The 67766-nt window shown below is 56.1% G+C and overlaps 3 protein-coding genes and 1 pseudogene across 7 annotated transcripts; 3 read left to right on the forward strand and 1 right to left on the reverse strand.

Annotated features, from left to right (window-relative positions):
- The first annotated feature begins 5236 nt into the window (after window positions 1–5236).
- Window positions 5237–14403, forward strand: CCDC124 (coiled-coil domain containing 124). Of its 3 annotated transcripts, XM_059387794.1 has the most exons (6): window positions 5271–5343; window positions 5547–5646; window positions 9481–9650; window positions 13056–13245; window positions 13746–13860; window positions 13954–14403. In XM_059387794.1, the coding sequence occupies exons 3-6, from the start codon at window positions 9492–9494 to the stop codon at window positions 14159–14161; spliced, it is 672 nt and encodes a 223-aa protein (XP_059243777.1). In that variant the 5' UTR covers window positions 5271–5343; window positions 5547–5646; window positions 9481–9491; the 3' UTR covers window positions 14162–14403. The 3 variants fall into 3 exon arrangements, with proteins under 3 accessions (XP_059243776.1, XP_059243777.1, XP_059243775.1); XM_059387793.1 differs by lacking the exon at window positions 5547–5646 and having other exon boundaries at window positions 5237–5343; XM_059387792.1 differs by lacking the exon at window positions 5271–5343 and having other exon boundaries at window positions 5456–5646.
- Window positions 14404–27355: 12952 nt separating this feature from the next.
- Window positions 27356–50975, forward strand: KCNN1 (potassium calcium-activated channel subfamily N member 1). Of its 2 annotated transcripts, none has more exons than XR_009402340.1 (9): window positions 27356–27564; window positions 32380–32868; window positions 33593–33688; window positions 36439–36857; window positions 39513–39654; window positions 42433–42543; window positions 43139–43241; window positions 47803–47872; window positions 50363–50451. XR_009402340.1 is itself a non-coding variant. In XM_059389398.1 (9 exons), exons 1-9 carry the CDS (start codon window positions 27400–27402, stop codon window positions 50615–50617), a joined length of 1875 nt encoding a protein of 624 aa, XP_059245381.1. In that variant the 5' UTR covers window positions 27356–27399; the 3' UTR covers window positions 50618–50975. The 2 variants fall into 2 exon arrangements, 1 of the variants encoding a protein (XP_059245381.1); XM_059389398.1 differs by having other exon boundaries at window positions 43139–43266; window positions 50363–50975.
- Window positions 50976–52498: 1523 nt separating this feature from the next.
- ARRDC2 (arrestin domain containing 2) lies at window positions 52499–59253 on the forward strand. Of its 2 annotated transcripts, none has more exons than XM_059389400.1 (8): window positions 52499–52959; window positions 55841–55907; window positions 56147–56294; window positions 56806–56908; window positions 56999–57255; window positions 57378–57540; window positions 57791–57948; window positions 58165–59253. In XM_059389400.1, the coding sequence occupies exons 1-8, from the start codon at window positions 52701–52703 to the stop codon at window positions 58216–58218; spliced, it is 1209 nt and encodes a 402-aa protein (XP_059245383.1). In that variant the 5' UTR covers window positions 52499–52700; the 3' UTR covers window positions 58219–59253. The 2 variants fall into 2 exon arrangements, with proteins under 2 accessions (XP_059245383.1, XP_059245382.1); XM_059389399.1 differs by lacking the exon at window positions 52499–52959 and adding an exon at window positions 55360–55747.
- Window positions 59254–67147: 7894 nt separating this feature from the next.
- Window positions 67148–67377, reverse strand: LOC132009757 (small nuclear ribonucleoprotein G-like; annotated as a pseudogene).
- Between the last annotated feature and the right edge of the window lie 389 nt (window positions 67378–67766).

The following is a 67766-nucleotide window of genomic DNA, read 5'->3' on the forward strand; positions in this document are numbered from 1 at the left end:
ATATAGACCTTTTAGAATCTGCTTTTCTGGGACTTCTTATAAGGAATCTCTAGGTGGAACTTTTAGTAGCTTCTCCAGGCCAGAAGCCAACCCATGCACTTGCCATCAGACATGCCTGCAGTACCCGCCGATTTAAGCGAATTCCTCTTCCTGAGGTCCCCAAAGTATCCTGAGGTTTTTGCACCTGCCAGGAAGTGATATTCTTTACTCACCTGGTGAGGCTGCTGGGAACTCTGTAAGCAAGGTCTCACGCCAACAGTTCCAATGGGCTTTATGGCTCCAGGTTTCATAAAGTCAACCTTAGTTCCTTAAAGCTGTCTGGCCATATCTGAGTCTATGCATATCTCTCTCAAATACAACATTCCTGTCAAAGCCTTGGTAAAATAACCCATGCTTCCAATGGTGTCCTGTTACAAGGAGAACAGATACTTATTGAACTTATGCAAATGACTGATTGCCATGGAGGAAAGAATACTTACAGAGACCTTTTGAGTTTTAGAGGGTTCAGATAGAGAGAAAAGTTGAATGCTTTGATTTGTCTACAAATGAATATTTTTAAATCTCTGTAAGTCCCAGACATCTTAAGAAAAAGTTTTCTTAGTCTGGAAGAGCAAACATTAGAGAACCAGCAATGTCTAAAATGAGAGACATAACACTATAATCCTTTAGTTCATTTAGTCCCATGCTACTAATTCTGGTTTAGGTGTTTTTTTTGTTTTGTTTTGTTTTGTTTTTTTGACAGACAGAGATCACAAGTAGGCAGAGAGGCAAACAGAGAGAGAGGAGGAAGCAGGCTCCCCGCTGAGCAGAGTGCCTGATGTGGGGCTCGATCCCAGGACCCTGGGATCATGACCCGAGCTGAAGGCAGAGGTTTTAACCCACTGAGCCACCCAGGCGCCCCTCTGGTTTAGTTTGAATGCAGCTTTACTTAGTTCTGGAAATTCTTACCCATTTTAGTTTAATATATTGAATACCTGTATTTGTCCTGAAAGTCATTTATATGAATCTCCTTGAAGATAAAACTCATTTTACAAGAGAATCAAGACTTTGTTCAAGATTTAAAATCTTGGGGAAGTTTGTTAAAACCTTTTAAAGCACATGCCTAAGTAGGATTAGGGGTGTTAAAGATCTGATAAAACAGGGGCGTCTGGGTGGCTCAGTGGGTTAAGCCTCTGCCTTCCGCTCTGGTCATGATCCCAGAACCTTGGGATCGAGCCCTGCTCAGTGGGGAGCCTGCTTCCCCCTCTCTCTGCCTGCCTCTCTGCCTACTTGTGATCTCTGTTAAATGGGTAAATAAAATCTTAAAAAAAAAAAAAAGATCTGATAAAACAAAACATAGAAGCTGTTTTTTCTGGGCAGGCAAAGAGAAAATCATTTACATTTTCTTCTTAACAGCAGATCAATTAACCTAAGAAAACTTTGTCCTTTTTGAACAGAGAGAAAGCAGACTTTCTATACCAGTGTCTTTTTTAAAATTCACTTTAATCTTAGTCCATCCTGACCATACATAAAATTCCTTTTCTAGAAGATTTCCCTTCACAAACCTTCTACAACTTTCCTTTGCATTCAGGTTTTGTCCCAAGACATTTCCTTCCAAACAACCATCTCATTTAGGACAAAATTACCTTTTTTTTTTTTTTTTTACCTTCAACAAGATGCATTTCCATTCCTTAAATGTTTCTTACATATCTTCTACTTTTCCACATACAGAGTTGTTTCCCTTATTTCCACCAGTCTTAGCCACACTTAGCAGAATTTTGTACTCTTAGAAAAATACATGTTTACTAACAGATTTAAATATTCTTAGTTTCTTTGCAGTAAGAAGTCAACAGCACAAACCTACATCCAGTACTCAATGCTTTAGCACTTTATCCTATTTGGAAAAGACCTAGATGTCCAACAAATTTAATTTTACTTGTTATCCAAGCAAAACTTTAAACTTTCATGTTACGGAAGACTTTGAAAGCCATCTCAGCAATTACCCACTAAAACTTTGAGACAGACAATTAAACATAAGTTTAATCATCTCTTTACTAGCAGATTTTAACAAATAACACGAGCTTATTTGACCTTCAGTAAACTTTGATTGAAGTTTCATGTTTACTGCTGATAACTTAAAAGACATGTCTATCTTAATTAAACCAACAAACCTCACTTAGATCAAATACTGATTTACGTTCCACCTGGGCCCACTCCATTTTGAATATTTACCTGAGACACGTGGGAAGATCTGGAGTGGGGGGTGTTAGGTCCAGGGGGTGCTCTTCTTGCTCTTTGACAGTGAAGAGAGAAGGAGCCGTGGTGCAGGAAGCACTGAGGATGGTCTAGAGGCCAGTCACACATGCCGCACCCAACTTGGTGCAGAAGGAGGGGGTGACAGAAGAAACAAAGTGCTGCCAGGAGGCAGAGAAAGGATTCCTGGTTTTAGAGCTCATCAGCCCCAACAGAGGAGCAGACACCATGTTTTCCCACCAATAAGGAGGGAGGGGTTAGGCAGTCCATGTTGGGCCAGAGAATACAGGGAATTTCCCTGAAACAAAGGGAGTTTCAGCAGCTGCTTGGGAATATTCCTTAAAGACTCTGTCTCATGTTAGACTAACCACAGTTGGCTCCAGTTATAGCCATTAACACAGGAAATGGGTGAGGGAGAAGCCCTACATCTATTAGGAGGAACAGAGAGATGAACGTCAGAGTCCCCTTTGCGTATCCTCCAGCAACCTGGGTTTACTAGAAGAAGGTTTATTTACATAATTATCATCCAACATGTCAGGAGGGAGTTTACTAGCTGACTCATTCAGGCTAACACATTCTGCGAAAGGTCCTTAGATTGGGGTTCTGGTGTAGAGCAATGAAGGCCTAGGTATGAGCAATGAAGGTATCCTAGGTCCATTTGCCCTGTTTCCTGCAGAGGAGATCTCACTGATAGATCCCACTGAGGCCATGCAGTGTTACAGAACCTCAGTCCTTCCCTAAATTTTGTAATCCAAATTATTTCCAGTGGGTTAAAAGGCACCCCAAGGTAGAGTCCTTGGGAACTGAAGAAGTCTACTGAGGCCATGCTCCCAGAAAAGTAAAGAAGGTCCATTACTAAATCCCTTCTGATGCCTGGGTGGTGTCCCATGCAGGATATGTCAGAGATTACAGTGTGTGAAAAGCAACCAGAGGCGTCCCTCAAGACATCGCCATTGATCACGATCCTGCCTTCCGCAGAAGGCATTCCTGCCGTAAAAGGCCCTGGAGGGGCCTCCTCTTCCCCATCGCATCCTAGGCTGCTGATGGGTGCCTGGTGAATGAACCAAAACACTGTGCCATGCCATGCCATTGTCTGTCCTGAAGATTGCATACTGTTTTGCCATTTTAACCCATGGAAATACTAGAAAATTTTGGCAAGAGGAAATTACCCAATTTCATAGCTTTAAGTATTTTATAGAAGACACTGACAAGAAACAGTAAAGACCGAAGTCCATCATGGTCTATGCGACATTCCAACACATGTGGTCCTTACAGCCAACTTCCCTAGGATATGGTTCCTGGTTGCATTTTAATTCAATCTGGTACTGGTTTTGGCCGGCTCCCAATGGAGATCCCGTGGCCAGAAGTGGCTAGACCAGGGATGTGGAGGGGATCACGTTAGATCAGTCAGGAGGAAAACTCACACAGGAGTCTTAAGATTGGCAGCCGTCCTGGTGACTCAGGTGGCTGTCCTGTGCCCAAGACAGACAACTTTATATAAGAACAGGAATAAAGAGAGGGCATCAAGTTTCTGGGTCTTCTTACCATTCCAGCCAGGGTACTGACTTCCAGCCAAAAGGCAGACATTCTCCTCCCGGTAGAGTAGCCACGAGCTAGAGGATTACAGCCTGAGCAATAGACATGCAAGTGTTCCAGTAAGACCATACTCCTTGAAAAGCCCCTGAAATGAGACTAAAGGAAGTAGAGAGAAGTACTCACCAGTTTTGCACCGAAGCTCAGAGACCAAATGTAAAGACTCACAGCCTCACGTTCGGGCGCCAAATGATGAAGTTCTAGAACATAGGTGAGGGCCAATGGGGTGAGATCCGGAGCTGATGACCAAGAAAGAATTCTTGAGACATCTTTGGTGCAAAATGGTGGTTTATGAAAGCACTGGAACAGGACCCATGGGCAGGAAGAGCTGCTGCCCCAGGGATGTGAGGAGGGTCTATTATATACTTGTAAGTTGGGGAGGGGATTAGGGATGATATAAGTCTCTGAGGAATTTTAGAAGCAAGGTTTCTAGGACCTTGAGGGGCTAGCTATTGTCTGGGGAAAAGGTTATTCATTACCAGTAATAAGACCTTTTCATGAGCCCTTTAGATATCTAGCAGTGGGCCATATGCTTGGGAATGATTGTCAACACTATCTTGGAGGTCTAGAGATAAAGTTTCCAAAGGAATCGTTAGAGTAGACTTAGAGGATCCTGACTGGGGGTAGTTGAGTCCCTAGAGGAGAGTTACTCTGAGTGTTTTAAGGGCTTGTCAGTGGGTAAGGAAATTTAATAATCTTTCTTCTGCCTCTGTTTCCTGTACTAACATTTTTACAGATGAGGACACTAAGCCTACTCAGTAAACTTAGAAACTGAAGAGTAGGTGCCTCTGACAATTTGCCCCCCCCCCAAGCTAATTGTTGAATAAAATAAGCCAGATGTGTTTTGAGGGAGTGGGTGAGTGCAGCAACTCAGGAGGGACTGGCTAGGAATCTGAGCTTCTTGCCGTAGGTTTCGCTAAACTCAGTTGCCGGTCTCCCTTTGCCCGTTTCCCCACCTGAACGGGGTGAAGTGTGTTAATTTCTCTGCCCTTTTCTCCTGTCCCCGCCCTCCCCAGCTTCGCAGGTGAGAAGCAGAGAGTGGGGAATTAGAAGAGCGCCTTCAAAGCGCAAAGCGACAGTCAAGACTGAGGAGGATTCCTCTGAGCTTGGCTGGTCTAGGGACCACGTGTGGACCGCGGGCTCTGGCGCACCCTGGTGGCCGGGCAGCTCCCGCGTGACGCCGCCAGACCACGTGTGAAGTGGAAGCGGCCATATTTCATCCGGGCAATGGCCATCTTGGTAAGGGCGATATTCTCTATTGTAGTTTTTACCCTCTCCTCATAGTTCGCCAATATCTGAAGCGAGAGAAAGGGATGGGGACTTATAAAATATCCTCTTCTCCAAGAGGATAAGGAATGGCTGATAACCTCGGCTTAGATTGGAGGCCAGAGCAGGATTTCCCTTACCAAGAGGGCGACAGGCGCCGGGACGTAATCAGCGCGCGCCTACGGGAGTTCGGCGCGCAAGCCCCGCGGTGGCGTCACGGATTCGCGACCTGGCCGGCGCTGGGGGAAGGAGGTAGGAGCGGCCGAGGCGCGGGCGGAGCCGGGGTCGGGGGGGGGCGGGGTGCAACGCGGGGAGGGGGAAGGGGGCGGCGGCGGGGCGGCCAGGCCTGAGAGCACCCCCCACCCCGGAGGGCTGGAGGCGGGGTGCTCGGAGACCGGGGCACTTTCGGCGCCCAGTCTAGAGGGCTCTCGCGGGTGGCTATACCCATTTTCCAGAGCGGGCGACTGAGACCCGGAGGAATTGCGTCCTGTTCGCGGCGAGCCAGCTCCGGACCTGCCTCTGAGCACTTTCCAGGCTTTGGGGTAACAGAGCTGGGTACGGACGCTCCAGCCTCTTGCAGTAGGGTCAGGGCCGGGGATAGGGACGAGGGGCAGGGAGAGCTCAGAAGGGGTTGGCAGAAGGGCTTCTGGGAAGAGACTGTTGAACTTCCATCTTCTATTCTGTCTTGTACTTTGACATCCAATCAACTTGGGACTTGTTCCCTCCTAAATGCATCCCCCTGACCATCCAGAGGCGCTCCCCGGATCCCTGCTAAAGCTCCCTACATATCTCACCCCTCCATTTCACCTCCCCAATCAACCCCAGGGCTCTTAGCGCGGATCTGCGCTTCAGGGTTCAAACGCCTTCGGCATCTTCTCATCACCGTGGAGTACAGATCCCCTCCTCCCAGCCTGCCTCCCCCACACTTCTGGGGACTCCGAGCTCCTCACACTTTTAGGCCTTTTCTTAGATACCTCCTTCAGGAAGCCCTTTGACACCCCTTAGCCCCGAGGCTGGGTCAGAAACCCCCTCTGGGCTTCCCTAGCGCGCTGCAAGTCCCCATCACAGTTCTCTTGGCAAATTGTCACCCTTACCGTCCATCTCCCAGCCAGGCTGGCAGTCACATCGGTCCTGCTTCTTTCCCCCAGCGTCCCACACATACTAGGTGCTCAGTGCATGTTTACTGAGTGACACAAGTGTGTGTGAGCAAGTATTTACCACCACACAATGCTGGGTGGAGGAGAAAATCTGTCTGTATTAGTCCGCTCAGGCTGCTATTAAAAAAAAAAAAAATACCACAGAGTGGGTGACTTAAACAACAGAAATTTATTTGCTCATAGTTCTGGAGGCTAGGAGGTCTAAGATCAGAGTGCCAGCCAGTTTGGTTCCTGGTGCAGGCAGTCTTCCTGACTTGGAAGAGAGCAAGCTCTGGTGTCTTTTGCTCTTTGAGGAACACCAGCCCCATTCCATTAGGGCCCTGCCCTTATGACTTCACTTCATCTCTGTTACCACCTCATTGGCCCTGTCTCCAAAGACAGTCGCACTGAGGGTTAGGGCTTCAACATACTAATATTGAGGGAACATCAACATCTCGTCCCAGCCTGAAGAGAGGATCAAAATTGTCCTGTCAGGCTTTGGGATGAAGTTGAGGGTCTTAAGCAGTGGGCTCTGGGAGGAGAGGATGCTGGGCCAATCCCTGTGAGTGGGTGGGATTTTCATAGGAGGAGGGAATGGGGCAGGGTGTATCAGGCGAGGGAACAGCAGGAGCAAAGACTCAGAGGCTGGAGAGGGAGGTGAGTGGGAAGAACAGGGAGGAGCTGAGCTTGGACACAACCCAAGTGTGAAGTAAATACTGAGGGAGCTCTGGAAGTAGATGCTTATTGTTCATTTGCTCAGAACATTCATTAAGCTCCTGCTGTATAGGGCACAGGGGATGTAGTAGTGACCACGGTAGTCCTTGCCCTCACAGAGCTCCCAGCCTCTGAGAAAGATGGCCATTTGTCAAATAATCACATAAATGAACATAAAACAGCAATTCAAACAAGTGCCTCAGAGAGAAGTTTGTGGTCTAAGAGAGGGTGTCTCAGGAAGGGCTTCCTGGAGGCAGCAGCACCTGAGCTAGGCTCTGAAATTTAAATAGGAGTTAAAACCTGGTTAAAAAGAGGAGTGAGGAGCAGCCAGGTGGTAGGCAGAGGAAGTGCAAAGGCTCTGAAGCAAGAACCTGCTTGGGATGTTTGAAAAATGGCAGGGAGGCTGGTGTGGCTGCCACTCAGAGTGAGTGGAAGGTGGAGGGAGAGTGGGAGGGGGGGAGTTTCCATGATCTGTAACTTAGACAGTGACTCCCAGTTCTTGGCACTCTCCTGGGGAATCCAGGGTGGGGGTGTTCTGTCAGCTATACTGTAGACATTCAGTAATAAATGCTTGATTTAGGGGCCAAGGAGCAGCTGAGGGAAGTGCGAGATCAGGCTAGTGGACCCCCGTGGCAGCTCATGCATCCTGTCCGGGGAGGGACTGGAATCCCGTGTCTCAGCTCAGGGAGCACTTTGGCTGTGATTGCAGAGCCAGGATTCAACCCTGAGTCTTCTGGGTCCTCTGATGTCCCCAACTTTTCCCTGCTCTGCCCCATGAGGCTCTCTCCTCAGTTTCAGCATGGGCCACCTGGCCAAGGGGTCACCCCTTGATGTGAAGTGGGGGGCCCCAGTGGTCTCAGAAGCTGGGACCCTGGGATGGAGGAGTGGTTAGGATCACAGAGTTGGGACTGAGGGTCGGCCACAAGGTCTTTGCATATCCTCTGCCCTCTGCCCAGACGTCCCAGCTCTTCATCCTCGCAGGGCTGCCTCCTTTAGGTCTCAGCCCTGCTGCCACACACCAGCATTGGGAGACTTCACTCAGATACTGTGTAGAAAGCCCTGAGTCCAGTGTGCAAAACTGTGCAAGTGGGAGCTGATGTTAAGAGTTTCCAGTGAGGCTGTGAGGTGGGAGCCCTCTGGCCGACAAGTCACACAGCTGGAGGCTAGAATGGGGTGGCCTGGTGGTCCTGAGTCAGAGAGGCCCCCCTATTCTTTCTCCTTCATTCTTGGATGCTGAGCCTGTTTCCCTAAGGGAACGGAGCTGGAGATGTTTAGGGGAACAAACAACCAGGGGCATCAGCCCATTTCCCAGATGAGGAAAACTGAGGCCCAGAGAGCTAAAAGCACATACCTGGGCCGCACAGCCTTCCCTTCCTCACCTGGAAGTCAGGCTTTGGAGGTGAGACCCTAGACTCACCAGGTGCTAGGCAACCTGGCCAGGTACCTTGACTCCCCCACCTCTGAATGGGAAAAAGGGCAGTTCCCAGATTTAAGGCTTTGGAGGCATTCTGTGGAGTTGGTCCTTATGAAGGGTTGGTGTCTGCCGTTTGTGTGCATCACTTCCCCAGCACCCAGCGTGGGACTCACACAGACCAGGGGCCTGCTGGACAGCAGCTTTCCAGTCATCACATGTTGCCAGCTGTGCAAGCCTAGGCTGGGTCATTGGGAGCTGCTCACAGCAACTATTTACTCGGGTGAGGAGGACTTGGCCTCAGGGCTCTGGGGACTGAAGCCTCATAAGTGGTAACATCGGAGGGGCCACACACAGACTGGCCCCCAGGGGGCCCCAGAATCATGACTCTAAAAGCCAAAAAATGGAAACAACCCAGATGTTCTTCAGTGCTGGATGGATAAACAAAACATGGTCTGTTTATACATGGAATATTACTCAGCCTTCAAAAGGAATGAAACTCTCCCATGCTAAAAAACAGATTAACCTTGCAAACATCACACTGAGTGAAAGAGTGTATGATTCCATGTATATGAAGTGTCCCAAAGAGGCAAATTCTTAGAGACAGAAAGGGGAAGGGAGAGTGACTGCTTGTGGGTGTGGGGTTTCCTTTTTGGGGGGATAGAAATATTCTGGAACTAGAGAGAGGTGATGGTTGTACATTGTGAATGTTCTAAATGCCACCAAATTGTGCACTTTAATAGGGTTCATGGTTTTGTTGTGTGCATTTTACCTCAATAAATTTTTTAAAAGATTTTATTTATTTATTTATTTATTTGAGAGAGATTGTGAGAACAAGTGGGGGAGGGGCAGAGGGAGAAGCCGACTCCCTGCAGAGTGAGGAGCTGGATATGGGACTCTATCCACGGACTCCGGGATCATGATCTGTGCTGAAGGCTGTCCCTTAACCGACTGAGCCACCCAGGCACCCCTTGATATATTTTTTAAAAAAGGAGATCATGAAGTCTGAAGCCCTCATTCTATAGACAAGACCATCAAGGCTCCAAGGGGATCCTGACTGCAGGTGTTAGTCTGGGGATACCAAGGATGGATGCCCCCTACTCAATGTTCCCTTCCCTCCTCCTGCAGCCTGCTGAGGGATGCCCAAGAAGTTCCAGGGTGAGAACACCAAGTCGGCAGCGGCCCGGGCACGGAGGGCTGAGGCCAAGGCAGCAGCTGATGCCAGGAAGCAGAAGGAACTGGAGGATGCCTACTGGAAGGATGAGGACAAACACGTCATGAGGAAGGAACAGCGCAAGGTGGGTGGCTCCCAGGCTCCTGCACCTGAGGCTAAAGTGGGCAGTCAACAGGGAAACGTGGTAGAAGGTGGCTGGAGGCCCCTGGAGCTTTGGCTTGAAGAGTGAGGATAAACTGGACATGGAGCAAGAGCAAGGTGGGAGGTGGAGACAGAGGCTCGTGCAAAGCCCCTGGGGTGGCTAGGACTTGGCATGTTTAGGGAATGGGAAGGCATCCACCGCCCTGTGTGGGCTTACTTTGTCCTTCATGTAATGTCAGGGTTGGGCTAGATTGGCACTTCTCCCCGTGGAGTGATTCTGCACTCAGCGGACACTTGGCACATCTGGAGACATTTTGGATTGTCACAACCAATGGGTGGAAGGTGTTACTGGCATCTGGTGGGTGGGGGCCAGGCATGCTGCCCAGCACACTTCATGATACTGGACAACCCCATAGTAAATAATGAGCCAGCCCCACGTCAGCTGTGCCAAGAACTGCTGTTAATAGGTCCCCTGGATCCACCCTCCTGGCCCCAGGGCTCGCCGGCTCTTCCAGGTGTGTGTAAAAACACAGAAGACTGCAGGCGTGGCTGTCTGCTCTCTGATGGGTACCTACCTATTTGGTGTCTGGGTTGTGGATCAGGGCTGGTATTGATTTGCTGGGTCCAGTAGGTGGCGCCAGAGACCCATTTATAGCTATGCTGCCTGGTCCCCTGAGCTGGTCAGAGGTTCTTGTCCAGATTGGTAACAGTGGTAGAAAATAGCGGGGGTGACATGCCATCCCTGCTTGCCCAATTCCTGGTGCACCTGGGCACTTTTGTGAATTTTCCCTATCACATTCCTATGCGAAACTGGATCCTGCCTTGTTTTTAGTTGGACATTGGTCACTGGTTCCCTCCCCAGGCCCTGTGCTGCACTGGGTCCATGGAGGTCTTTAAATTTTCTTTTTTTACTATCAGTATTTTGACAGTATAGGAAAGTTGGAGACCCAAAAGACAAAAAGTATTGTCTGCCAAAGAGCCGTTATGCAGAGAGAAAAGCCAGAGAGGTCAGGCTCACTGCTCAGCGGGGAGTCTGTTTCTCCCTCTGCCCCTCCCCCTGCTCGAGTACCCATGATCTCTCTCTCAAACTGATAAATAAAATTTATATAAAACAAGTAAAATTTATTTATTTGACAGAGAGAGCACAAGCAGGGGGAGCAGGAGAGGGAGAAGCAGGATCTCCACTGAGCAGGGAGCCCAATGCAGGGCTCCATCCCAGGATCCTGGGATCATGACCTGAGTTGAAGGCAGATGCTCAACTGACTGAGCCACCCAGGTGCCCCTAAAGCCTCTGATTCTTGATTTCAGTTCAGGTCTTGATCTCAGGATCTTGAGTTCAAGCCCCACATTGAACATACTTAAACAACAGCAGCAAACAAAAAGGAAAAAATAAAATCTTGAAAAGAGAAAAGCAAATCCATGCTCACTCCAAAGCACTAAAAAGTAACACCTCCTCCCCTCACATGACACCAAAGACCTTTTTCGCCGGATATCCTACCCCGAAGCCCATGTCTTGAGCTAAATAGGGTCCCACAGCCTTGTTTCTCCTGGTCCTCCGCCATCAGCCATGGATGGGGCTGTAATTCATCGCCCGTCCTGGAAGTCAGCGTTTCGTCTCCACTTGTTCCATATTAAGCAACTGGGCGATGAGCACCTGACTGTCTGGGCTTCATGTCAATTATTCATAGACTCGTTCCTTACGGCTCTGGAATATTTTGCAAAGCAGACTTACATCTCCCATCACCAGATACTGCCAACTGCTAATTGCTCTTTTTTAAAAACGGCAAGTGACTTTTTAAAAAAAATTTTGCTGAATGTCAGAGTATAAATGCTCTGATTTCCTCCTCAGTCCCATGTCCCTAGAGACTGATGGCGACAAGCCGCATGTCTTTCCTGAGTTATTGGAGCCTTTGGGAATTCATGCATTCATTCAGCGTACTTTTACTAAGCACCTACTGGGTACTGGGCCCCGGGTCAGAAGGCAGCTGTTCAAAACCCAGGCCAGGGACTGCCTCCAGGACAAACCACCTAGAAGATGAGAAACAGGAATCTGTGAGACACAGGAAAAAGCCATGGAGTGGAAGGGCTCAATAGGGAGCCAGGGACTCAGGAGGAGCTAGAGGAAGCAGGGAAGGAGGCTACATTGGTGTGCTGGGAGGAGAGAGCAGCCAGTGCCAAGGTCAAGGCAGGACTGAATGAACACAGGCTGTATGAGCACCATGCGGGGGTCGGGGGCCTTGGGAGGACATTATCTCTGATTGATGGTTAAACTGAGGATCAAAGCACACTGGCCTGGCCTGAGAGGCCTGGACACAGGTGTGGGAGCCTCCCGCCTTTATTTTAAAGATTTTATTTCTTTATTCGAGAGAGAGCACAAGCAGGGGGAGCAGCGGGCAGAGGGAGAAGTAGGCTCCCACAGGGAGCCTGATGTGGGGCTTGAACCTAGGACCCTGAGATCATGACCCAAGCCAAAGACAGATGCTTAATTGACCGAACCACCCAGGCAGCCCCAATGGAGCCCCTAACCTTTAACCTCTCCCCCACTTTCCTACTGGATAGGCAGGGTAGAGGTCAGAGGCCCAGGGGGTATCCTCAGGCATATGGAGTCATCTTCTGGGACATTTAGTCCCACTATAGGAGGGTCACAGAGGGCGCTGAAGGAGTGGGGACCATCCTCAAGGCATGGAAATCAGGTGGCAGAGTTGCAGACAGAGGATAGGCCAATGGGTACCTGGGCTGCAGGGCCCTGTGGGGGTGCAAGTGGGAGGTGGCAGAACATTCCAAGCCATGGCTGCCCTGCATTATAAATGAACCAGAACATGGCTCTTCCTCCTAGAGTAGTTGAGGGGCAGCAGCCAAGGGCAAGTCCTGTAGGCCAGATGGCATCAAGGTCTCTCTGAGGAGCAAAGGTGGGACCAGTCCCTTGTGATACTGGGCTGGGGACACTGTCCTAGGGCACTGGGCTGGGGCACGATCCCTGCTCCAGCCAACAAGTGTGTTCAGACCCTCCCTGGCTCCTGTCGCCTCCCTCCCCCCTCCTTCCACATTTCCCGTCCCTGCTCCAGCCACACCAACCTCTAGGAGGTTCCTGCTTCACGGCCTTTGCACCTGCATTCCCACAGCTAAGGACGCTCCTGTCCTCCAGCTAGCTCCTGGCTGGCTCCTCCTCCAGCCCAGGTGTCACTTTTCCTTCAAGAACCACCCACCCACCTGCCGTGGCCAGGGTTCCCTGTTGTTCCCATAGTCACATAGGCTGGGACCCCTCAGGTAGTCTGGGGCCCCAGCTGTGTCCCCCAAGCATAGCACAGGGTTTAGCACATAGCAGGGCCTCGGTCCACCTGTGCCAGTGTGGGGGGGGTAGACTCCTGATCACCCCTTCCCCCCACAGGAGGAGAAGGAGAAGCGGCGCCTGGAGCAGCTTGAGCGCAAGAAGGAGACGCAGCGCCTGCTGGAGGAGGAGGACTCTAAGCTCAAGGGCGGCAAGGCCCCCCGTGCGTCTGCGCCCAGCAAGGTCACCCGGGCCCAGATCGAGGAGACACTCCGCCGAGACCACCAGCACAAAGAAGCCCCGGACCCAGGTGGGCTCTGGAGCTGCCTTTTTACCCAGTAAAGGACAGGCTGTGGGGCTGCCTCTGGCTGAGTCTGGCGCCCCTTCCTCAGCCCCAGAGAAGCTGCCTGGGCTGTGGTGAAGCATGGGTGGGCAGTGGCCTGGCTGGTCTGGCTTTGAGCACGGGGAGCATGGGCACACAACAGGCTGCATTTGCTTGCTCTGCACCTGACCTGGCTTGTGCCCCAGGGGGTCCTCAGGGCATTAATGAGGTGCCTTGAGGCTGAGGAGACACCAGCCATGAGTTGGGCACCTCTTGTGTGCCCAGCTGCAGGCTAGGTAAGAGGACAGCGTGCCCTGGGCAGGGGCCAGGGAGGGCCAGAGGGCTCCCCCATCCTTCTTTGCCGGCCAGCCTCTTCTCTCCCCTCTCTTCCCCCACTGTGTCTCTGTCATCTCTCTGGAATCTTGCATCCCTGCTTATCTCTCTGTCTCTGTGTATGTCTCTGTCACTTGGCTGCCTCCCACCTTCAGTCGAGAAAGCCAAGAGCCACTTGGAGGTGCCGCTGGAGGAGAATGTGAACCGCCGCGTGCTGGAGGAGGGCAGCGTGGAAGCACGCACCATTGAGGATGCCATCGCCGTGCTCAGGTAATGGGCGGGGCTTGGGCACGGGGCGGGGCAACGCGTCAAGGCGGGGCCGCCCCCATAGACCCGCCCCTTAACGCCCTTGTCCACTCCTAGCGTGGCAGAAGAGGCTGTGGACCGGCACCCAGAGCGCCGCATGCGGGCGGCCTTCACTGCCTTCGAGGAGGCACAGCTGCCGCGGCTCAAGCAAGAAAACCCCAACATGCGGCTGTCACAGCTAAAGCAGCTGCTCAAGAAGGAGTGGCTGCGGTCGCCAGACAACCCCATGAACCAGCGGGCCGTAACCTTCAATGCCCCCAAGTGAGCCCAGAACTGGGGGAGCCGCCCCACAGGCGGTCAGGGTCGTGAAGTCACACGCCCTCCTGCTGGGTCAGCTGCGTGGGTTACAGAGAGGTCCGGGGCTGAGGCGCGTGTCCTGGGGGCTACGTGGCATCATAGGTCATGCCTCCCGCTGGAGAGTCCCGCTTCGAGTGATGCCCGCCGCCCCCTTCCTGCGCCCGCAGAGCCCTGGGAATGATGCCCAATAAAGGCAGTCGGTGAGGCAGAGTGTGCTCTAGGAGTGTCTGTGGGCGGCAGGTTGGTGGTGGGGAGAGGAGGGTTGGAATGCCAGGGAATGCAGGGGTCACAGCCAGAGAAGATCAGGGCTCCCAAATGCCCTCCTGTCGCAGCAAGCCCACTGTCACCTGGGCCTGGCTCTTATGCATTCCCACCTGGCTGGGCCACTTGTCCATGAAGGGACTGTACCACCACCCCCAGAAGCCATGGCTGGGCTGCTGCAGGAGGACTGCTCAGAGAGATTGAGATGCTGGCTCTGGGTCACAGAGCACTTCAGGGCAGGACCAGAGGCAACCTAGAGATGATGTAGTTAGCATCCTGAGATTCTGGTTCAAAGTCAGAAGTCAGGTCACATACTGTGATTGGGGGTCAGGAAATGCTGGCTGCTGTGGTGTTAGTCCGATGTGGGAGGCATCTGGGTCAAGTCCTGGGCCAGCTTCCCAGTGGAGGATTTCTTCAGAGCAGGCCTGAGTGGGAGATGAGTCAGATTCCATCGTATAGGCAGGCAAGAGCCTGGAAGCTGGAGCACACAGGTGGATCTGGGTAGGAGTAAGTGTCCCATCAGAGGCCACATGTTTTGGGAAGGGCTGGGTGAGATCTGCACCTGGTTCTGGGTTCCTAGAACTCCGTTGGCCTTGGAGAGTTCGAAGAAAGGGAGGGCAGCAACCAGATGGGCCCACACATGTTGGGGAGGATCTAAGTATTTACCAGGTCACTGCTATGGCTCCCACCCAAGCAATACCCTCCCTGCACCCACAGGGCTTTCCATGTGGCCTCTGGTCCCCATTCCTGAGTGGTGTAGTGTCAGGGCTGGGCCAGAGGGGGCCATGACAGTTTCATGGAGGGAGGGCCCTGAAGGATGCCCAGCAATTCTCTACACATACAGGAACAGAAAGGGCTGAAGGAACCACCTGTACAAAGGCCTGGATGTCACAAGTCTCCTATTCAAGGAAGGGGTGCCATTAATAATTGGGTTCAGCTAAAATGCAGAATGGAAGGTGCCTGAAACGATGGTAGCTGACATAAAACTAACCAACATATATGGAGCACTGGTTTAGTGTGGAGATCCTGGAGCCAACTCTAAGAATGACCACAAGGCATGTGAGGAATCCAGGAAGTAACCCAGAAGACCCTGTGGGGATTAGGGAAGTGAGGCAGAAGGCCACCAAGAAACATGGTGGGAGGGGGTTCAAGAGAGGGAAGGTGACCACTTAACGGGGATTAGACCAGCTGTGGGAACCATCCCCTGGATGCTGAGCCCTGGCTTAGCACATGGTAATGTTTCACTGAACCCTGGGGAAAGCCCCATGAGCGATTTATCCTCATTACAGATGGGAAAACTAAATCACCTGCCTGTGTCACATACCTAAGAAAGCACCCAGGGCTGCGAGGGAACCATCAGGGGCGGCAGGGGGATCTGGATTGGGGGTTGAGTCCAGAAGTTTCCCCACAAATAGAGGCTTCTTCCTTCTACTTCTGGGGTCTTAGGCCAGGGCCTTAATGGGTCTAAGTCTCAGTTTCCTCTTATATAAAATGGAACTAAAACAGTATCTAACCCTAGTCTATCCGGAGAATCAATGAGACGGTGCCTGGGAAAGGCATTTCCTGAACGAAGGCTTGGCAAAGGAGCCTCCAGCCTGCATGGCCACGTTGAGGTCTTTGTGGCGGGGGAATTAGGGAGGACTCACGACTAACAGTGATTAACGGGAAGGAAGGTGTCAGCTGGGCGTGCAGGGCCCTGGCCGGGCCAGCCAGGCTGAGGGATGAGAATTCACCTCAGGGCGATGGGGAGCCACGGTGCGGGTATCAGAGCTGCGTGTAGCAAGCTCACCTGGGGAACTGCAGAGGGACGGCCAGTGGACCAGAGAGGAGGTAAAACTCAGGACAGGAGCTGAGAGGACCGCCTTCGGTCCTCTGAGAAAAGCACTACGGTAAGAACCTTTGTTCCCTTTCACGGAAAAGCCCCTTCTTTCTCCGGCCCCGCCCCCGCGGAATCCCAGGCCCGCGCTTGCGCGCGGGCAGCAGGGAATCCCCGGCTCCGCTGCAGTGCGCGGGAGGGGGCGTGAGACGGGAGTTCCGTGCTCTCCCAGCCCTCCCCGCGCGCGTTGCCTGCACGACCAGGCGGGGCCGTGGGGACGCCGGGCTCACACTGCGCCTGCGCGGGGGTGCTCGCTTCACGCGCTAGGGCTTTCCCGTCGAGCGCGTGGCGGGGAGGGAAAGCCTCGCCGGGGGCGCATGCGTCGATCGCTGCCCGACCCCCGCCCTGTGGGCAAGGGAATCCTCACTCGCCGCAGTGCGCACTGGGGGTGGGGTGGGGAAACCGGCTCAAACCAGAGTGGGGTTTGCTGAGGAGGTGGCGCGGGAGGGAGAGCGAGCGGGGTCTTCCGGAGGTTCCCGCTCCGGCCCTCGCCGTCGCCTTGGCAACGGGGCGCGCGGGCCGCAGCGAGGGGGGCGGCGGCCTCAGGGAAGCCGGGCGACTCTGCGCCTGCGTGGAGCTCGGTGCCGGTGGCCGGGGTTCCCCCTCGTGCGCCCCGGGGACCTGCGGTGGGGAGGGGAGGCGGTTCGCAGAGGAGAGGATGGGTGTCTGGGGAGGAGGTTACCGCGGAGAGAGGGGCTTTGGAGGAGGGGAGGTTGGTGAAGGGACGGGGAGGAGGGGTGGGTACCAGAGAAGGTGGGGAAAAGGCGAAGGGCTGTGGAAGATGGGGAGAGGAGTGTCCGAGGAGGAGGAGTGGGCGGATGGGGTAATGTGGGAGCGTGTGGGAGGCGGGGGACAACAAAGGAAGAGAGGAGGGGGGGGGAAACTTCAGCAGTTAAGGGACGTGGACAACGTGAGGGGGACAAAGAAAAGCCTAAGAAGGGAGCACGTGGGGGGTCTGGAGGAGATGGGAGGGGAGAGAACGGACGCCAATAGGGCCACTCCTGCGCTCCCCCCTAGCAGACCCCAGGTTCGCTTGGGCAGAAGATCTGGGCCTTAGGGTTTCCAGATTTAGAAAGGAAAACTACAGGTTTCCCAGTTAAACTTGACTTTCAGGTAAACAACAAATAATTTATTTTTTTTAAACAACGAATAATTTTTATCTTTATAAGTATGCCCCATTCCGTGCCCTGTGTTTTATTTGGCAAACCTAATATTGATTGGGCACCCCCTTTCTGCCCCACTCCCCTGCCTATCCTTTGAGGCTTTCTGAAAGCTCTTGGAGGATGCCTTTGTTTCTTCCCTCCCTGGCTCCCCATACCTCTGCATGCTGGGTCCCCCCACTTCCCCTGCCATCTCCTACCCTTCTGGCATTGAACACCAGCCTGAGGTCAGGTCCTGGCCTGGCAGTGAAAGGTGCAAAGAAAAGGCAGTCACCCGTCTTCAGGGGCTTTCTCTCTCTCTCTCTCTCTCAACCCCCACAAGTCCCTTAAACCCTTGGCTGTGGTCCCAGCCTCCCCTTTTCCCAGAACCCCGTGGCTCTGCTCTCTGGAGCCAGGAATCCCCACCCCCTCCTAACTCCATCTCTGGGCATTTAAATTTATAGTAGGTGTTCAAACATTTCAGGGTACATTTATGGAGGTGAGTATTGGGGGGTGGGTATTTGATTTCTCAACACAGACAGCTGTGTTTTCTGTTGCATGGGGGCATATACCCTCTCGGAGCTTTCTACCCTCCAACAAAGCGATTTTCCTTTCATCCTCCCCTTTCATTTCAAAAAGTATAAGAAAACATGATGAAAAAGCTAATATAACAAAGGAAAGGTCACTCCCCTCCCCAGAGCCCATGCCCAGGGCTGCCCCCAGTGCCTCCCCCTCCCGACAGTTCTCATCTTTGTTCTTCATACGGATTTGCCATCCATTTGCCATTTGAACAGACACTCCTCCGTACTGGCTTCTGCTCAACAGGCCCAGAACTCGATCCCTGCGGGCCATTTTTCTCATGGCATGTTACTCTGGAAACAGGCTAAGCCATCCCCGGGGTCGGGGGGGAGGCAACATCTGGGTGTCTGTGTTTTTAGTTTCACTGGAAGTTGACGCCCCTGCAGAAGCAGGGGCTGGATCTTTTGTGCCATGTCCTAGGGGTGCTTTCCAGGGTGGTTAGCGGGGCAGTGGTGCCATTGGAGCTGGGTAGCTCCCAACCGGTGAGTGGTGCTGGGTCAGAGTTGGCCCTTTCTCTCATCAGTCAGGCCTGAGTTGTGGTGGGGTGGGAGTACATTCCCTGGGGGAGGCAGAAGGTGAGGAAGTAACAGAGCACACCAGGAATTGAAGATGGTAAACTAGAGGGGTGTGGCTAGAGCAGGAGGTGACCTCAGACCAGGCTCTGAAAGACAACAGTGGGTGAAGGAAGGGTGATCCTGGCAGGAGGAACAGCAGATGCAAAGGCCCTGAGGCTGGACACATTAAGACAGAGGCTGAGTACGGCCAGAGTGAGGTAGGTGGTCAAGGGAAATAGCCCTAGTCTTGGGTCAAAAGGGAATGGGAGCCAGACCACTCAGGACTTGGAGGGCGTGAATAGGTCTTTCTCTAGGTTCAAGGAGGAGGGTGCTAGTTATGTGGACAGGGACATGATTCAGTCACATATCTGAGGACAATTCTGTAGCTGCGTCATGGAGAAAGGACCCCGGAGACAGTGTGGACAAGAGCAGCAGCAGGACTGGGTGGGGCATTCTGGGGGTGCCACAGGGCAGTTGTCTGGGTTCAAGGGAGGGGGACTGGCCCTCCCTCCATGAAGCCACCCTGTTACTGCTGGTTCTTTACTCTCCCTTCCTGTGTCCGACCAAGGTAGTGACTTCAGACTCCACCCAGGGGTGGAGAGTTATCCCCACAGAGGTTCTGGGTGAGACCCCTCTTCCAGTTGAGTACACGCGGTTCCCGGTTCCCCCACCCCTCCCTTTCTCTGCCTCCACAATGCATATCCTAGCGGTCCCCCGCCCCTTTGTTCTCTTTCCCTCCACACACGGTCACGGTCACGCTGGCGGCTCCTTCTGAGAGCATCTCACACACAATGGGAAGGAGGGGGTTTCGCTCCCAATGGCCCCCCACCCGGTTCCCCGCGGTCCGCATCCTCCAGCCCCGCCCGCGCCGCGGAATCCCGGCCTCCGGGACCCCACCCGGGGAAGGCATTACCTTTCAGGAGACGCTCCCGGCGGCGTGGGGGTGGGGGGTGGGGGGGAAGGGAAGTGTTGGAGAGGGAGGGCTATTTTTAGAATGAATGGAAGAAAAGAGGGGGGAAAACAACAACAACAACAAAAAAAGGATGGAGGCTCCCAGAGGAAACCCCCTCAACCCAGGCCGAGGCAGAAGGTGGGTGGGGGTTCAGAGACTGGGTGGGTGGGGCTGCGGAGGGCAGGGGGCGGCGAGGGGGAACTCGGTGGTCTCGGAGGGCACCACTCCTCCTGTGGGGGAGCTGGAGGAGAACAGCAAAATGTAGCGGGCAGCCCCAAAGACCTCTGAGAGCTGGAGGGACCCCAGAAGTGGATGCTGTCCAGTCGCAGGAAAGAAATCGGCTCAGAGAGGGGCCTGAGCTGGGCCAAGGTCGCAGGGGGTGCTGAGTCCTGCGCAGCGCCCCTTCCGTCATCCCCTAGTGACCCAAACCCCAGGAGCCGCATTCTTATAATTTGGCAGAGTGACCTTCACAGTCTCGCGGCCCAGGCCCCTGCTGTTCACGTTCAGCAGGGTCCCTGAATCGTGCAGAGAGAGGGGGGACGTCACAGCACCACAATGACATTAGAGAAGTTTTCTGTGGTTTGTTTTGTGGCCACCCGGATACCCCTCCCTCCGCGGGACCTTCTAGCCCCAGCAACGTCACCAGCTGCCTGAAGCCTCCGGATTCCCCCTGGACCTCCCAGGCCCCAGAGCCCGCCCAAGCTTGGGGGCTTAATTGCTTTCCTTTTTCTCTCTCTGGCTTCATTCCTTCCCTGGACGCCGGAGAGCGACCCCCACAGAGAGGCGGACAGCCGCATTTCTATGATGCTGGGGGGCTGGGTCCTGGCCAGGGGCTCCCCATCTCTGGGTCTCAGTTTCCCTATCTGTAACATGAACGTCGTGGGCCAGGAGCGGCAGAGGGTCCTCCCAGCTCTTTGAGCGTTCTTTGGGATTGGCTGTTACACCCCTGCGGGGAGGGGGATTCCCTCCCCACCCTTTCTAGGGAAGAGTCGTGGAGAGGGGGTCGCCCGGTGGCCGCCGCAGTCCGCCTCTCGCGCTCCCCCGGGTAGGCGCCCCTCCCCAGGAGGCGGGGCGGGGCCCAGGTCGGCGGGGAGGGGGGTCAGCTCTGCGGCGGCGCGCGCACACCCTCCCTCCCGGCTCACACGCCCTTGCCCGGCGGTGCACTTGTCTTCGCGCTCGGGCCAGGCGGCTGGAGCTCCGGCGGCGGCGGCCGTCTCCGGCCGGTGAGTAGGCAGCAGTGGGGCATTGGGGCGGGGGGCGGTTTACAGGGCGGGGGTCCCAGCGGCTCTCCCCTTCTCCTTGGTGGGCGTTTCGGTCAGGGTTTGCCCCGACTTTGGGAATTCAAAGGGGGAGATGCGGGAGGGAGGGAAACCCCTTCCATCCCACCTGACCCCCCCCCCGCCCAACTCCAAGCCCCGGGGCACCCCCGGCCCCCCCCCCCCCCCACCACCGCATACCCCTATGAAGAGGGGGCTACCGCTCCGGAAATTTGAAATGCAGAGACGTCCTCCCACAGAGGTGAAGGTGGAGACAAGGGGACCCTCCGGCGCTTGCAGGGGGAAGGGGTAATGGGGGGGAGGACCAGCTCGATTGCTCCCTTCCCCTTCCCTGCCCCTCAGTCCTTTCCACCTCCCACTGAGTGTGGTGGGGATTCCCCCGGCCGGCCCACTGCAGAGTGGAAGGGAACCCCCCCCCCACCCCCCCACCCCCGCCTGCCAGCCTACTGTGAGTGGGAGCTCTTGCTCTGCTCTCCCCTAAAGTTCACCCCCCCACACCCCTACGCCACTGATTGGGATAGGGGCTGAGGCCAGAGAGGGTTAGCATTTACCCAAGGTCAGAGCTGGGCAGAGGCAGAGTTGTGTTTGTGGTGGACTCACTAACCCCAGAACTCACCTGGTGGTATCAGCTCTAGGGTCTTCTGCTCCCTGTGCTTAACAGTCAGGGTGGGGCCGGAGGACCCTGTCTGGAACTAGGGAGGGGGGAGTTCCACACTCTCCCCAAGTCTCTCCACCCTGCGGGAGGCCCCGACAGGACTCAGTGGATAAGCCCCTCACCTGGCTCCCTCCAGGTTCCCAGGCATCTTGTCCCTCCTAGACCCTTTTCCTTCAGCCTCCTTAGGCCGTAGAGCTCTAAGGTAGTCTGGCTGATGAAGGGACAATGGGGAGGGGGTCAAGGGGTACTTCCAGAACTCATAGAGTCATCTCCACTCTGACACACTGACCCACTGCGTGACCTTGGGCGATCACCCTGTTCTCCCAGGACAAGAGTCAGATCCAGGGCCCCTCTGACTGGAATAGGCAGCCCCTGAGCTGTCTGGGGGGCCACTGGCCCCACTCCAGACCCCCAGCAAGAGGAAGGGCAACTGGGACGTCCACTTCAGACTGTTACCCCTTCAGTCCCTTTCTGGGGTCGAGCTCCCTCACCCCTTTCCGCCACAGGGCTCTTCTGTGTCTTCTTTGGCCCGCTCCTCCAGGGTAGGTCCCAGGTACCAAGGGGCTTGGGCAACAGCCCAGTACAGAGTGAATTCCTTGAGGGCGCTGCAGACTTCAGGGCAGCTACAGACTGGGTGAGGATTTGGGGGTGGCCAAGAATACAGCTGGTCAAGTCAGGGTTCCCTGTCTCCCTCATCCTCACACCAGCCCGCCCCAGCCTCATCCACCTAGATCTCCCTGTGGTGAGTGAACTGGGGAGTGGGGAGAACTGGGGGCAGGGCAGGGAACTGTATGCGGAAAGGCAGATAGAGCGTTTAGTGCGCAGTGGCATCCTGTTGAAGGAAGTGAGGCTTCCAGGGAGGGTGCCAGGTATGGGGTGGAAATATAAGCAGGGCCTCTTTGAGGGGCCTGGGCCCAGAAACAAGGCCCCACTGGCCAGACAACACCACTGATCTTGTTTCCCTAAAACTTACAAGGTAATTCAGCTAGTCAGAAGAGAGATCTATTGTAAAGACGATTGCTGTGAGGGGCTGTATGCACCCCCACCGTCCTGGGGCCCTGCCTCTACCCCACACCCCATGTCTGGTCCTTACAGGTTGAGGGGAGAAGAAAGGCAGCTCAGCCCCCTGCCAGCCACGTGGTAATCCAGCAGGATCAAAGGGGACAGGCCCTTTGGTGGTGCCTCATCAGGGAGACCCCTGCATACCAGGGTGAGTAAATCCAGATTCGGGTGTTTTTGGGGAGTGGTCCAGGAGCTGGGTAGGAAAACTAGTGATCTAAGAAAAAAGTGCCAACCTTTGACATCATACAAACAAAATATAACAAAACAACTATGCCTTCTAGAGCCCCCAGAGAGTGACTGTCAGTTTTCTCCTCACTGGTGGTAGGGAACCAGCTCAGAGAGGCTGGGTGACCTGCTCTGTGTTATACAGCTGGGGTGGGGGGCTGGTTTGCCCCAGGTTGGAAGGTTCCACCACCCCTATAGCCTCCACCGCCCAGATTCTGTGGTCTTACTCCCCAAGACGCCTTTTAGGGAGCAGCTCCTTCGCCCTTTCTTTCGCCTGCAAACATTGGCTGACGTTCAGGGTCAACAGTGAGCCGTCAGTGGGGATGTGGGGAGAATTGAGGCAAGGTTTCTAGATATGTATGGGCATGTAATCAGTGGACAAACACTGAGCAGGTACTGTGTGCTCTGGACTGGGCACTAGTGATGCAGCGGGGACTGAGGCTGGCCCAGATCAACCCTTGTGAGATGTACTGGGAGGAAAATAAAACACATTGTTGTGTTAGAGAATGACCAGGGCACAGGGGCCCCTCCAGGGAGGTGACCATGAGCTGATACCCGGAGGAGGAGGAGTCAGCCAGGTGGGAGCTGGGAGAACAGCATACCAGGCAGCAGGAACAGCACGTGCAAAGGTCCTGAGGCAGCAACGAGTTCGACATGTTTGAGGAACTGCTATATAAGGAGGAGGATGAGGAGGCTGCTATAACTGGAACAGAATGAGCAAGGAAGAGAGGAGGAAGATGAAGACAAAGGGGTCTGCATGTAGAGGCTGAGGTAGAGTGGACTGCAGAGCCGTGGGGAGCCAAGGAGGGTGTATGAGCACGGAAGAGACTGATTTATGATTTTCAAAAGCCTCTGTAACTACTGTGGAGACCAGGAATGCTGGGGCAGAAGGCCAGAGGGGAGTCCAGGAGGCAACTGGGTAGAGTTGGCTGGGCCGAGACTGTGTAGAGTCGGAGAGAGAGAGAAATGGGCAGATTCTGGGACTGAACTGGGTGGGCCTGGAGGAGGGAGTGTGTGTGGCCAAGTTCCTGCCCAGTGCTGAGGAACTATGAGGAGAGAGAGATTTGTCATGCTCTGGGAAATCTGGGAAAGCGTCCTGGAGGAGGTGTTCTTGCTCTTTGAGCGATGTCTAGAAGGGCAAGTAGGCCTTTGGTAGTGTCCATCTGGAGTCGTGCTGAGGGTCTAATTCTACGGATGCCACAAGGGCCATGGGGAGCCACGGAGCACTCTGAATCACAAGCAACATGATGAGATTTTAGCAAGGAAAGATGCCTCTGGGGGGGACCTCACAGAGACTGGATTGGAGCCAGAGAAGCCAGGGAAGGTGCTTGAACCAATCAGGCTCTGATCAGTCCGACAGTCACTAGGAACATCTAGAGAGTGCTTGTGTACCTAGCACGGTTGAGGGGAGATTAGCTGCCTAGACCTGCTCACTGCCCTCAGAGGGCCCCCACTACCCTGCCGAGGGAACCAAGGCTCAGCGAGGGAAGAGCCCTTGGCTGTGACCACTATGTGACTTTCCAGGGATGTTGCAAAGGCCTGCAACCTTAACAGAAATGTCTTTCTCTCCTAGTCCTGGAGGCCAGGGCCTGCAATCCCTGGGTGAGCAGGGCCACATTCCCTCTGGAGGCCCTAGGGCACGATCTTCGTTTTGGCTCTTCCCCTTCCTGGGGGCTCCAGGTGTCCTGGGGCTTCTGGCCACATCACTCCCGTCTCCGCATCTGTCTTCACGTGGTAGTCTGCTGAGCGTCTGTGTCTGTGTGTGTCTTCACGTGGCCTTCTTAGGAGGACCCCTAGTCTTAGGGTTAAGGCCCACCCTAATCTAGTATGACCGCCCCTTCATTTAACGGGATCTGCAAAGACCCAGTTTCCAAATAAGGTCACCCTCTGAGGTCCTAGGTGGACTGGACCCTAGGGTCCTAGATGGGGGAGGCTCATCAAACACATCTCTGCAGGTGGGAACCCCTGCCAGCCTCTGACTTGGCCCTTCCTTTTTGCTCCTTCCCTCTGGCCACACTGCTGTCTCTTCTCTTCCTCAAACATGCCCTCCTTGGTCCCACCTTAGCACCTTGACCCTTGCAGTGCGCCCTTCACCGGTGCCCCCTTCTAGCTCTCCCAGCGCCCACTCCTTGGCCCCTTTGGAATGTTCCCCACTTCTGGGAGGCCTCCCATGACCACCCCAAAGTCCCCTCCTTTGTTCCAGTCATTAGATCATTAGGATCATCTCCTAATACTTGTGTATCTAGAATTCCTACTGTTCCTTTTGTTTGGAGAGGGTTATTCCAATTCTAGAAATTCAACTCCAAGAAGGACAAGTTTTTATCTCCGACTCTGCCTTCCCAGCACCAGACTCAGAAAAGGGGCTCAGTGGCTATGTGAATGAATGAATGAATGAATGAATGAATATATTGCCCACCCTGCCATCTCCACACTCAGGGGGAACTCAGGATCCAACCTCCTGGGCAGTCATCTGCCAGGCCCCAGATGGGTGTGAGGTTTGTGTGGATGCCAGCTGCGGGGAGGGAGTAGGTGGCCAGTGCATCCCTGCTCAGGCAAGCTATGGGCCCCATAACCCCTTTGAGGCTCTCCCAGGTCTCCTGCACCTGGACCTTTGGCCACTGCCCTAGACTTGTGGCCCAGCCCTCAGGCCCCTGGAAAGGTGCTTCCTGATCAACAACCGCCCCATCCCCTGCCTGTTCTTTAGGCCATTTCCTGGGAGTTTGAGTCCCACCGGGAGCATCCCAACTGACAAGTTCATGTGTAGGCTCCTCAGGTCTCTCCCAGCCAACCATGGGCTGATACAAGGCTCTGTCTGCAATGAAATCTCAGGCGGTGACCACCTACAGCCCCACATCTGTCCACCCCTGACCCCTATCCACCTCAGCCAGCCTTGTCTCCGAGGGGTGAGGTTCAAGCAGGCAGGAGGGCAGACTTGGGTAGGCGGTGGTCATTCACCAGGTCAACCATCCTAAGTTTAGCTCCTTGATGGGTGTCCCTGGTCCCTTAGGGCAGGTGAGCCCCGATGGGAAAGAGGGATCTTTCCAGAGAGAGAAGATGGGTACAGAGCCTGCAGGGCCTGTGGGAGGGCCTGGAGGAGCCTCCAGGGTCCATGGCCCATGCCTTTGTGAATATCTGGATGTTTCCATGTTAGACTTGAATTCAAAAAGCATCTGATGCTGCAGGCACTCCATGAAAGCCTGCGCAGGCTGGAGTCGACCCGTGGGCATGGTGTGAATGCTTCGTGTGGGGCAGGGATCCGCACAGGGGCAGGCCCAGGCTGGCAGGGGCTGGAGCACTGAATGCAGTACAAGGATGTGTGCCAGGTCCCGAGGGAGGTGTGGGTGGTTCCAACGTGACCGTGCTTTAGAAAGAGCCCCCAGCAGCCCAGGCAGGCCTGGGGTGGGGGGCTGCTGCGCCGATAGGCGGATGGGGATTGCAGAAGGCGTGGCTGTTCCTTGGGCATGGCTTGAGAATGCATCCATTTAGGGTTCCCCATCCTGGCACCCCTGCGGACACGGCAGGGCATTGAGTGGTCCCCGGGCTTCCACGGCCAGGCCTTCTTTGGGGTGTCCCCAATAGGCTGGGATGAGAAACAGAAGTCTCATCCGCTGACCCCGGGGCCATCACCTGGCCCTGCGTAGCCTCATCGCTGGCCCATGAGACCATCCCCTGCCCAGGTAGCCATCCGCTCATCCTCATTCAGTCCTGCTATTTTCCGGACAGCGCAGAGGAAACAGATCAGCAGACTACAGGTAGTGACAAGCACTCAGATGTTCCTGACCCTGTCCCAATCTCTGAGCTGGGAAGAAAACAGTGGGGGACTGGGAGAGAGGTGGAGGGTGGGGGTCAGAGCTCAGTCACCCCAGCCAGGCAGGGATAGGGTAAAGCCCAAGGCAGCTTGGGGGAGGAGGAGGAAAGAGCTCCCCCTGCCCCATCCCCAAGGCCCCTTCCAGCCATTATTAAGTTGAATAAATGAGTCGCCCAAGGACCCCTTAGGTGCCAGGAGAAAGGAGCATGGTTTTGGACAAGCAGGCTTCTGCTGGTCTGCCATCCTGGTATTGGTGGTAAGGGTTAGAAATGGTGGGGCTAAGTACCAAGAAGATGGCCTTGAACCCATGGCCCTAGCAAGCATCCTCTCAACTCCTAGAAGCCCCCACGTTAGGGTCCTAGGCACCCTGCACTTGGCAATAGACAGCAAGCAGGATGTCTGAGTGGGTCACGTCAGGAGGGAGGTGTCCAGTCGCTTTGCGAAGTTCTCCCCTCAGCAAATGCGTGTATTTGAGGGGTCGAGGGTTGGCTGGAGTTTGGGGACTCGATTTTGGAAAGGGGGGTCTCTAGGAGTTACCGAGAGCTGTCGGGGGCGGGAGTTGTCGCTTCGCTAAGTCAGGTGCCCTCCATTGCGTCCAGCCAGAGAGCGAGTTTGAGGACCCGCTGAGCGCTGGGGGCTGAAGAGGACTCCCGGGAATGTGGGATCTTTAAATGTAGGCGGGGCTTGCGGGGTCGCCGGGGGCGGTACCAACCCGGGCTCGACCAATCGGCGGCTCCGCCCGCGTCGCACCGCCCCCTCCTCTCCCGGCCCGGGCGGGCGCTCGCCCCCGGCCGGGCCCGTGGACAGGGCGGCGGGGGATGCACCCGCCGCCGCCCCTGGCCCGGCCTCCTCCGGGCCCCGCGTCCGCCGTCTGCTGCCCGCCCCGTCCGCGGCCCCGGCCTCGGCACGCACGCGAGGGTCTGCGGCCGCGTGGGACCCTCTCCCCTCCAGCCTCTTCTGCCCGTGGGAGCCGAGCCCTGCAGGTACGGGGTGGGACGGACCGGAGCGCTCTAGGAGCAAGGCGCGTCCCGGAGAGGGGACGCGCGGTTCGGGACAGGCGCCAGGACAGAGGGTCTCTCTAGGGTCTGGAACCCAAGGGACGCAGAGAGGGAGGGAATGCATGGGTATGTGCACTGTCTGAGTAAGTGCAGATTCACGGACCCCCCACTCCGGAGGGGAAAGGTACTGGGTTCACTTTGTCGGGGGTAGAGCAGTGAGTCTCCAAACTCCATAGATAGGGTGGGGAGAGCTCTTGGGGTGAAGGCAGTAACCTGGGACTGACTTGGGAATGGGAGGGAGGAGACCCTCACCACTGGCCCTTAGGTACTGCCCTCAGGGTCGCCCTTACAGGGGCCAGGGAGCTGGGTCTCCCAGCTGTCCCTGGACAGAGGTTGAGGTACCCCCACAGGGCACTGCCTTGGCTGTCCTGGAGGGCTGCAGATGTGAGTGCTGGAGGCTGGGGGCCAAACGGGAGATGCTGATGGGTCAGAGTGGAGGGCGCTGTTGGAGGCAGCCATGGGGAAGGCTGGGCAGGCTAACTGCACGCTGCTCACTGCTGGCAGGTTTCTGACTGGTGTTGATGGGGGTGGGGGGGTGCCCAAGGGAACTGGGCAGTCGGTGCCTTACTGTACCCACTCCCGGGCAGCTCAGGGCTGGGAGGGCAGGTGGATCCTGTCCACCCTGCAGTGCTAGGGCCAAAGAGTGCTGCTGGGTGGGGTGTCTTGGGGACCTTACCCAAGGTGTGTCCCTACAGGGACACACACCCCACAGCTTGCCCACACATCCTGGAAGGTTCTGCCGTGTGCTGGTTCCTAAAAGTGGTGTGTTGGCCCTAGTTCCTAAAAGTGGTGGGGTGGGCATTTTGCCCCAAGGGGGCTCTGTCTTGGAGACTGACAGGCAGGGGGCACCTTCTTGTCCAGCTCTGAAGGATGGAGTGTGGCCCTGGGCAGCTCCACCACCTCAAATGTACCCGTGGCCACAAGCTAAGTATTTCCCAAGTGAGATCTCGCTTTCATCCTGGCCGCCGACCCACTGTGGGGGACACCAAGGCCCCTGAGGAGAGGGCAGTGACTTCATCCCAGCTAGGACGCCCCAGGGTCCCTCCCAGGCAGCCACTGCATTTGTGAAAGGGCTCACTCAAGGACCCTTGGGATCTGGCCAGTTTGCATTTCTGTTGGGTGGGAGACCTTGGAGGAGCTAGCTCTCCTGTTCCCTGCCACCTGCCTACCTCCTCCCACTCCTGAGTCCTCCTGGGTGCCCCCTGCCCTTTGTGGCTCACAAGGTTCCCACAGCATCTCTTGGGATGGTGTGGAAGCAGGGGCTTGGCTCACCCTTCCATCCCAGCCTTCAGTGAACAGAGGTCTCATGCCCCAGACACGTTAGGTGGTTTTGGTGATTCTAGAGGCCCTCAAAACCAGATGCGGCCCAGTAGGGTGTTTCTTTCTTTCTTTTTTTTTTTTTTTTTTTAAAGATTTTATTTATTTATTTGACAGAGAGAAATCACAAGTAGATGGAGAGGCAGGCAGAGAGAGAGAGAGGGAAGCAGGCTCCCTGCTGAGCAGAGAGCCCGATGCGGGACTCGATCCCAGGACCCTGAGATCATGACCTGAGCCGAAGGCAGCGGCTTAACCCACTGAGCCACCCAGGTGCCCCAAGGGTGTTTCTAATGTTTTAGAACCCATTGGCAAACCCATGTCCTTCACCCACAAAAATACACCCTTCCATAGACATCCAACATTGGCCAGGGCTTCAGAGGGGCTCCTGATTCTTTGGGAATTAATTTCTTTCTTTCTTTCTTTCTTTCTTTCTTTTTAAGATTTTATTTTTTCATTTGACAGAGAGAGACACAGCATGAGAGGGAACACAAGCAAGGGGAGTGGGAGAGGGAGAAGCAGGCATCCCGCACAGCACTGAGCCCGAAGCAGGTTTCGATCCCAGGACCCTGGGATCATGACCTGAGCCGAAGGCAGACACTTAACAACTGAGTCACCCAGGCGCCCCTCTTTGGAAATTTCTAAGGAGCCCTGGGACCCCAGCTTTAGGCCCAGTTGCAGTAGGGGAGGGGAAGGCAGACCTGAGCAAGTGTGGGGTTTCTTGTCCCCACCCAGACTCGCAGAAGCTGCCCCCTTCTATGGAGAGTCAGGCAGGACTCTCGGTCTTTCTGTGTCCTCTGAGATCATGGGTATGTTCAGACACCCACCATGCCTGTGTCCCAAGCTCTGTGGCCCGTCAAGGGCAGGGCTGAGCTGGCTCCCTTCTCAGATGGTGGCTTGGAAAGAGGGAACTTGGCAGATCTAGCCACTCATTGCCCCCAGATGGTACCAACTTAGTTATTGCCCTTCCTGGCTTTGTGACCTTGGGCAAGGTGCTAAACATCTCTGATCCTTATCTCCCATTTGTGAAATGGGACCAGGATGGCCACCTACCTCACTGAGTGGCAGTGGGGATTAAACGTGATAATTCTCATAAAGAGCTCAATAAAGGCCACAATCAGAGCTAGGTATACATTCACATCGTGGGCCCTGGAAGCTCCACCCCCCTGCTGCCTCTCTCCCTCCCAGAGGCCACCTGTACTCATCCCCACAACCCCTCCCTGCCCAGGGCGCCTTAGGACGAGGCTGCCAGGCAAGGAGGAGCATGGCGGACACACGGCTGAATTTGGCCTGTGCATCGGGCGGCTGAGTCACATCCCCAAACTGCATCTTCATCAGTGCGTTTCGGAAGGTCGTTTGCAGCACCCCACCCCCTCCAGGCGCTGTCTGCCAGGCCACTTGCCTCTCCTGCCTATGCCCCTGAGCCCCAGGCGAGGACCTTCTGCACTCTCAGGAGAGATGGTAGGAGTCCTCATCCCCCGGGTGTGAGCAGGGTCTGGGATTGCTGCGTGTGTCCTGGTGACAAGCTCGCGGCCCTGCCAACAGCTAATGGCCCTCCAGGTAGCAAGTAGGGGCCCTGGCCCAGGAGAAGAGTGGCACCTGAGTGTGTGTGAAGGTGGAGCTAGAGATCAGGGCCAAGGTCAGCCTTACAAACTAGGAGGAAGTGCTGGGCCTGCAGGAGACCAGCCTGTGTAAACCATGAGACGTCAGACCTGTGCGAGGCCACGCATCATCAGTGGAAGCGTCAGGCCACAGGTGTCCCTGGCCTGGTTGATGTGATGGGATGGTTGGGAGTGGTGAGGGAAGAGACACTTTCTGATGCTCACGAGGTCACTGCCATGCCATGCAAGGAGCGTTTCTTGTGCTCCTACTGTGTGCTGGCACCAGCATATGGGGACATGTCATGGGTGGTCAGATGCTATCTTGGGGGTGTCAGACAAGGGACATAGGTGGTCCTACCCTGGCCAAGGTAGCCCGTGCCCTTCCTGGTAGCATGGCTTGTCTCATCCTGTCCTGGTGTGACAGTTTCTGTGTCTGTCTCCCGGAGGGTGTGGCTTCTGGGCTGGGGTGGCATCCCGTCTGTACATACAGCCCTCTCTTCTGGGCCTGGTACCTAGGCCCTTGCAGTGCATGCTAACCTGGCCTTTTCAAAGAGGACAGCACTTGTCAGGGGAATCTCACAAGGCAGCCCGGTCTAGAATCCACCCTATAAGGAGATAGTCCCTTTATGGGGACCTCAGTTTCCCTAGCTATAAAACTGGCCAAATTCCAGGACCCCCTTCTTGGGGGCATTGTGAGGATGGAGGAGAAAATTTGGGGGAAGGATAGAGCCTGGCATATAGTAGATGTTCACTAAATGCCAGCTTGTGGGAGGGGGAGATGCGGGGAAGGGTCTAGCAAGTGGTGACCCCGGAGGCGAGACTCCAGACAGCCTCGTCATGTATGTGCCACTGGCATCAAGGTTCTTGCCCTTGAACGTGATGCCAGAGGACACTGCCCTATCCGAGGGCAGAATGCAAGGGTATCAGGGTAATGAGTCTGCTCCTTGGTAGCCTGGTGGGGAAACTGAGGTTGACCTGAGATCACACAAGGCCAGGCTGAGCACATCTCACAAGGCCCCACAGAATCCATTCTGGGACCTTAGAGCTGAATGCTCGGTTGCCACACTGGTCGTGGAATCTATTTGGAGATCATGGACCTCCTTCCGAAGCCCAGGCAGGAGGGAGCTGGATAAGGGTGTCCCTGTAGCCCCAGCCATCGTCCTAATGTCCCCCACACTGAGGTGTGTTCAGGCTTTTGGACAGCTGTAGGGGAGGAAATGGAGGCTCAGTAGGGTGACATTAACTTGTCCAAGAGCCTGAAGGTCAGGAGGAGTCAAGCCTGGATTGGAGTCACCTCCGGACCAAACACTTACACAGCCTCCAGCCCTCCCAGGCAAACCTGCTGGCAAATTCCATTTCCAGACCCTCAGAAGTCTTTACTGAGTATCAGCTGTGTGCTAGGCATTGTTCTAGGTACCCGGAGACAGAAAATCAGTGGGCAAAGTTTTGGTAAGAGGCCACAGCAGATGCAAGGACCCCAGGCAAGACCAGGCTTGTCACATCTGGTGATGGGGATGCTTATGGGGCTGGAAGGGAATGACTCTGGGGAGAGGGAGAAGGTTGAGGTGGGTAGGAGCCAGACCACAGAGGACCTTCTGGCCACAAGGAGAATTTTGGTTTTCATGCAACGGCACTGGGGAGCCTTGGGAGGTTTTGTGAGCAGGGGAGGATTGTGGGCTGATTTGGGATGGTCATCCCACATGTCAGCCTCTCTGGGTTCATGGCTTCCTGAGCCTCAAAATGTTCTGGGGTGGTGGCAGTGGTCCCTGGCCCTCTGGTCCATTGGCCAGGCCCTGCCATGACTGTGTCCCTTATGCCCCCTCAGGTCAGCGCGGGCACCCAGTCTCTGAGCCATGCTGGGCCCCGGGCGGCCTACAGCGAGCCCAACCCCGGCGCCCACATAGTCATGAACAGCCACAGCCACAGCCACAATGGCTGCGGGGGGCGGCCGCTGGGCAGTGGGCTGGGTGTCCAGGGCAGAGATCCTTCGGAGCCCGAGGCTGGCCACCCCCCGCAGCCCCCACATGGCCCGAGCCTCCAGGTGGTGGTGGCCAAGAACGAGCCAGCCCGGCCCTCACCCGGCAGTCCCCGGGGGCAGCCCCAGGACCAGGAAGAGGAGGAAGACGATGAAGAGGATGAGGCAGGCAGGAGGAGGGACTCCGGGAAGACCCCGAACGTGGGCCACCGCCTGGGCCACCGGCGGGCGCTCTTTGAGAAGCGGAAGCGCCTCAGCGACTACGCCCTCATCTTTGGCATGTTCGGCATCGTTGTGATGGTGACCGAGACGGAGCTGTCCTGGGGGGTCTACACCAAGGTAAGCATAGCCCTTCCCCTCCGCACCCCAGGGAAGTCCCTTCTGGGCCTGCCTGGCTCCCCCATCACTCCCTGGGCACCGGTCAGGGACCACACTGGCCACAGGGACCACACTGGCCACAGGAGAAGTAGGTGGAGGGTGCTGGGAGGAGGGGGCCCCGGAGGCGGGGAGTACTGGTCAGGCTGCCCAAGGGGAAGTTAGGTTTCAGCCCATTCCTTCTGCCCTGCATCAAGAGGCCACACCCTGGCTTCACCCTGGCCTGGGAGCCAGCCCAGGATAAGAGAGCCCCAGAGAAGGCCTGGGCCCCAGAGCCCGGAAAGAGCTTCTCCTTCTGAGAGTGGTTGGGCTGGGTTATGAGTCTGGCTCTGTGTCCCCTTGTGCCCCCCAAGGTTGTGTGAGGACCGAGAGAGATCGGCATACCAGCTATCAACGATGAAACAGGGAAGGAGAAGGAGGCCAGGCCGTAGAGACCGCGACAGCCTGTGCCTGCATGAGGCCAGGCCTCATAGATGGCCACACGCGGGGACTTTAGAAGGCCAGGCCTTATAAGCTCCGAAGTATAGCCAGCCTTGCTGTCAACTCAGGCCTAAGGAGTAAAGGCAGAAGCATGGCTTCCTGAATAGAGAGCCCAGGTGGGGGTCAGGAGGGCCACCTGCCCCCCAACATCCTTGTCCTCCTGCCCTCTGCTCTCTCTCTCTCTCTCTTTCTCTCTCTCTCTGCCCAGGAGTCCCTGTACTCATTTGCACTCAAATGCCTCATCAGCCTCTCTACCGTCATCCTGCTGGGCCTGGTCGTCCTGTACCACGCCCGGGAGATCCAGGTCAGTGCCCCACTGGCCCGGGCGATCCCCTCCCGGTGCCCTGCCCCCACCAACACCAGTCACCCAGGACCCCAACCCCCTAAAACATAAAGACCAAGAGCCTCTTCCTAGAAAAAAGAAAAAAGATCTCTGTGAAGACACATGCTTTAGATCACTCCAGATTTCTTTGGAATGCCTCTGTTTCACTTTTCAGAGATTATTGGCTGCAGGGAGTGGGGGGGAGAACAGTGAGGGAGCAGGAGGAGGTGAGCTGGGGCTGGCACTCGAAAGCACCTTCCCAGCCCTGGTCTTCTGAGGTTTGGCAACCTTGGAAACCAGTGTTTGTGACACCAGGCTTCTGTTCCTATTTGATCAGACCCCGCATTTAAAGGGTTATTAGATGTCAGAGAGTCTGTTCTCTTGTTTCGGGAGTTCATCGAAATCTCAGTGGGCCAGAGAGCCCAGCTCAGGGCACGTTGGGCACCTGTGCGCACAGCAGGCAGAGGCCACCTGGGGCTGGCATGAGGGCCGGGGGATGCCAGAGGGTATCAGAGTTGGCTCCTCAGTCTGGCTTCTGGCCTCTGACCTCTGACCTCAAGTAGCCATGGTTTGGCGGGAGACAGGTAGAGGAAAATCCTGCCTGGGTTGCACCACCCACAGACATCACTGGAGACAACCAGGGTCTGGCATGTGGTGAGGGCCAGTGGAGGGAACAGTGATCCATGAGTTGGAAGGAAGCAGTTCTAAAGGCACAGCAGCTGGGGACAACAGTCAGTTCCCCATACAGTGAAACAGAGGTACCATGCAACTCAGCAATTCCATGACATCGAAGAGACATGAAAACCTATATCCACACAGAAGTTGTACACCTGTGTACCATTATTTATTCACAGTAACCAAACACTGGACATAACCCAAAACTGGTGGATGGACACATCAAATGTCTTATGGGCATACAATGGAGTAAGATTCAACCACTCAAAAATGAAGCTCAGTCGGTTAAGCATCTGACTCTTGGTTTTGGCTCAGGCCATGATCTCAGGGTCATGAGATCGAGCCAGTGCTGGGCTCTGTGCTCAGCTCAGTGCTGAGTCTGCTTGAGCATCTTTCCCCCTCCGTCTCCCTCTGCCCTCCCCTTGCTCGTGGGTGTGTGCATGCACGTTCTCTCTCTTGCTCTCACATAAACAAAATCTTTAAAACAAAAACAAAAAAAGAAGCACTGTGTGAGTGTGCTCAGGCTGCCACAACAAAGCCCCCTTTAGGAACGGGAATGTCTATCCTATGCCTTCTCCCTGTGAACTCATGGCTTTCTCCGTGTGTGCACATCCATGGTTGTGGCCCTCGTCTTATGAGGACACCTGTCCTGTAGGATCAGGGCCCCTCCCAGATGACCTCATTTAACCTTTGAAGCCCCTCTCTCCAAATACAGTCATGATGGGACTTAGGGCTTTCACTTACGAATTTTGGGGGGACTCGAGTCAGTATAGAACACTCCGCCAGCGGGGCCATCCCTCCAGTTCCTGTCCCCCTCCCAAGCAGAGTCCATTTATGCATCCCAACAGCCTGCAGAGTCTTACTCCATCCCAGCAGCAACTCCAGGTCCCAAGCCTCACCGAGGTATCATTTATGGGTACAACTGAGGCACACTTCTTCTCCAGCCGAGAGCCAGACAAGTCACTGTCTCCCTGATTATGGGGCTGGGGCAAACATAGGGTAGACTTTCCCATTCCCAAAGAGAAAAAGGTGAAAGAAGAAAAGGTGTCTGGTGCTCAGCAAGTCAGAGAGCTGGCAGGGTTACATTCCATCAGATTTGTTCGAGAATGATCCTCCTGAGCTCAGCGCTCCAGCTTCTGCGCCCGCTGGGTTGGCCTCGTTGCCCCTTCGGCTGCGGGGGGTGACCTTGTGTGACAGCCTTCTTCGATTCAGCATGTTTTCGAGGTTCTTCCACGTTGTAGCAAGTATCAGAGCTCTTCCCCGACACACACCTTTTTTTTTTTTTTTAAAGATTTTATAGATTTATTTGACAGAGAACAGGCGAGGGGGGTGGTCAAAGGGAGAAGCAGACTCCCTGCTGAGCAGGGAGCTTGCCATGGGGTTTGATCCCAGGACAGGACCTGAGCCAGCCCGGCACCCCTCCCCTTTAAAAAAAAAAAATTGTATTTATTCATTTGAAAGTGAGAGTGGGGGGAGGGGCAGAGGGAGAGGAAGAGAGAGAGAATCTCAAGCAGACCCACAGAGCTGGATGTAGGGCTCCATCTCACCACCCTGAGATCATGATCTGGACCAAAATCACAAGTCAGACCCTTAACCAACTGAGCCACCCAGGTACCCCCCCCCCCCAGATGGCTGAATCATATTCCGTTGCACCAAAGGACCCCATTTTGGTAATACATTCATTTTTACACATTTTTACACGGACCCTGGGTCTGTTTACACTTTGCACAATTGTAAACGTACCAGGATTTGTTCCAAAGCCTGTTTTCCTCTCTCTAGCCTCTGTACCTAGGAGTGCGCGCGCTTGCTAGGTCATCGGTAACCCTGCATTTTCTTTTTCGGGAACGCCTGTCCCACATTTAATTGGGATTGTGGCTAACCCCGCCAGCTAGGGACAGCTAGGGAGTTTCGCACTCCAAGGCCAGTTTCTTGCAAAAGCCAAGCGGGGGGCGGGGCTGGGGGTGTGTGTCTCGGGCTGGGGTCTGGGGCTGGGGTCTGGAGGGGGTATGGGCACGAGGCTGAGCCCCACCACCGCCCGCCCCGCCCTCCTCCCGCAGCTGTTCATGGTGGACAACGGGGCGGACGACTGGCGCATCGCCATGACGTGCGAGCGCGTCTTCCTCATCTCCCTGGAGCTGGCCGTGTGCGCCATCCACCCGGTGCCGGGCCACTACCGCTTCACGTGGACCGCGCGGCTGGCCTTCACGTACGCGCCGTCGGCGGCCGAGGCCGATGTGGACGTGCTACTGTCCGTGCCCATGTTCCTGCGCCTCTACCTGCTGGGCCGCGTCATGCTGCTGCACAGCAAGATATTCACAGACGCTTCCAGCCGCAGCATCGGCGCGCTCAACAAGATCACCTTCAACACACGCTTCGTCATGAAGACTCTCATGACCATCTGCCCGGGCACCGTGCTGCTCGTCTTCAGCATCTCCTCCTGGATCATAGCTGCCTGGACTGTGCGTGTTTGTGAGAGGTACGCCCCGCCCCCTCCAGCCCCGGCCCCGCCCACCGGGCTCACCCCAGCCCCGCCCCACTTCCTGGCCCCAGAGACCATCCCTCAAGCACAGGCCCCTCACCCCCCTGGAACTTCAGCCTGTCCCCCAACCCATACTCCTCTGGGACCCCTGCCCTCTCCCCCTGGGAGGGAGGGGGGTCTTGGGATCCGCTTTCTCCCCGCTCCTCCACAGTGAGCAGCCAACCTCCGACCTCCGGCCCCGGGCGGTGGAGGCAGCCAGAGCCGGATGGCCCCATTTCTGCCTGTTCCCCCCACAACCACCATCACCAATTTAACCTGCTCTCCTTCTCCCCTCTGCCCGCCCCATCGGACTGTAGGGAAAACATGTGAGTCCTACCTTTGACCGAGCTGTGTGCACAGAGCTGCTGCCGTCTGCCCGCCAGGAATTTAAGATTAGCTGCCGCACGGGGAGGGCATAGGGAGGTGAGGCGGGGTGGCTGTGACCAGCCCAGAGTCCCAGTGGGGCCCGGGCAGGCAAGTCTGGAGCAAGGCCAAGGACAGCGGGAGGCAGGCTGCTCTCCGGCTATGTCCCCTGGGCATCCTGGAGGTCCTGTGTCCAAGGTTGGGGAGGGTTTTGTTTGGACAGCTGACCCTGGGGGACTGGGACAGCATCTCCCAGGAGCTGAGTGGGTCTGGGGTAAATAAAAACCGGCCCAGCCTTTAGCAACTCTCCCTGCCCAGGGTTTGTTCTGAACAACCCTGGAAGGTGTAGACCATCAACCCAGTTTCCAGATGAAGAAACAGAGGCTCTGGGGCAAAGGGACATTCCTGAGGCCTGATTCCTGGTTGGCTCTGGAGACCCGCAGGGTGCTTCAGGAAAAGGAGGGTCCCTCTGGGCTTCTCAGGGCACAGGGGCACCTTGCCTGGGAAGGAGGCTCTTCTACCTCATGCCTTGCTGGGGAAGACCCTGGAGGGTTCTGTGGCACGTGGTGCTGGGACTGGGCTTCCCATGAGATCCCTGGGCTGGACCTGCCCCCCAGGACCTCAGCCTTCCCCCCTCTTTAGGCCCTTTTCCATGGCCCCTGCCTCAGCCTGTTGTGGGGCTCATGTCGGTGAGGGCCCTGGCCTTATTGTCATTGGGGCCTACCACCTCAAGACCTGTCAAGGTCTCCTTGGACTCCCAATGTACTGCGAGGCCGGTACCCACAAACCATACCCCACGCTGTCAGGAGTGTGGTCTGGGGAGTGAGAGGGGCACCCCTCCTTGGGCACCCTCAAGGTGCTGTCTGGATCATTGCAGGGCTCCCTGGGTTGGGGCAGGGAACGGGGCAGGACCGGGGGGCAGCCAATCCTAAATTCTGAGCCCTATGATGCTACTCGAAGCCCCCTCGCCTGCCTCGCTCCGCCCCTGTGGCTCTGTCCCACCCCCCACCCCACCCCTTGCCTCCCGCATGTCCCCCACTTCCTGGTCCTAAGTAGTCCTGGGGCATCCTGAGGTCCCCACCACAGCTCCAGCCAGGCCCAGGGCTCCCCCGCCCACCACTAGAGGGCCTCCCTCTCCTCTTGTCCCCTGGGTGTCCGGTGCTGGTTGACCAAGAGGTAGAGGCCAGGGTAACTTGGGGCTTAGGTACCTCAGTGAAAGATGGGGTTCAGCCCCAGGTCCCCCTCAGCCAGCAAGAAGACTGGCAGCCCAGGCAGGGGCGCCCAGAGTGGCATTCGGCCCCCAGGGTTGGGCAGGGAGTCCCAGACATCAGTCCTGCTGGAAAGTTCTCCATCCCTTCCAACCCCGTTTGGGGCCTCTGTCACCTCCCCATTTCCAGCCCCTGGCTCCAGCCCCTGCCCCCAGCTTCCCCTGTCCTATCCCTGCCCACAGAAGAGGCCCACCCCACTCTGTGCCACCTCAGTTGACCTCTGACCTTGAACACCCCCCTCAGGGCCTGAAGTCTGGGAAGGAGTGGGTCACCTGGAAAGCATCCTAGCTGGAAGGGCTGTGCAGGCTGGGGGCTGGGCTAGAGCAGAACCCTTGACCAACCCCGCAGACCCCCAGCCTAGGCTGACCGTGGGTAGAACTTGTTTATAGCCCACAGGACCAGGTTCACAGTGTTAGCTCTGACCAGGGACAAAACCATGTCCCTTGCCCCCCCCCAAAACATGGTCCTCTTCCCAACATGGGGCCTTGCTGGCTGGGGAAGTTCTTCCCGGTGTCTGACCTGAATCCTCGCCTCCACTCCCTGCTGCTTCTGGTGCCCGTGGCCACCTGTGTCTGCGTCTGTCTGTGTGTCTGTCTTTGGGACGGGGATTGTGTGCACAGTGTGGACACATGTGGACACGTGCGGGCGTACTCTCCCTTGGCCCACTCTGCCCCATAACTGGGGCTGGGGAGGGCACACGTCCTGGACAGTAGCTCCGGGGGTGGGGGTTGGAAGGGAGCCTGGGAGGAGAGTGTGGGTGCCCTCTGCCCCATGGGACCCTCAGGAGGCTGATAAACACCCCCCTCCCTGCTCGAAGTGGTACCTTTATTACTTTGAGCTCTCAAAGCAATCAGCTTCTTGCAGTCAAGGTCCCCACACAGCTGGGAGGACCCAGGGCCCTGGTGTTCCGGTGCTGCCTGCCCCAGGGGTGATGGCAGAGACACCAGTGTAGACTGACTGGGCTTTCCCTGGCTCCCCGCAGGTACCATGACAAGCAGGAAGTGACCAGCAACTTTCTGGGGGCCATGTGGCTCATCTCCATCACCTTCCTCTCCATCGGCTATGGTGACATGGTGCCCCACACCTACTGCGGGAAGGGCGTGTGCCTGCTCACTGGCATCATGGTAAGGGTGAGGGCCCTTGCATGCCCCCTGCTGGTGGGGAGCTCACCCCATTGCCAACAATAATGCATCAGAGTTCGTTCTTGTGTCATCCTAACCCATTTACCTTCTTCCTCCTTACCTCTGCCACCACTCAGAATCTGCACCCTCGGGCCTCCTGGGGGCATCTCTTCTTGGCTCCTTCCAGCCCTCGCTCTGTAGCTCCTGTAGTGCACACAGCACTAGATGCTGTGGTCTACTGAGAACAGAGTTTTCTTTGCCCTTTATTCTCTGCAGCCTGCTCACGGCCCTTGCATCCAGGGCTAGGAGCTTGATACTTCTATGCCTCAGTTTCCCCAGTTGTAACCAGTGCCTACCTCTGCTCACTATAAGGTTCAAGTCTGTTCCTTTACATGAAATGCCTAGAAACATGAATAGTGTGGACATCCAGTCAACACCTCCCATTCCCTATCCTTGCCTGACAATTCAGGTATCCCAGGCACCCCACTCAACCCCAGTGGTGTGAAGTTTGTCTCCTGTGACTCAGTGCACCCTGGCAGTTCCCCGTCTCCCCCAAAGACTTCTCAAGGCCATCCATGGGTGTGGGCAGCCTTTGACATCCAGCACGTTCTTTCCCTGACTCCATCACCAGTCTTCCTGCTCATCTCTTCCTTCTGGAACATTTTTCTCCAAACTTCTACCTCCTTCACAAATGCTTTTCCATGTTTTGAATTATGACTCGTTGGATGCACAGTCCTCTACTCCTTTCCCCGCAGTCAATAACATTCATTGGTGACAACCAGTGAACACCAGCAGGCCGGAGACGCTAATCTGGTCCCACCCCCAGCTTCCATCACAGGCCGGTCCTTGGAGTCTCTCCTTCCTTATCTCTGCACGCAGAGATGCATTTGTTCTTGTGAAAACAAGACGCCATCCCTACGACAGTGTCCTCCCCCTGCAGATGGGGGGGGGGGGGGTGGGGGTGGGGGCTGTCTTGCAATGCCTCTGCCCATCCCATTTCGTGGCTTGTAGACTGTGCCCAGTGATCACTGTCTCCCGAGGCCCGTGGCTCTGTCCTCTCTTCACCCCTCATCCCCTCTAAGCTGTTTGGGCAAAAGCTGGGGGGTCCATATCCTCTTCCTGCCCCCCCGCCAGAGGAGCCTCCCTCTGGGCAAGCTGATATGGCCCCTGTCTTATGAAATGGCTTCACGCGATTTGCTTATGTTATTTTACAAGAGCAGGGAGGGGAAAAGACTAAAGCCCGGCCGCAGTCCAACCCCCCACGACAAGCAAATGAACTTTGCAAATGAACAAAAGATAAGTAGTTGGGTAATGTGAGGTCAAACCCAAAAGCCCAAGACAAAACGGAAAAGCTGAGTTCCGTTCTCTGGGACCTGGCTCCTGCCAGAACATGAGTTCCGTGTGTGGCCCGGAGCTTGCTCCCTGGTGCGCCTGGTGCACACACGAACAGTCGTGCTGGGGTCGGTCCCAAGCTTGTTGCTTTGAGGGAGAGGGAGAGCACAAGCAGGGAGGAGAAGGAGAGCAGAGGGAAAGGGTTGAGCGTGGAGCCCAACACGGGGCTCACTCGCAGGACCCCACGTGGAGGTTTCCAGCATTTCTTTGCCCCCGTGGGCCGGGCTTTTTCCAAGATGGAACTCCAGGAACCCGTGACAGGGTTTTCTCACAGGGTGACCTTGTGCCCATCCCGCTCAGGCTGGGCATATGGCCATCCGGACCTGCCCGGGACCGTGCAGTGGTGTCCCTGGCCCTTGTCTTCCCCCTCCCCATAAGTATTGCCTTCTATCCAGAAGAAAAACTGAACTACAGCCCAGACCTCTTAGGCCCCCCCACCGCCCTCCAAGTCCCAAGGGCTGAGCTCAGACTCTCCTTCCTTCCTTCTTCCTTCCTTCCTTCCTTCCTTCCTTCCTTCTGAGCAGCAGCCTCAGGAGGAAGCAGCGGGCAGGTGAGGCACAGGAACTTGTCTTCAGTGCAGATGGGGACCACCAGCCCTTGCTTGCGTCTGCCACCTGCCTGGGGCACTTCTGGGGCTTGATGACCCCTCCTGGGTGTCCTAGGCTCCGCGGCTCCCACTCCTGGGTGGCACACCCTTCCCCTCCCTCCCATGTTAACTTCGTGCAGCCTCCCTCCCCCTGTCAGCCCTCTCCTTTCTCTTGGGACCGCTCTGACCTCTTCCACTAGCCACGAGTCTGGCTGCCATTCACGGCATCCTGGGGAATGTGGTTGCATCAAGCAGGGAGTCTGCCACTGCGGAGGCATCCTCCCCTCCCGTTCCCCACCTCTGGGGATCCCCACTTTGCTTCTTCCTACCTGCAGATGCCCCCCCTTTCCTCACACTGCCTTCGCACCCTGCCAGCTGACCCCTCCCGTGAATGTAGAAAGATCTATCCTCGGGGTCTCTGTCCCCAGCACCCAGACCCCAAAGCCTGGATGGAAATGCTTCCAAATCGTCCCTCCTCCACGGTCACCAGTGCTGAATTCACCTGCAGATCGTCCCTTTCCATCTCCCTTTCTTATCTCTGAGCCTCAGTTTCCCCCTCTGCTCTGTGGGGATAAGAGTGAGCTTACCTCCCAGGGCCTTTGGAAATCAAATAAGACATTCAACTGATATTAAGCCGGTGGGACTCGGAATCAGGGACCTCAACAGGTGGGATCTGCCAACACTGTGGGCTTGGAGGGGAAAGGTGAGGTAGGAATCAGGGCAGGCTTTCTGGAGGAGGGAGGGTGTGGCCTGGGACCTACATGAGGCAGGACACTGATGTGTTCCCCACCCTCCGCATGCAGGGGGCTGGCTGCACAGCGCTCGTGGTGGCCGTGGTGGCCCGGAAACTGGAGCTCACCAAGGCAGAGAAACACGTGCACAACTTCATGATGGACACTCAGCTCACCAAGCGGGTAAAGACGTCCATCGCAGCCACTTCCTCTCCCAGTTATCAAGGGCAGACCCTCCCCGCCTTACCTCTACACAGCGGGCACGTCCATGTGCCCACAGGCCACTGCACTGCCTCGTGCTCTGCTGCCCGTGCAAATGTTCATGAGCCACGCACAGAGACATGGCAGTGGCCCTGGGTGTCCACCTGTGTGCCCAGGCCTCACCCCACTCTGAACCACAAGCAAGAGGCAAGCCTTTTGGGGCCAGGGCAGCTAGATACCATCTATAAGCTGCCAGGCTTTGGTAGGTCAGTTCTCGGTGCCTCAGTTTCCCCATGTTTAAAGAGAGAGATGCCAGCATGTGCAGATTCATTGATTTAACATTTGAAAGGTGTATAGAACAGGTCTGGCCCATGCCAAATGATATAAATGTGCACACACACACACACACCCACAGAGCGCAGATGTGGATGGGTAAACATGGCCTCACTTTACAGGCCCAGGACCCCAGAGGGGCATTTCCAGGAATTTCTAAGAGTTTCTGGCAGCTTCTGGAAGTTCCCAGAACCTTCTACAATTTTGTGCCTACCTTGAGGAACTGTTCTTTTTCTGGCCCCAGGTAAAAAATGCCGCTGCTAACGTTCTCAGGGAGACGTGGCTCATCTACAAACACACCAGGCTGGTGAAGAAGCCAGACCAAGCCCGGGTTCGGAAACACCAGCGTAAGTTCCTCCAAGCCATCCATCAGTAAGTCCAGCACCTTTCCCACTCACGTTTCTGTGTCCACCTGGTGCAGAGGCAGCTGTGGTCCTTGGGAGGAGGTTACGGGCCAGGCCAGACAGCTAGCGTGGCCTTGTCATGGCCCCTCCCATTCCGGGTGGTCAGTTGGCTGGGGTTTGAAGCCTTTGTGCTGGGTGGGATGGTGGATGGTCAGAAGGAGGCAGTGATGGGCCCACCACTTGTCTAGGGTGATCACCTTGGATAAGTCAGGCAACACAGGGGCACCTGGCTGGCTCAGTTGATCAGGCGTCTGCCTTCAGCTCAGGTCATGATCTCGGGGTCCTAGGGTCAAGCTCCACATCGGCCTCCCTGTTCAGTGGGGAGTCTGCTTATTCCTCTGCCCTTCCCCCAGTTGTGCACATACTCTCTCTCTCAAATAAAATAATAAAAAAAGAAAAGTCAGTCAACCCACCCAACATAAATGGCAAGAAGCATATTTTATTCTCCAGAAGAGCCAAAATTATTTTACCTTTTAGATACTAAGCAATTTCCCTTTTTTGCTTTGGCTGCCAGGAAGCTCAGAATTAACTTTTTGTCCTGATACATGTGCTCATGTGGGGTAATTAGAAATTATTTGATTTTCTCTGTTGTCCCTTTGTACTGAAAATTATTTAGTCAAGTAATTCTCATCCTTGGCTGCTTGCACCCACAGGGTTTTAAAAATCCTACAGGCAAAAAATAAAATAAAATAAAATTAAATTAAAATTAAAATCCTATAGGTTGCACCCAACTCCGGTTACAGTGGAGTCTGGGAGGTACCCTAGGCTTAAGTTTAAGTCCCTCCAGTGAGTCCAGTGTACAGCTGGAGTTGGCAAATGTTATCTGTAGGGCCAGAGAGTAAATATTTGAGGCTCTGTGGACCAGACAGTCTGTCACAACTACTCTACTCTCTGTTGTAGCAGGAATGCAGTAAAGAGGAGTGGGTGGGCCATGATCTAATAAAACTTTATTTTTCCCAAACAGGCAGCTGGCCAGATTTGGCCTGGGCTAGGCTCTAATATACCAATCACTGTCTGCTAGAACTATCATGTAAACCACTGTGTAATTTTAAGTTTCCTAGTAGCCACATTTAAAAAAAGTAAAAGAAAACAAGTGACATAAATTCTAATATATTCATTTAATATATGCAACGTTATTTTAATATGATTAATGTAAAACTCAATAATGAGCTATTTTAGAAAGCTTTTGACACTAAATCTTCGAAGTCTATTGTGTATTATATATTTATAGTCCATTTTTATTCTGACCAGCCACATTTCAAGTGCTTAGTAGCCACATATAGGATGTATGGGACATAGGGGGCCTGAGTAGTTCAGTCGGTTAACTGTCTGCCCTTGGCTCAGGTCACGATCCCAGGGTTGGTCCTGGGATCAAGTCCCTCATTGGGCTCCTCGGTCAGCGGGGAGCCTCCTTTTCTCCCTTTGTCTGCTGCTCCCTCTGCTTGTGTGAGCTCTTGCTCTCTCTCTCTCTCTCTGACAAATAATCAAATCTTTTTTTTTTTTAAAGATTTTATTTATTTATTTGTCAGGGATAGAGGGAGAGAGAGCGAGCACAGGCAGACAGAGAGGCAGGCAGAGGCAGAGGGAGAAGCAGGCTCCCTGCCAAGCAAGGAGCCCGATGTGGGACTCGATCCCAAGACACTGGGATCATGACCTGAGCCGAAGGCAGCTGCTCAACCAACTGAGCCACCCAGGCATCCCCAAATAATCAAATCTTTTAAAAAAAAAGTTTGATCAGTGTATATACCCATGAAATAATTGCCACAGTCAAGATAAAAAGCAGGTCCATTGCCCCCAAAGTTTCCTGGGGCTTTTAACTGTCTTTTAGCTCCAGAGTTTAGTCCATTTACATTTGTTGTGTTTACTGTTATAACTAGATTGGTTTTGAATGATAATGGTCTCTACTTCACAAGACTGCAGGGAGATCTAAATGGGATGATAGGCAGGAATGCCTGGCATAGTCCCCGGGTACATGGTAGCCACGCCCACTCCACCACACCCGCCCCTGTGTCTGCTCCCACCATCATCTAAAAAGTGGGGAGAGGAGCTGGTCCCACATTTACTCAACCTCACTGTGTCCAGGTCTCAGTCCTACCTCCTCACAAGACCCCAAGGCCCTTGAGGACAGAGACCCCTCTTTGTTGACCCTCCTACAGGTGTTTACCGACCACTGGGGCCCCGTCTGCTATCTGCCCCCTAACTGTGGGGACCTGGGCAAGTGACTGTGTTATTCCAAGCTTCATTCTCTTATCTCTAAAGTGGAGGCAATGGTAATTAATGTATCTTTCCTCCAGTGATAACATATAGATCAAACACAGCTGGGGACTCGACCATGCCTACCTGCCGTCCAGTATTTTCTAAACATGGGAGCTAGCATTGATACCACCCTCGATATGTTCATTTGCTTATCATACCAGCATTTCCTATGCCAGCTGGTGTGCCAGGCATGGGGGACACAGACATGGCTCTGCCCTGGGCTTTGTCCCAAGGAATGTTCCAGAAGGTTGTTGGAGGAAAGTGGGAGGAGATTCAGGTCTGGGGAAGAAGGTACCTGCTCTATGAGTTACCTGTGTCCCTTTGTTCTAGGGTGCGACTGTCCCACTCTTATTTGTAGATTTATCTATCTATCCATCTATTTATTTTAAGGTTTTATTTTTAATTTTTAAGATTTTATTTATTTATTCTTCAGAAAGAGAGAGCACAAGCAGGCAGAGCGGCAGGCAGAGGCAGAGGGAGAAGTGGGCTACCGGCTGAGCAAGGAGCCCGATGCGGTACTCGATCCCAGGACCCTGGGATCATGACCTGATCCAAAGGCAGGCACTTAACCAACCAAGCCACCCAGGTGCCCCAAAACAACAGAATTTATAATCTCATGGTTCCAGAGGCCAGAAGTCCAAAACCAAAGCGTTGGCAAGGCCATTTTCCTTCCGAAGGCGCTAGGGGAAGATCTGTCCCAGGCCTTCTTCCTAGCTTCTGACAGCCTCAGGGCGCCCTTGGCTTCTGGATATATCACTCCAGTCCCCCGTCTTCACATGGCCTTCCCCCCGGATCTTCCCATCGTCCTCACTCTGTGCATGTCTATGTCCAAATTTCCCCCTCTTTACAAGGACACCAGTCATGTTGCTTTGGGGCCCACCCCAGGACCTCATTTTAACTTGGTTAGATCTAGAAAGACGCTGTTTCCAAATAAGGTCACATTCTGAGGTGCTGGGGGGTAGAATTTCAGTATGTCTTTTTCGGTTGGCGGGGGGGGACACTGTTCAACACATAACATGGAGGTTGCAAAGAGGTCAAGACTGACTTCCCTGGAAGAGGCACCCCAGAGCTCGGCAGATCACGACTTCCACTCGGGGCAGCCTCAGACCTCTAGGGCTAGGGGTGTTTGTACCCACCGTGTTTCTCCAGACCGAGGGCTGGGTCCTATCAGGGATCCTGGTACCCAGCATAGGTGGGCCCTGAGGGCCTCCCCAAGCATCTGTCATCTGTGGGCATGCAGGGATTCGAGCTTGGAGCAGTGAGGAGGAGCCTTACCTGGAACCGCTTCCCTGGGCCGGTTTCACTACACCAGGGATGGAGATGAGGGTCCGGGATACTGTATAGCCACCTCCCCACCCCCTTTCCTGTGGGCAGCTATTTGGGAGGCCAAGGTGCAATGGCCCAGTGGCAGGTATAGGTTCAGATCCTGTTGGAAGGCCAGTGGGCACTGGCTTTGCCTCTCTGAGCCTTGTCACCCGCCTTGGGAAACAGCATGGCCAGAGTTCTCTGGACTAAATGCCCCACCATGGGGCCAGGTTTCTGGCACAGACTAGGATACAGCAGGACCACAGGCTAAAAGCAGCTGTATTTGCTGGGGGGCCCTGCTGGAGGGAGGGGCAGAGAAGAGATGCATCCCTAAGGGGCTGGCACGGCCCCCGCAGCCACACGGGGCCCCCCCGCCTGGTCCTGGGGTTGTGCAGGCGGGAGGTGGGCAGGGTTGGGCATGAGCCAACCCAGCGGCACTGAGGTTAAAATTGCCTTGTGATTTCTCTCTGCTCTGCCGGGTCCTGCCAGAGCTCAGAAGTAAGTCTCTTCCTGGGGGTGGGGGTGGGGGTGTATGGTGGGCACGGGGCAGGGGCACAGGCCCAGGGCAGCTTATGGAGTGCTACCACCCCTTGGCCTCAGGCGGTGGCCCGGGCTTGTAGCCACCCTGCAGACCCGGTGCAGCCTTCACCTAGGCCAGGGGTGGGGGTGGGGGGAGGGTCCAGGTTCCCCAGGACATCCTGACTGAGCCCGAGGGGACATGACCAGAAAGGGGAACACTGTGGGAGGTGGCTTAGCCATCCCCCAGGCCCTGCCACCCCATGTGTGCTGGGAGGGAACCAAGAGCATGGGGCCCGATGCTAACTCCCACCCCATCCCCCCCTGCATGGCTCACAAAACGACCCCACGTGGGGCGGGTGCATGAAGGACCCCACTGCCCCCTGCAGCCTCCGCCCACAACCCCACCCACCCATCTGTCCCCCAGGCTCCGGAGCGTGAAGATTGAGCAGGGGAAGCTGAATGACCAGGCCAACACTCTCGCGGACCTGGCCAAGGTGAGCAGGGCAGGGGCGGGGGGGTGGGCAGCTCCTCAGGCCCACAGGAGGCTGCTCAGGCCCCCATGGGAGGAGAGGGAGGTGTTCCAAAAAGAACTGAACCACCTCCTGCCAGGGGAGGAATTGTGGTGGCGCCTGGAGGACAGACAGCTGACGCAGGCCAGGGGTGCGAGCGAGGCAGGCAGGGACCAGCCCCAACTCTGCAGCTCTTTTATTTTTAAAAAACAGTATCTCATAAAATAGCTTTCATCAGAGTATCTCATTAGTGGGCTAAACTGGGGATGTGCCCTTTTGTTTTAGGCAGATCTACATACAGCGTCCAAAACTGAAGAGAAAAACAAAATTCTTTCGCGATGGATATAAATTCAGATTCTAGAATCAGCAGAAAGCTCATTTGTGCAGCAATTCAGCCTCCCTCGGGAGATTAAAGTTGGTGGCCAGAGCTCTCTAAGACCCGTTTGTGTTACACACGAATCTCTCTGCTGGTTTTATTATCAAGCCTGACTCCATTTCCCACTTTTTATTCATCCTCCAGAAGATGGGACGTTTGACCCAACTTCTGTCAGGCAGGCTCTTAGCATACGCGCCCCACTGTCCTAAACTCCTTTCTGAGCAGTGGCCTACCTTCCACGAGTGGTTCACGCGTGAACTCTGCTCACTGGCTCCCTCCCCCTTATTTAGCTAATTAGGCTGAGGTTCATTTAATATTATCTCTGGGAAGATGTTAAGTCCTATTCTCCTTCTTATACCCAGAGCGTTTTGGACTCATTCTCTTCAACATTATCAAGAGAAATGCAGTATAATATTAACCTACATAAATTTAATTTGGAAAGAAACATTATAGAAGGGGGAAAAAAAAAAACCCATATTGTGGATCCCTGAAGAAATCACTCAGTTGGTAGTAGAAAGAACATAATCCTGAGAGCAGACAGAAACCCTCACCAAACTAATTTGATGTCATATGAGATTAGAGCTAGAAATACATAGGAAATGCCTTTGAATAACTCAGGTACTGGTTATTATCATTTGGATCATCTACATCGCTCTTTCTTCCATTAGTACAGATGATTGAAGTTTGAATTTTTCAAAGTTATTTAAACCTTGCTATCAACGGCAGTACGCCCCTCTCAGAGTACATTTAACAAAGCCTGCTTTGAAGTAAGGCTTTAATTGGATAGGATGGTAGGGGTTCCTAATGTTTAAAATTTAACAAGGTTAAAATGTCGTCCAGTATTAAAACTTTAATGCGCTCCTACCCAAGACTGCTGATTTAATTTGTGTATCCCCGACCAAAGTACGAGGTGTCTTCTAAGTTTTGAAGAATTGAAACCTCAGAGAAGCCTGAAAAAAATCATCAGAGGCTGGACGCCTCTAAATGTTACCCTGTGGCCCTGGGGACTGTGGAAGAGGGGGCCCAAAGGGTGTGTTCACCCTGGGGCTGGCGTGCGTGGGCCAGTAACAAAACATGGTGGGGTCACCACTGAGGCTTGGGCACAGAGGCTGGGAGGGAGAGGCTGGGGTGGAAGGAAGCAAGATGCTGGTAGCTGCCTCATCCTGTCCCCCTCCCGAGGAGCGAGGTCAGGAGGGGGCCTCTCTCCCACCTCAGCATCTCTCCTCCCGACTCAGGCCAGGGGGTGGTCAGCCGCTGTTGGCCTGGGGGTCTGGTCAATGTTGAGAGGCGGGCAGAGACGAGGAACGATGTTCTATCGCCACCTGGTGGCAAGAGTGGCACTGCACCCAGGTCTGTCTGAGCCGCTGGCCTTCCCTTCCTTTCCCGGGGCCCACCTGGACAGCAGCAGAACCGGCCGCTGCTTGCTGGGTTGCAGGGAGCAGTCGAGGTGCTGGAGGTATCCCATTGCCTGCTGCGATGGAAATCGTCATAGCTGCTCTGCCCCCTGGTCTGTGATTGGGTCAGAGCCTTGGAGTCCGGTTGTCATGGCTGCCAACCCGGCTCCATACCCCTGCCCCATCGCTGACCCTTGTCCCCTCCTCAGCCTACTGTGGAGTGCAGGGGGGACAGTTCTCAGCTGAACCTCCTCCCTCTCAACCACATCTCCAGCCTGGAGCAGTGTCAGCCCAGAACCTGCCCCACCCCCCACCGACCCCAGCTCTGCAGGCCATGGTTCCCCTGCGCGAAGGCAGCCTCAAGACCACTCTTGGGCTTCATGTGCCTGGTGGCCAGTCCATCCCCTCAGGGCGGCTCTGGCCACATCCACCCCAGGACTTCCTCCAACCTTCCTCAGGCCTGCTGGTCCCCTGCATTCGAGGCCTGTCTCTCCTCTTGCCTCTTCTCCTCCCATTCCCTGGGGTACAGCAATGGGGGTACAGCAGGAGACCTGTGGGGTCAGGGTGCCCTCACAGTCATCTCCCACTTGGGTCCCTCTTAGTGGGCTCCCACCTTACTGGCGCTGGTCTCCCGTCGCTCTCTGCGTCTGTCCCTCCCTCTCTCTCACTTGGCTTCTCCTTTCTCTCCTGCTCTGTCTCTGGCAGACCCAGAATGTCCTGTACGACCTCATGTCCGAGCTGCACGCCCAGCACGAGGAGCTCGAGGCCCGCCTGGCCGCCCTTGAGAGCCGCCTGGATGCGCTGGGCGCCTCCCTGCAGGCCCTGCCCGGCCTCATCGCCCAAGCCATACGCCCACCCCCCCCCCCCCTGCCGCCTCGGCCTGGCCCCGGACCCCTGGATCAGGCAGCCCGGAGCCCCCCATGCCAGTGGCCACCTGTGGCCCCTTCAGACTGCGGGTGACTAACCCTGCCCACCACCAGACCCCTCAATCTTGGCCATCGTGTGGCCGCCACCTCCACGCCATCCAGGAAGCCCTGTACAGTGGCGCCTCTTGGAGTTCAAGGAGCCGAAGCTGAGTTGGGCTGAGTGGACCAGGGCTCTCCCCACCCAGACTGTCTGGGCAGAAGACAGGGCCGGACCGCAGGCGAGGGCAGGGGTGGGCCACCGCCCGCTTCCTCCCTGATTGGAGCCGGGGCGGGGGGCAGCCAGGAGCTTCCTTTTGGTCCCCTGGCCCCCCAACTCTCCCCAGGCCCCCGGTGGGCATGGAGCAACCAGGAGAGGGGTCCTTGCCAGTTCTGAATAAAGCAGGACCCACCCAGCTGCTGCCTGGTTTTGCATGGCTATGGGACACGGGTCATCACAGCATGGGAGGTGGCCGCTCGACTCCAGGGCCCAGAATCGATGTGGGGATCCAGCCGAGCTGGTCCCATCACTGTTCTAGCCCGGTAGCCCTCCTAAGCCCGAGCTCAGTTGGGTACACCTCCTGAGGACATCAGCATCAGTCTCCGCTGGCAGGGACGGCCCTGGCCTGCAGGAGGCAGCAGATCAGGGAGACCTCCTCCCCATTCCAGCAGCCAACTTTGCCAGAGCACCAGGTGTGCGCCAAGCTCCAGTGGGACCATGGTCCAGTGGGGAAGGTGACATGAGTGAGGAGGACTATTCAGTCTTCGCTGGATGTATGTTGAACATTTGCCCGATACAGGGGACATAGTGTAAATCACCATACTTCACCAGAACCTAACCAGGGGGAGGATGGGGAAACTGGGGGTTGGAGAAGTGAAGCCACCTGCCCGGCGTTCCAGAAAGGGGCAGGAGTTGGAAGAAATGCAGGGCAGGATTCAAACTCCGGCCAAAGTGAAGAGCCTGGGACATGGGGGGAGGGTATAGTGTGTAGGGGTTAGAGTGGCCTCAGGGTAGGCCAAAGGGGAAGGTTCTAGACACTAGTAGAATCAGAAAGGTCCCGCCAGGCCTTGGTGTCAGTGTGCTGGGATGAGGCTGGGATGCCAGGCGCTCGGCAGCCGCTGGGCTCCAGGCATAACAGGTAGAAGCCTGGCTCCTGGGAAGGCTAGTCTGAGAGCCCCGGGCCCTGGCAGTCTCTGATATAAAGCCATCAGCCACCCAGCCTCAGGAGATAACTTGGGCGCAAGACGGAGAAGAGTGGGGTGGTGCTAGTGGGCTCCAGACCTGCATGGGGAGTCCTGATTGCCACCTCTGCGTGCTCCTGGGCAGAGGCTGCCCCCTGTGAGGGCCTCACTTTCCCCATTTGTAAGATCTGGTGAGGAGAACAGGGCACAGCGCCCACCTTTGGGGAGCACCTAGTCTGATGCAGGAGGAGGAACAAAAAACATAGCGGTCACAAACACAGCGACCAGAGCCATAGAGAAACAAGACCAGAGTATGATCAGGGGACTCTGAGGAAGTGACATTTGGGCATAGGGGTGGGGATGGGGAGATGGGAGCGCCGATGTGGGGGAAGGGCGTTCCTAACCGGGTAACGGTCAGTGCAAAAGCCAAGAGGCCAGGCCTGAGCTTGGTGTGTGTGGAGAACAGCCACGGAGACCAGAGTGGGAGGCTGGGGCGGCGCCGGGGCCAAAGGTGCCGGGTGGGGGACACATGAAACCGCCAGATAGCCGGGTGGCTGCTCGCTCTGGACCAGCCACATCCGCGTCTGAGTCAACAGCGCCGACCCTACAAAAACGGCACGCCCAGCGCTGGAGGGCGGGGGATTGGGGGTGGTGGTGGTGGCAAAGTCAACAACACGAGCACGCGGGCGGCACGTCCCCGCCGGCCGGGGCGCGTCACGGGGGCGGACGTCCAGGACCAGGAAGTCGGCGGCAGACTCGCCGGCCGGGAGCCCTGGGCGCCGGCCCGAGTTCGCGGAGGCCAGAGGAGGCTCGGGGGCGCCCGGGGCCGCGGGGAAGGGCCCCAAGCCGCGGGAGGGCAGCAGACACGCCCAGCCGTGCGCCCGCTCGCCACGGGGCCAGGACCGGGGCCGGGCTCCCCGCCGGGGGCGCCTTCCCCGCGGTGCGCCCCGGCCTGCGCCATGCGCCCGGGGGGCGTACGCAGCTTCGTGCTGGAACTGGCCCGGGTCCCCGGCGGCGCGTATCGCGGCGGGGAGCGGCTCTGCGGCCGGGTGTTGCTGGAGGCGGCGGCACCACTGCGGGTGAGAGCGCTCGAGGTGGCCGCACGCGGCGGGGCGGCGACGCACTGGCTCGAGGGCCGAAGCGTGGGCGTCAACGCGGTGTCCAGCGACTACGCGGCTGCGGAGACGTACTTGCGGCGGCGGCAGCTGCTGCTCCGAGGTGAGCCGATCGCTCCGCACTCCCCAGCCGGGATCCCCCGCGGGCCCCTCTCCCCAGGTCTGGGCGCTCTTCTCCAGTGCCCGGAGAGTTTCGACTTAGAGGTTGCGTGGTCGGGTGACCCGTCTTAAGAAGTGGAGACCTCCTCCCCAGGGTCTGGACCCTCTCGCCAGGACACACCCACCTACCTCCACGCCCAACCCTCTTTCACAGGGTCCCCTCTCAGGGTCTAGGCATCACCCCCCTTTCCAAAGCCGGGAAGCCCTCCATGTAAAGACTATGCGGCTGGACCCCCACCCCCCACGAGAGTCTGGAGAAACCCTGGGTAGAGTCAGGACATCCTCCTCTCTGGACCCTAGGATCCCCCTTTATCTCCAGACTTGGGGTCCCTTATTTCCCAAAGACGACCCCCATCTCACGTTCTACCAGTGCTTCCTCCCTCAGTTTACCCCTAGGGCTTGCAGGGATGAGTTCAAACCTGGGTGGGGAGTTCTGGTGGTGTTTGCAGGCAGGTTTGCATTCCCAAGAGGCAAGAGACCTGGGATGGGGTCAGATCACGCTGGGAGGACTCCCAGATGTCTCCCAGCTCTAAACTTCAGTCCCTCCCACTCAGGGCACACAGCGGGATCAGAAGCAGGCCAGGGGTGAGTCTGTGCCTCCGCACTGAGCTGTGTTTGCTGGTGGAGGATGTTGCCACCCCCTCAGCTAAGCCAGACCTCACTATACTCTTCTGTAAAATGGGCAGAGGCAGAGCTGTACACAGTAGACCCTTTGCCCACAGCCTTTCAGCCTTAGCCCAACAGCCCCAGATGTGGGGACTGTCCCTACTAGCTATGGAAACCCAGGCCTAGAGGGCCCTAGGACGGGACAGGAAGAGGCCCCAGAGGCAGTTCCTTTCCCCTGAGACTTAAGGGAAATTGGTCACACCCCTGGTCCCACTCAACCAGCTGCTTCATTAAGGCACTGGGGTGAAGCTTGCAGAACCGCCAGGTAAGGTCGGGTGAGGCCCTGCTCCTCTTTGGGCCTCTGGGGACCCATCTGTGAAAAGGACTCACCACATCCTCCACCTTCTCCTGGGCTTACAGCCTCCAGGGCTTCACTTGGCCCTGGAAGAAGGTACTAGACTTTCATTTCAATCCCAGAGTTTCCTCCTCCATGCAGCCCCCCAGGCTGATCGTTGTGTCTACAACCTCTGCCCCTCCCTTAGGTACGGCTCTGACCAATGCCTCTGTGGTCACTCTGCAGGGCACCATGTCCGATTATGACCGCCCACCATTGGGGTTCCGAGGCCTCAGGAGGTCAGACTCCACAAAGGTGGCCTCTCTGGTAAGGGGTGGGTTCGAGCGGCTGAGCATCTCGCTGCCACCAGAGGGCGTAGGCGTCCTGCCGACCGCGACCAGGAAACCCTTCGCTCAGAAACGCTGTTTGAGGTTCTTGTCTGAGTACACTGAGGCCCAGACAGCAGTCATACCGTTTCGTGGGTGGCTCCTGGGGTTCATGGGAAGTCCCCTCCACTTGGCTCTATCTGTGAAGGGATTGGGGCAGGGTGGAAGTGCCAGGAGAGGGCCCAAGGGCTGCGTCTAGGGGGCGTGTAGGAGTTTGGGGGGGGCCCGCAAGTTGCGACGTGAACCTCGGGTGATGGGAACAGCTTGGGCAGAAACGCTAAGTCGTGACCGAGTGGCGATATGTGGGGAGTGGGCCGAAGACCTGGGAGCGAGGATCTCTGGAAACGGAGGGTGTCCAAGCAGGGGCTACACCGTGACTCATGCACAATACTCTGAGGTCGGAGCCGATTTTCTTCCAGCTCTACAAACGACAAACGTGGAAACTTAGGCTCAAGATGTTGTCACTAGCCCGGGGTCATCCAGCTGAGCGGGATTCGAATCACAAGAGGGGGCAGCAGGTGCCCAAGCAGAGGGAGGCCCTACCCACTTCCTCCTCCTTCCCGCATCGCTCAGAGTGGGGAACTGACGCTCAGTCTAGTCCGAAGCTCCAAGCCCCGATTGGAGCCAGGCCATTCCGCAGCCTTCCCGCTCGGAGCTGGACATGCCTCGAGTCAGATCTGCAAGCTGTGGCCAGTTGATGATTAAACCTAGTGGCCCCATGCTCTTGCTGGCCCTGGGGCCCGCTCCCGGCCCTGTTTCCCCCTCTTTACTCCCGAGGTCCGCGAGAGACAGGCTCTGGTCCGCGATGCTTCAGTCTCACGCTAGGGTCCACGAGGGTAGAGGGCAAATGCAGAGTTTGTTATTTTGTTTCACGCCTGGGCGGAGCCACGCCCCTCGCCGCGCTATTGGCGTATTCCTTCATGGGGGTGGGGCCCGAGTCGCGCCCCGCCCCTCCCGCCGTATAAAGGCAGCGCCGGCGCATTCCGCGCAGGAATTTCTGACCTGGTCGGCAAGTGCGCCTGCGCATCCCGGGCAGGTTCGCGTTCTGAGACTGTAGCCTCCGCGCCTCGCGCCACCGCGTCGCGGGTTCGAAGCCAGGGTCTGTGTGTCGCGGGTTCGCATCCCAGGCGCGATGCTGTTCGACAAGGTGAAGGCTTTCGTGGTGCAGCTGGATGGCGCGAGCGGCGGCGCCGAGCCGGTTTTCAGCGGCGGCCAGGCCGTCGCCGGCCGGGTGCTGCTGGAGCTGGCTGCCCCGGCGCGCGTGGGCGCCCTGAAGCTGCGCGCGCGGGGCCGCGCCCACGTGCACTGGACCGAGTCGCGCAGCGCGGGCTCGAGCACCGCGTACACGCAGAGCTACAGCGAGCGCGTGGAGGTCGTGAGTCACCGTGCCACGCTGCTCGCACCAGGTACGGGCCTGCTACCCCGACGCGGCACACGTGCTGCACGCTCCTGGAACTTGGAGCTGCCGCTGAGCCTCCCCCTCTTGCTCCTACCTGCAGACACAGGAGAGACCACGACGCTGCCTCCTGGGCGCCACGAGTTTCCATTCAGCTTCCAGCTGCCTCCGTAAGTCCGGCATCTGGGGCACGGGATTGTCGGGGAATCCCTCAGCCTGCAGCTCCTTTCAGGTTTAGGTCTCCATTGCTTGGTTTCTGGGGACCTCTGGACCCCAAGACTGCCATTCTCCGGGGGAGGGGGTTCTTAGTGTCTCTCTCTCTCGCTCTCTTAAGTCTCTGGGACCACCCCCACACACCTGGGTGTCTCTGTTTTTCTGCCCCTTGAAGTACCTTCCTTCAACCCTGCAGGACACTAGTGACGTCATTCGAGGGTAAGCATGGCAGTGTCCGGTATTGCGTCAAGGCCACCTTGCACCGTCCCTGGGTCCCTGCCCGCCGGGCAAGGAAGGTATTTACGGTCATTGAGCCGGTGGACATCAACACACCCGCCCTGCTGGTGAGTGGCTGCTCCCAGGGGAGATAGGTTGAGAGACCTTTGCAGGTGGGGGAGGAGCGGGCTGGTAACTGGGTGACCCCAATTGGCTCCTCACTCCTTTGCTTCCTGCACAAAGTGGGAATCACAGCTGGGCCCTGGCAGGGAGGGAGGCAGGCACGGGAATGCTTTTGGAGTCCAGTGGAGCTGGATGCAGATCCCACCTGTGCCAGTTTGTTGTGTGGCTCTGGGCAAGTGTCTTATTCTCTCTGAGCCTCAAAGGCCTCATCTGTGAAATAGGGGATAGCCAGGGCTTGTGATAATAATAGCTTTCTGAGGACTAATTACATGCTAAGTAATTAGCCTGTTCCCTTCATCTTCAACTTTATAAGATGGGTTTCATCTGTGGATTTATTTGTCCAGACGGTATTTGGTTGTTAAGAGAAAACCAGGAACTCTGCCCCCAAATCCTCCCTCAGCTGGGAATGGCTTGCACAAAGTGACCTGTTACTTTCCCTTTCCTCCAACCCACCAGGCCCCTCAGGCCGGAGCTCTAGAGAAGGTCGCCCAGTCCTGGTACAGCAGCCGTGGTCTCGTCTCCCTCTCCGCCAAGATCGACCGAAAGGGTTACACCCCAGGTACCAGGCAGGCGGGGTGAGATGGGGAAGAGGGCCGACCTCAGGGCTGCAGACAGGGAGTCTGATGCCCCCCACTGCACCCCACCACAGGCGAGGTCATCCCAGTTTTCGCGGAGATCGACAATGGCTCCACGCGCCCCGTGCTTCCTCGGGCAGCCGTGGTCCAGACGCAGACCTTCATGGCTCGGGGCGCCCACAAGCAGAAACGAGCGGTGGTGGCCAGTCTCGTGGGCGAGCCTGTGGGCCCTGGGCGGCGGGCGCTGTGGCAGGGCCGGGCGCTGCGGATCCCCCCTGTCGGTCCTTCCATCTTGCACTGCCGGGTCCTGCACGTAGACTACTCCCTCAAGGTAGAGTGTCCCGTTGGTCTGAGGAGGGCAGGGGGTGGCTGAATCCACCCGGTCCCCCAGACTGGAGTTCCCCCGAGGCTGTCGGGGCGCCCTCCCACATGGCTTGTTCCCCACCTCCCCAGGTCTGCGTGGACATCCCCGGCACATCCAAGTTGCTCCTGGAGCTACCACTGGTCATTGGGACCATCCCCCTGCACCCTTTTGGGAGCCGCTCATCCAGCGTGGGCAGCCATGCCAGCTTCCTGCTGGACTGGGGGCTGGGAGCCCTGCCAGAGCGCCCCGAGGGTGAGCCCCTCCCCGCCATTCTGCTGCAGGGGGGCTGGGTGGGCAGAAATGTGGCTGCTAGGTGGGCTCTCCCTCCCCCAGCCTCAGCGGCCCCCTGTTAAAGGGCATGATAGTGATCATGCTGGAGGCCACAGGTCTCCCCAGAATCTCAGCCCCAGAATTGGCCCAAGCCAGTTCCCGGCCATGGTCCCCAATTCCGGGGCTCCCCTCCTCCACCAGCCTCACCCAACCCCGTCTGTCTTACTTGCAGCCCCTCCCGAGTACTCAGAGGTGGTGTCTGATGGGGAGGTGGCGGCCGCGGGGCAGAGCCCCTTTCCACCACTGCAGGACACCAACCTGAGCCTCGAAGGCCCCTTCTTCGCCTACATCCAGGAATTCCGCTACCGCCCGCCACCCCTGTACTCCGAGGTGAGTACTCTCCAGGCCCTGGGAGCACAGGTGGGAGTGGGACTCGGATGAGTTTGGGGCTTGGGGCCGCCTTGCACCCCAGTCTGCTCTGCACGTTGCCCTCCCCTGCCCCCCGGTTGAGTGTGGGAGTTGGGGAGCTGGAGATCAGCAGGGCGGTGGAGGGGTGTTTCTGAGCCTCCGGTGCCCCCCTGAGACCAGATGGACTATTTCCCCCAGGAGGATCCAAACCCCCCCTCAGAGGCCATGAGGCCACGCTGCATGACCTGCTGAGCAGCGACGGGGAGACCTCGAGGGATGAGGTCGCACACGCACTTCTGGCCGCCGTGGACGTGGGCGATGCTGGGTCAAGAGCTGACCAACTAGCTTCAACTTGACTGTGTTGAAGTTGGGGACTCCGAGTCTCAGAACGGGCACGGCTTTCTGACATCACGCAGGACAGAGGAAGAGCCGGGCAGGAGTCTGATGTATCCGGACCGGTCCTCGTGAGGCATTGAGTGCCCGTCGACGGATCCTGTCAGTCCACACCGGGCCATGGATAGGGCTCGGGTCCCCCAGGAGCCTCTAGTCTGGGAGAGATGTAGCCAGACATAAATACTTCCAGTCTCGTGGGACCAGAGGAAGAGACCCAGGGCTGGGAGAGTCCCGAAGGGAGCAGAGAAGGCTTCCTGGAGCAAAGGGTCTTCGGCTGAGTCCTCACATACAAACAACCGCTCAGCAGGCAGACAGGCAAAGAGGAAGAAGTCGGAGAAGGTCAGAGCTGAGTGATGTTGGAGATCACCCCCTTTGGGGCTTAGAGGGCAAGTGCCTCAGTTGAGGCCCCATGGCAAGGTCCGGCAGGCGAGAGGGCCCGGGAACAGGGCATTCGGGGATGCGTGTCGTCGAAGCAATGTGGGACCTATGTGGGGCAGGGACACCGGCTCCAGCCTTTGAAAGCCAGAGAGAGATTGCTGGCCCAGGCCAGGACTGCCTGGGGACTCCTCCAAGTATTCCAAGACATGAGACCTCGTCTGCGTATTGTATGACCCCGGGAAACCTGGTTCAGAACATTTAGCCGGGCCCTGGGGACAGAGGTCAGCCTGGGGTAACAGCAGGCCCAGTGCAGCTCTGGGAGACCTCCTGGAGGGAGGGAGGGACAAAGTATGAGGGGGGCAGCCGGACCAACCCCCCACCCCCGGGTTGCAGATTCTCAGTCCTGGCTGGGGCAGGGTCCCCGCCTGGGACTCAACATTTCTGATAAGCCTTAAATTGTTCCCTTTTTTATAGTTGGGTTTGTTTGTTTTTTAAATAAAAGTGTGGGGAAAGAGACTACGTTTCTTGCCTTATTGCCTACAGCTGCCGAAGACGAGTGGCTTTGGCTTCCACCCTGGGTCAGAATCTCCGGGATTGAATGCCAGGCTAAGGGAGAGGGTTTTGAGAGGGCCCATTGTCCGGAAGGAGAAACTGAGGCCCAGGGACACATAGGAAGGCTGAGTTCAGGTTGGAGCTGGACCCCATTCCCCTTCCCTGGTGTAGTTACAGAGGCTGGGAGTGTGAATGGGGGAAGGCTTTTGTTTTCAAGACAGTTCGTATACCGTGAAATAAGCCACGTGAAAGCCACGTGAAGTACCGTTTGGTGGCACTTTGTACATTGACATTGTCAGCTACCTGTCACCTCCATGTAGCTCCAGGATATTCCCATCACCCCAGGGGATGGCCCATCCCCAGGCGCAGTCCCTGCCCACCCCCCCCCTCACTCCTGGTACCCACTGATCTGTGGATTTGCCTGTTCTGGACATTTCCTGTACGTGGGATCATGCTCCCTGTGGCCTCATTTGTGTCTGGCTTTCTACTCAGCTTAAAGCTTCATCCAATGTTTCATTCATTTTTATGGCCAAATAATACTCAGTTGTGTGGACGGACTCCCACTCTGATTGTCCCATCACCCCTTTGATAGGCATTTGGGTCATTACCACCTTTTGGTGATTGTGAATAGGGCTGCGGGGGACACGGGTGTCCAAGGATTCGTTTGAAGACACACTGGGCTTCCAGGCAGCCCTGGTGACACGGAGGTCGCGTTTTCTGGAGGTGAAAGTAGGGAAAGGGAGTCCAACAGAGTGAAGTGACTCCTGCAGGCTCTGGAGTCGCCACTCAGAACACCCACACCTTACAGATCAGCGGCACCCGTGGAAGTGCTCCCTGCCGGGTAGGGGCCCTCGGCCCCGCCCCAGACTCGAGGCCCCGCCCCAGACCTGAGGCCCCACCCTCCTTGGGGCGGGGCCAAGTTAGAAGCCCATCTAATGGCTCTAACTGGGCTCACAGTTTGTCCAAGGCGGTGAAAATTAAGTGGCGGTCTGGGATGACCATTGGCAGGGCTGAGGCACCGGGATGAGGATGGGGGGGGGCCCTAAGGTTGGACACTGGCAGGTATGGGTTCAGGCTTAGCTCTCTGAGGGACCATGGACAAGTCACTTGCTTCTGAGCCGGTTTTCTCATCTGGGATTCCGGGCACCTCTCTGCCACCACCTCAAATGCCTCCCATCCCTGGTCTGAATTTGAGTCCTGATTTCCACCTGCTTCTGGTCCTGGGGTTTACCCAGCCCTCCCTGTCCGGCAGCATCTGCCCTGGCATCTAGTTCAGAGCTTGTCAGACTGGGGGTTCCTCTGGGCCCAGCACAGGGGAGATGGACCCACATGGCACAGTCACCCCAGACCTCCAACACAGCAGCCTCAGGAAGGCGCAGGTTCCCTGTCACCATGGGTGTGCAGGACACAACACCCCAGCTTCCGGGTCCATGTTCCCAAACCGAGAAGAGTCTAAGACATCCCATTACAGCTGCAGATGGGGGGACATAGGAAGAGTTTCTCCCCAGCAGGCTTGGTCAGACAAGCCACCTTGTGTCCCCAGGACTCCTGCATCTGCAACTGTCTGGAACCTGATCTCTAGAAGAAGTGGATTATCTGGTTCAGATAAATGAAAACCAGAATGGAGCAAGCTTGGGTCATCCAGAATTCAGGGAACTCCCTGAACACAGAGTGACACCCATAGGGTATCAAAGAGGTTGGTCAAATATTCTTTCCCTAAAATAAAATCCTATCCCTCTCTAGGCCCCTAAGATCTCTCACCACCTCTCACCCACCCACCTCTCCTTCCAGCTTCCCCTGAGTGGTAGGCAGGATACCTGACTACCACTCAGATACTCCAAGTTGGGTCCTACCTCAGGACCTTTGTACATGTGGTTCCCTCTGCTGAAAGGCTTTTCTCCAGGACTGGCTCCTCTCTGCCTCCTAGCCTAATCTTTTCAGGAAACAGCCCAACCTCCTGGTTTAAGGTGCCACTCCCCATTACTCCCTCTCCCTTCCCCCATCCTATAGTCTTCATAGCCCTCATCGCTCTCTGGAATTTTTTATTTAGATATTCACTTGTTTGTTTGAAGCTTTGAGGGCAGGGTTAGAGAGGGCTGTGTCTCTGGCCCCAGCACCCAGCAGGCATGAGAGGCATGAAGGGAGTTGTTGATTGCAGGAGACTCCCCACCCCCTGTAGTGTGGACCAAGATTCTGATGGGGTTGGGAGTATTACCACCTTACGTTGTTCCCAGGACCACCTAGAATCAGAACTTGTCACTCATTCGGAGAGTGAAATACCAGGTCTCTTCTCTGACTCACCCTCCTTATCACTGTCCCCTCTGGCTCTGCCTCTCTATGTGTTTTTTTGCACTGTCCCTTTTGCTCACTGTCTCTGTCTCTCATTGTTTCTGTCTCCCCTGTCTCTGTCTCTGGTTCACCATCTCTGCATCTCTCTCTCATTATCTCTTTGTCTCTGTCTCTCTCTCACCATCTCCTTGGATATCTCTCAGGCTCTCTCAGTCTCTGACACCTTCAGCAACTCTGTCTCCTCCCCTGGCCTGGCCCGGCCCCTAGGCCACAGGGTGACAGGCAGGCAGGGCGCCCTCGGCTTGTTTTCCGCCCTCCCTGGCAGGGGGCCCAGCTGGGCTGCTGTTCAGGAATCTTCCAGCTGCCCGGCTCCAGCCACCAGTCATAGCCGCTGGCCTCTCCTCCCAGCACATTCTGTCCTGAGCAGGGAGCACTGGGGGTGGGTGGGGTGGGAGTGGAGGGTTCCTGTCAGGCTCCGGTTACAGGACAGCCCGTCCTGGTGGCCTTGCTCCCCACCAGTGCTGCCCCCTGCTGCCTCTCCTCCCTACTTTGGGCTTAGATCTTCCTGAATGGGGCCCCTCTGTCAGCTCATCCCTACCTCCGGGGCTTTGCACCTGCTCTGCCTTCTACTTGGAGCTCCCTCTCCTCAGCTGTGCCCAGGACCTTCTCCCCAGCAGATCACAAATCACCTCTTCAGGATGTCCTCTGTGTCTCTGGGCCCAAACGCCCTGCAGTTCCCCTACTTCTGTCCTGATGCCTCTTGTTTCCTGGTCTTTCCCCTTCCTTGGAGTTCTATATTTACTTGTTTGTTGGTGTGGTGTCAGTCACCCCATTGCCCTGCTCTATCCTCAGCCTTGGGCGTGCACGAGATGCTCAATGAATATTTTAGAGTTCGTGCCATTTCGTCCCCAAAGCTCAGCTCTGCCTTAGCCCCCAGGCTGGCACACACAGCTCCCATCTCTTCAGCCGACTGACCAAGCCCTTCTCTGTGCCTCTTCCCAAATCTGCGGCCTCGCGTGCCCTGCACACACCTCCTGCCGCTGTCCCCTGCGCCCGCAACCCACCAGCCATCTCCCAGCCCTCTCATCTCTTCCCAAAGAGTTCCCCCACCTAGATGCACCTTTTCCAGTGAGGGGCTGGGTCTCTCCGTCTGGGGCTGTTAGGACACACACACGCACACACATGCACGCACAGAAATGCATGCACACACGGGAAACACAGAGATAGGCCCACGGACCCGGGGGCACAGAGCCTGGACCTCAATGAGCACGGGCCCGCGTGCACATGTATGCACACGCACATAAAGCAGGTGCAACAGTACTGACAGTGGGTGCGCACGGCTCGAGAGGGAGGGCGTGCAGGCTGTTCATGTGTGGAGTCCCCCAGCTCTGCCAGGAAGCAGGTAAGACGCCCTCCATCTCACACGTGGGTGCAGGCTGGGGACTTTGAACCCACACCAGGGTGTGCATAGGCTTGTCCACGGGCGTGCCTCTGCCCTCGCTTCCCCCACCTCATTTCTGATGGTCAAGGCCAGGAAAGTCCCCAGAAAGCACAGGCCGGGCAAGGGGCCCAGGAGGAAGAAGTGACTCAGCCAGTGTCCATCCGGGCCTGCAGAGATGGGAGACCCTTTGCAGGGGTGGGGGTGGGGGGGTGGAAGGGAGAGTTGGGGGATTCACAGAGAACACTAAAGGAATGGGGGGCGGGGACACGGTAAACAGGGCCTGCTGAGCAGGATTGAGGCATGGGCCATGCCTCAGTGGGTCCGCAGTGCTCCAATACCTCCCCTCTGCCAAGCCCGATTCACAGGTGGGGAAACCGAGGCACAGAGAACAGGTGACTTGCCCCAAGACCCTCCAGCCAGGATGGGGCAGGCAGAGGACCCCTTAGTCCTTCCACAGTTTCTGTGGTTTTGTAGCTATTCTCCCCACCTGCCTTCCGGCAAAAGGAGCCGGGTCCCCTCATTGCTCCAGATGCAGACACGTGACCAGGTCTGGCCAGTTAGAGCCTTTTGTGACCACAGACTCAGGGATTGGTTCAGGAATAGTGACTCTGAGTGGGCCAGTCACCCCGGGAGTTGGGGGACTCCTGAAGTGGAGAATGGGCGCCATCTTTGCTACCCTAAGGAGGGGCAGAACAGAGAGTCCCCAGGTCATTGTGGTGAAATCCACAAACACCCCCAGCCCTGTGGAGTGAGGTAGAGCCTGAGGGTAGGGTGAGGGCAGGAGAGCCCTGGGAGGGCTTCCAGGAGGAGAGGAAGCTGGAGTTGGGGCTTTGATGGATGAAGAGGAGTTCTCCAGGGAGCTAGAGAAAAGGGCATTCCAAGCAGAGGGAACAGCCTGTGCCACCATAGCAGGCCAGAGAGGGCCAGGTGTGTCCTCAGCCATTCCTGCGGCCCTGGGGGGGTTGGAGCAGAGAGGGCAGTTGTAGATGTGTGGGATTCTCTGCTCCCAGGCACCCCCATCAGCCTCTTAAGGGTGAGACCAAGTTTTTACTGGCAGCTTTGTTGGAACCTGACATTTCTTTAATGTTTGTAATGTAGGTGGCCCTTCTTTGGGGACACGGATGAGAGACATGGGTGGGTAGTGAATGGGAGAATTGGGTTCACAGGGCAGGAGAGCCTGGGGCTGGGTGAGGATGGCCCCGGGAACCCGAGAACAGGACCACAGTCCAAGGCAGGAGGGAGCCTTTTCCTTTTCCCCGTCTGTGAGCCCTCAACCCCAGGCATGGTGCTCCAGGGGAAGTAGGGTAGGGGTTCAGGGTCTGGACACCCAGCACTACCTCTTCCTTCCTGTGTGACCTTGGGATAGTGGCCGCACCTCTCTGAGCCTTGGGTTTGTCATCTGGAACCTGACTTCGTTGTGGGACCGGGTCAGCACTGGGCATGGAAGCAATAAAAGGTCTGTGGGCCTGGATGGGACATGCTGAGCCGAGCGAGGGAGGAGGGGCTGGGTCTGTCCAAAACATTCCCTCAGCAGTTCCTGGCCTCTTTGAAAACAGGAAGCTGGCTCTCAAGGGAGCCCCCAGCAGTGTTTCCTGAGCCTCCTCATGACGTGTGCTGTGCTTGCGGGGGTTGGGGGGGCACGCACACATGTGGGTTTGCAGACAGCCTGGAGATAAACGGAGCCCCCGGTGCGCATGTGTGTGTTTGCGCGTCAGCCTTGGCTGTGGAGTTGCCAGAGGCGCGTGCATGTGTGTTGCCTGTGCCCAAATGTGGGCTGACACATCTCAGCCGGTACGGGGAGCAAACAGGGGCTGCTTGGTGCATTTGCAAGTCTGGGTCTAGGTGTTGGGCATAGGTGTTTGTTGGTAGTGGAAACTGGTGAGTGCTGGCAAGAGCTAGCTTGTGCCGGGGTATGTATAGTGCTCTCCTTTCCTTCCATCTGCCCCTTCCTTCGATGGCCTCTAACCCCCTGGCTCTTCCTGGAGACTGCTAGGTAGTTCTTACCTCAGGCCCTTTGCACCTGCTATGCCCACTAACCAAGCTACTCTGCCCTCCATTCCTGTCTCTCAGGCCTCAGGACTATGGCCTTGAGCGAGTCACCCCGCCCACATCTTGGCTGTTCCCCTGCCCTTTCTTGAGTCCTGACTCAGCTTTGACCACTTCCCTCCGCATCCTAGGTTGTGTGGGCTCCCTCTGCAAACCTCAGTTTGTTCTCCTGTACCTGGGGTCAATCCTGGTGGTGTCTCACTTACCTAGAGTCACCGAAAAAGTGGAAAGGGCTGACTTGAAGGCTGGAACGGCCAGATCTGACAATGCATAAAGCCTTTGTCCTGGCTCACATCCAGTGGGGGAACACCGGAGGGGCAGGGATGGTCCGGGGTCCACTCAGCCAGCAGGACCAGATGGGGCCAAACTGGGGCCTCCTGTATGCCATGTGCCTGGAAGAACGGTGACTGCCCCAGAGCTCAGAGCAGGAGTTGATGAATTTTCTCTGTAAAAAGTCAAATAATAGGGGCACGTAGGTGGCTCAGTGGGTTAAGCCTCTGCCTTTAGCTCGGGTCATGATCTCAGGGTCCTGGGATGGAGCCCCGCATCGGCTTCTCTTCCCTCTCTCTCTGCTTGTCTCTCTGCCTACTTGTGATCTCTCTCTCTCTCTCTGTCAAAATAAATAAATAAAATCTTTTTTAAAAAGTCAGATAATAAATATTGGAGGCTTTGTGGGGCATGCAATCTCTCAGATGCCAGACAGCTCCCTTGAAAGCAGCCATACACAGACACAAATGAGTGGGCATGGCTGGATCCCAATAAAACTTTATTTGTGACCACGGAACTTGAATTTCAGATAGTTTTCATGTGTCATGAAGTCCTCTTTTGGTCTGTTTCCAACACCATTTGAAAGCGTAAAAGTCACTTCCTTCTGGGATGTGGCCAGAGCTGCTGTTGGCCAACCCCAGGACGGGGAGCTCATCAGGCAACTAAGTAAGTATCAGGACTCCCTGTTTACAAAATATTGGAACTCTGCTCCAAGTGCTTCCAGGTCAGCCAGCTATGACATAGTAGAGCTGGTCAGACACCAACAGTGTCTTACCATTGACAAATAACAGCTATCAAGACTCGCTGTTTACAGAGTATTAGAACAGAGCGAGCGAGGATGGCTCACGAGGTGTCGGGACCCGGGTTAAGTTGGATCCGGCCCCTGGCTCGAGCAGCAGACTGACCAAACGGGGTGCTGCTGCCCATTCTCAGAACACTGTTTACTGAGTTTCAAGTGACAGGGGCCGGTGGCAGAGTATCGAGTCACAGGGCAGTCACACTGAGACTTGGGCACTGTGACAACAGCTCTAGACACCAGCTGTTTACAGTGACATAAGACCGGCTGTTTACAGGGGGCCCAGCTGACCACCAGCTTCCGGATGCCAGAGTCCAGATGGCAGGTGGGACGGGCCCCTCTGCAGGTGTTTGCAGAGGGCCCTAGTCCTGGGGACCCCTTTTGCACTTAGCTGCCTCTGGCACCAGGAGCGGGAATGTGGAAAGAGTTCTTGGCCCAGGCAAGGCGAGGTTTTGCTCACCGAGGACCCCCAGACTCATACCTGCTTTTCAGAGGCAGGAATTGAGTCCCGCCGGTGTCAGGTCCCAGGGTCTGGCTTGCATCCTCTCTCTCTGCTTATTCCCGGCTGTGCCACCGTGTGCACATCACAAGCTCCACTTCCCATCTGTAAAATGGACATGCCGATGCATCAGGGTGTCCAGATAAAATACAGGGGAGATACCCAGTTAACACTGAATTTCAGACAACCAGCACCACCACCCCCTTTTTTTTTCCTCACATGACCTGATTTTTATATTGTAGCAAAATGGGTGTTATGGAGAGGGGTACGGGGGAGCAGTTGATTTCTTCCGCTGAACACACCCATTGTTTTTTGTTTGTTTTTGTTTGTAAGCTTTTATTTATTTGAGAGAAAGAGAGAGCATGAGGAGGAGGAAGGGCAGAGGGAGAAGGAGAAGCAGGCTCCCTGCTGAGTGGGGAACCTGATGTGGGGCTCGATCCCAGGACCCTGGGATCATGACCTGAGCCAAAAGCAGATGCTTAACCAACTGAACCACCCAGGCGCCCCTCACACCCATTTTTTATATTTGTTCCAAAGCTGCTCACATGATGATGTCATTTCCTCATATTACTGCTGTTCCGATATTGTCCTGTGGCCCACTCACTAATTGCCATCCCCACACATTCATCTGTCACAAGATTCCTAAAGGGATCAAACCCCCACAGTATTCCTTGGGCATGCCTGCCACCATTTAATTTCAATGATAATATCTCGTCCATAATTTTTTTTCAACTCGGGAGGGTGAGCTTTGCTTATGAGGTCTACTCGGCAAGCTCAAAGATCAAGCAATACATTTTTAGTATAAGTATATCCCAAATATTGTATGGGATTTACTTACACTAAAAACCACAAAGCAAACAAACAAGAAAATGAGATGTTTATTTGTCACATCTGCCTCTCCTGTGAGGACGTCTTCCCGAAGGGAAGCTGTGAAGGTCCTGAGGGGAATCTCGGGCCAGGCACGGAGAAAGGGCCCAATGCATTGTAGTGTTGATGTTCACTGTCCTTGTCTTTGCCAGGACCTCGTCACGGGGATGAGCCTAAGTATGGTCTGTTGATGAGCTCATAAATGCATCATGTGTCTCTGGGGAACAGGGCCTGGATGAGAAGAATGGCACCATTCAAGAGTTTCACTAGGA

Source organism: Mustela nigripes, chromosome 2, assembly GCF_022355385.1.
Source record: "Mustela nigripes isolate SB6536 chromosome 2, MUSNIG.SB6536, whole genome shotgun sequence".
Classification (NCBI taxonomy): domain Eukaryota; kingdom Metazoa; phylum Chordata; class Mammalia; order Carnivora; family Mustelidae; genus Mustela; species Mustela nigripes.

What these genes read in the sequence shown, in the direction of transcription:
- CCDC124 (XM_059387793.1), top strand. Translation starts at nt 9,492, where the DNA reads ATGCCCAAGAAGTTCCAGGGTGAGAACACCAAGTCGGCAGCGGCCCGG. An exon ending in TGAGGAAGGAACAGCGCAAG is followed by an intron (nt 9,651 to 13,055) that starts GTGGGTGGCTCC and finishes TTCCCCCCACAG; the next exon opens with GAGGAGAAGGAGAAGCGGCG. An exon ending in CAAAGAAGCCCCGGACCCAG is followed by an intron (nt 13,246 to 13,745) that starts GTGGGCTCTGGA and finishes TCCCACCTTCAG; the next exon opens with TCGAGAAAGCCAAGAGCCAC.
- KCNN1 (XM_059389398.1), top strand. Translation starts at nt 27,400, where the DNA reads ATGCACCCGCCGCCGCCCCTGGCCCGGCCTCCTCCGGGCCCCGCGTCC. An exon ending in CCTGGGGGGTCTACACCAAG is followed by an intron (nt 32,869 to 33,592) that starts GTAAGCATAGCC and finishes CTCTCTGCCCAG; the next exon opens with GAGTCCCTGTACTCATTTGC. An exon ending in ACCACGCCCGGGAGATCCAG is followed by an intron (nt 33,689 to 36,438) that starts GTCAGTGCCCCA and finishes CTCCTCCCGCAG; the next exon opens with CTGTTCATGGTGGACAACGG.
- ARRDC2 (XM_059389399.1), top strand. Translation starts at nt 55,474, where the DNA reads ATGCTGTTCGACAAGGTGAAGGCTTTCGTGGTGCAGCTGGATGGCGCG. An exon ending in CCGAAAGGGTTACACCCCAG is followed by an intron (nt 56,909 to 56,998) that starts GTACCAGGCAGG and finishes ACCCCACCACAG; the next exon opens with GCGAGGTCATCCCAGTTTTC. An exon ending in ACGTAGACTACTCCCTCAAG is followed by an intron (nt 57,256 to 57,377) that starts GTAGAGTGTCCC and finishes CCACCTCCCCAG; the next exon opens with GTCTGCGTGGACATCCCCGG.